This window comes from Denticeps clupeoides, chromosome 4 (assembly GCF_900700375.1).
Source record: "Denticeps clupeoides chromosome 4, fDenClu1.1, whole genome shotgun sequence".
NCBI lineage: Eukaryota > Metazoa > Chordata > Actinopteri > Clupeiformes > Denticipitidae > Denticeps > Denticeps clupeoides.
Window position 1 is genome coordinate 4,878,131 of NC_041710.1, and position 68,682 is coordinate 4,946,812.

The window sequence follows — 68,682 nt, forward strand, 5'->3', positions numbered from 1 at the left end:
AATAAGTGAAGTGGAAAAGTAGAAAAGCATTACTAATGAAACAGGCTGAGCGTGTGATGGATCACGAAGATGGATCCTGGGTATTTTTTGGTGGAGATCCATAGCCTCGTCTCCGAATGCCCATGTGGAGCATCTGACATCTTTCCAGGAACTTCTCCAAGACCCAAGTCTCCTGCATGTTCTTTGTCGGGCGTTGCTGTCAGGACAAGTGTAAACCATTTATGCAACAGGAGTTAAGTTCAGATGAGAAAGACAAAAGTGATGTGAACTGACAATATTTTAATGGCGAGGATAAAAGCTTGTAAGTGATCAATGGGCACGGCGGGTCTGTGATCGTTAGAGGGGCGCTTTGATGCAGCGATGCTCTGAAAGCTGGGGAAGACAATGCCCCCTTTCAGCTCCAGGCCGAGCGGCAGACGTCCCTCTCTCTGTTTGTCTCTCCCCTCCTTCATCTCCCTTCTCCCCGCTCTTCCTCCTCTCCCCGGCGTATCGGCAGCGTGGCCGATCTTCTCTTCCAGGAGCTCCTCTCTCGTCTTTATTCTAACTTTCTCCCCCACCCGAACTTCTCCCTCCACACTATTAATACATTCAAACGCGTCCCCGCCATTTCTCTCTCTACCCTCCCTCTCTCTCCCCATCCCATTCTTCCTCCCTCCCTCCCTCCCTCCCTCCCTCCATTTTCACAGAACCAAACCTCTCCGTTTTCCTTTCCAGCCTTGGCAAGTGGCTCTCCATTTGCTGTGGGGGCCTTAATGAATTCAGCTGTTTGCGCATTGGCCCCTGGGACCATCCCTCCTCCCCAGCCCGGACCCCCGGACCCCCGCCCGCTCCCACCGCCTCTATATATTCCCCAGGCCGCTCCACGCACCTATTGTTCCCCCAAGTAAACTTGCAGACAGATGCCTTGTGCGACAGTGTGGGAGAAGACGAAGACGGCGAGGAGGCGGTGACCCCGCCTCTCACACACACACACACACACACACACACGCACACACACGCTGCAGGCGGAGTTTTTTTTTTATCCCCACCGCTCGTGATCTTTGGAGAGTCGGAGACTGCACCATGTTCCCCGTGATGCTGCTGATGCTGCTGATGCTGCTGGGAGGTGGAGGCGGGGCACCGGCGGGCAGGGAGGTGTACAGGATGCCGCAGAGCGCGCTCAGAGGTGAGGGAACCTACAGAATTGACCAATTCTGCCTAAATGTGTCGTTCAATGTCTCTTCGTTTGAATTTAACGCAAGTTGAAAAATGGAAAATGATGAGATCAATTTTACTTGTAGAAACTTTTTAATTATCTATGATGATTTTTTTAATAATCTATGACTTTTTAAATGTGGCCACTGACATCAACAGAGCAGTGGGTGAGGGTGTCACGTCTGTGCAAAGAGTGAAAAAAACTTTAATTTACACAAAATTGATGGACTTTGTAAGCCACTTCAGCCAGATGATACAGTTCCAGTGTGAAAGCACCATAATTTGAGGGCTCGGGTTAAATAACTTTCATGGTTGTAAATTTAAAATCGTATTATCATTCATAACTGCATCAGAACACTTGTTTTTATGCCGTGCTAACCCAAAACATTGGGTTACTTGGACTCTTTTGGGAATTATGCAAATGAACAAAAAGCTTTTGCTGCTGCGAATGTGGCATAGACACGGTTCTGGCATAGACACGGTTCTGTGGTTTTAAACTGTTTAATGGGAACAGAAATGAGAGAGAACCACTCCGCAACACCCCGCATGCAGTCCCGACCCTCTAATTAAGGCCTCCGTCATCTTTGTGGAAATGCGCGGGTCGGGCGGGGGGGGATGCGGCGGCCCGTTTGAAGCAGCGATGCGTTCTGAGCGTGAGCTCGCACTCCCGAGCAGAAAGTGAAGAAAGAAAGTAAAAAAGCGACGGGGGCCTTTCTCACATAAGCCCCCCTCTGTCTCTGTGTGTCCGTCCCAGCACTCTCCGACCGCGGGACGGTGGTGCTGGAGGCGGCTCTGGCCAGCGCCCTGTCTGCCCTGGAGAAGGCCGCGTCCGAGCGAAGCCGGGCTGAGGCGGGGTGCAGGGGATGCGCTCCCTGCCTCTTTCAGGACTGTGGACGCAGATCGGGACCCTGCAGTAAGCACACGTCCAACCGTCTTTCATCCCCACAGGCTCTCTGATGCTTGCTGACATCAAAATGTGATGAAGCTTCAGTGTAACGAAGCTCATGTGGAAGCCTATTTACGGGTTTGATCTCCACTAACTACTACCATTGTGCAGTTGAGCTGGACACTTCACCCTGAGGAGCTCCAGAGGGATAAAAGCATCCACTAAATTAATGCAACATGAGCGTAATGTGTATTATGAGCTCAGAAAGTGCTGTGATGCAGGAGGGCACTATTTTCAAACTGCCGATAAGCGCAGCGCTACACGCTTAGCGTGGCGGCATGGTAAAAATAGAACCATTCGGTAGTTTTCTGCATCTTGAAGATGAGAAACTGACCACACTTTTGGTTCTAGTCACCTAGAACACAATCTTTCTTCTATTTATTTGTGTTAATTCTGAAAATGCCTTCGCCCTGACAATAGAGAACAATCCCTGCACATTAGCGCCAGTTTGAGTCTCCAGTTGACATCAGTAATTAGGAAGTAGCCTGGTGGGTAAGACACTCGCCTTTAAACCAGAAGACCCACGTACTACAATTGTGTCCCTGAGCAAGACGCTTAACCCTGAGTGTCTCCAGGGGGGGACTGTCCCTGTAACTACTGATTGTAAGTCGCTCTGGATAAGGGCGTCTGATAAATGCCGTAAATGTAATAAAAAAACCTTTTTCGTGGGGGACTGCTATGTTACTTCTGGATGTATGAGTGACATTCCTGTCTCGCCCCTCTGCCTGCAGCATCTCCTGGGACGCAGGAGGCGGAGCCCAGCTGTGAGCTGGTGGCGAAGGCGCAGAGTCTGAGCGACGAGGGCGAGCAGAGCTGGGCGCTGAGCCAGGCCTGTGGGTACTACCAGCGCCGGTGTCCGCCGGGCGAGCTGGGGAAAGAGGGCTGCGTGCGGGTCATGGGTGAGAGCTGCAGCGCCCGCGTGCTTCAGTGCAGCCTTCTCAACACCATGCAGAACCTGGAACCGGTCACTCAGACCAGAACTGAGGGTGAGCGGCCTACAGCACGCTACATTCACTTATCATCTCAAGAGTCAGGTCTCACCACGTTACGACAACGCATCCTTCAAACAAACGCAGTCGGCACCAGCAGTGATTAATGCTGTGTTGGATTTCTATCATGGGTGAAAACACTACTTTAGTGTGTTAGTAGCTTATTGAGATGGACACTCACCAACACACTTAACCCTAAGTGTCTCCAGGGGGGGACTGTCCCTGTAACTACTGATTGTAAGTCACCCTGGATAAGGGCGTCTGATAAATGCTGTAAATGTAGCCTTGCGAGTACTTAAGGACTCCTGAACCTGGCAGGAAAGCCCATCTTTCCTCTTTACTCTGCAGCAGTGTGCGGGCAGCGGTTGTCTGTGGCGCAGAACCAGACCCAGCCGCGCTCCAGGATTGTGGGGGGGTCTCCTGCCTCCCCTGGCAGCTGGCCCTGGCTGGTGAACCTGCAGCTGGATGGCGTGCTGATGTGTGGCGGGGTGCTGGTGGACAGTTCCTGGGTGGTGACAGCTGCGCACTGCTTCGCTGGGTGAGCACCTCCAGGTCTAATTTACGACCGGTGGATTAGAGCTGAAGCTTTTATTTCAGATCGAAAAAAGGCACACATGCAACTTAGCAACATAATCAATTAATTAACATTAAGGCTGTCAAAAATAACCTGTTCATTTCAATTCATTGAATTCATTCAAATTTATCATAGCGAGAGACAATCCTTACATCTTTTTTCATGCATCCAATCGGTTATAGTTATGCACTACAGCAACTTTAGTGTCAAGAATTAATCATAATTCATTCATTGCAAAATGTGTGATTATCAAAAATGGCAAATTGATTGATAGTCCTAATTAATTTTAGTGTTTAATATTGTTTGTAATGCTTCTTGTCTAATAGCAGCTACAGTGAAAGTTACTGGACCGCTGTAGTTGGGGAGTTCGATATCACAAGAGCTGACCCTGACGAACAAATAATGAAGGTCAATCGGATCATGACTCACCCCAAGGTAATAATTTCATTCCCAATCTTCCGCCTCATATTATCCAAGCGCATTTTCTCCGTACCAGGGGCTGAGATGCGACTTTTGACATGTCCGCAGTTCAACCCCAAGACGTTCAATAACGACATTGCTCTGGTGGAGCTGAATGCTCCTGTCATGCTCTCAGAGTACGTCACCCCCGTCTGTCTCCCCTCCGCACTGGAGCCGCCGGTAGGAACTCCCTGCCTGGTGGCTGGTTGGGGGTCGCTCTATGAAGGTGAGCGGGGTTAGAATCCTCAGAAGTCAAAGGCTATAGGCCGCCACCTGCTTATTTCTGTTACACAAAGGGAATTGCTTAATGTTGCGCTCTGTACACAAAAAGAAAAACCCATGTTGCATTTTGCACTAAAGCACGATGTCATCAATTTTTTTAATAGAAATTAAAAGCAATTATTAATATTGCATCAATTTGGAATTAGCTCCAACCATTTTGTGGACAAAAGGCTGTATTTTATGAAGGAAAAATGACAAAAGTGAACAAAATGCATGTTGTCCGTGACAAAAAGGAATTTAGTCCACAAAATGCATTGTGTCAGTTACAAAAAGAAATACTGAATGGTGTTGCACCGAAGGTCACAAAATGACATTCTGTAACTGACCATAAACATTACCAGAACAAAATTGTGTGAACAAAATGACTTTCAACTGATGAGAAAATGTTTTCTGTTAAAAAAATGTATTTTGCTGACAAAATGTAATTGCGTGGACAAAATGCCATTCGGTTGTTGACAAAATTTAATTGTTCAGTCATTGACAAAATGCATTTTGTAGACAAAATGACTATTTGTCAAAAAAAAAAATTGTTTCTGTGCTTTATGCAATACAGGTACACAAAATGACGTGCTGTAAATTCAGAGCAAAAAATGAATTAAGTTTTGATTTCTGTAAACAAAATAAAACAATGACGTCTTGCTTTTGTGGACCAAATCAACAAGCTGTAAGCTGATTTTATCCTTGAAAAAAAGTATATTTTGTGCAGAGAAACAACCACTTGACACTTGGCACCCTATAAAAGACATGCTGGAAAACGAAGATATCACCCGTTTCATCATACATGGTCTTGCTCTGTTTGATCTGCCCTCAGACGGCCCCTCCGCAGACATTGTCATGGAAGCCAAGGTGCCCCTGCTGCCGCAGAGCACCTGTAAGAGTTCACTGGGGAAGGAGCTTGTCACCAACACCATGTTCTGTGCAGGATACCTGTCCGGGGGAATAGATTCATGCCAGGTACCTACTGTCATTACTGCAAACATCCCACAGCTTTCAGGAGCTTCAGCTACAGAATGCCAGAGGTCACCTTAAACAATGTAAAAACAAAGTTTTGTTCTGTTTTGTAGGGGGATTCTGGAGGGCCACTTATATACCAAGATCGTATGTCAGGACGCTTCCAGCTCTATGGCATCACCTCTTGGGGCGATGGCTGTGGGGAGAAGGGGAAACCTGGTGTCTACACTCGCGTCACGGCCTTCAGCGACTGGATTCAGTCTGAAATCGAGAGTGGGTAGTTTTTAGAATATGCCATTCTACTGTCACTGTGCTGAGCAAAGTCAGTTTTATTTTTATGTGTGTACATGTCTTATAACATACATTTGATAAACTCAAATGAACCCTTGCATTTATCACAGCAGATTCACAGTAGGTTTATTGTCATTTCACCAAATGGAACAACATTTTATACTGTTGTGTGATGGCTCTTGGTAAAAGTAAAAAAGTTATTCAGTTTTACGTTTCGAGGCTCTGTAGTTCTTTCCAGAGACGAGTTGATGTGATCTGTTAGGACGTTGTTGGCTCTGTGTCTTTTAAAGATTTCTAGAGGGGAGGTCCAGTTATCTACTGGGATGCTTTTATCACTCTATAAAGTTTTTGCCATCTGTTTCTGTACAATTTGCATACCATGCTGTCAACATTTTTCTTCTATAACCAGTTGTCTGGGTACAGTTTTATCAATGAACCGTGTGGACATGATTCTGCAAGGCAGTGCTTTTTATGGTGCGCATTTTCTTTTTGTCTTTGTTCATTTGTCAGAGTCGTACGACACCAGAGAACCCACGTGTCTGGAACTGCTGAAGACCTCCGACCTCTCAGAGGATCAGCAGAGTGAGGCATTCAGCTCCATCTGTCAGTACTACATGCTCTCCTGTCCCCCCAGCCTCAGCCCGGACGCCTGCGGCCGACTCGCCCACGACAAGTGCCACAGCCGCTTCAAGAAGTGCCGTGAGTGTCACCACCCCGGTCAGCTGTCAGCATGGCATCTGGCGACTGCTGAACCGACACTGGTATTTTCAGGCATTTCACTGCTTTCACGGAGCCAGTCAGATGTATATTTAAAATGTGCGGAAATTAAAAAATCCCAAACTGCCAATATGCTGTGTTATGAGAAATGGGATCCATCCTCAATACCTTTTCTCAACAGGCCAGCTTGAACATCAACACAGTGCAGCCTGAATACATATCAATGTCGATTATATTTATGGTTTTCTTGCTGGGGACAATACATTTTACTGTACACAATTTATATAATGGCTTAATGAAGATTCATTTAAATCAATATGTTCTTTAGAAACAGAGTAACCATAATGAAGACAACATGGATATGTGATTTTCACGCCTATTAACACTTTTCACTGAACGTGGTGTGTGCTCCAACTTCCGACTGAGGGGTGGTGTTCGGTTTTCTCCTCCCTACCCTGCAGAGCTCCACTCTTTCCTGCAGACTCTGCTGGACCTGCTGCAGCGAGCGGAGGACTACATCCGAGACAAAGTGGACCTGACCTTCTTCACCCAGACTCTTCCTCAGCTGGTGGAGCACATCTACAGCACGGCCTTCTCCAACCGCGAGCGCCGCCAGGCACCATCAGGTTTGACTTCAGGAAGTGAAGATGATAAAGATGAAGTGACACAACCCCCACGGCTGAGCAGAGTGGATGTTAACAGGGGCGCTTTCTTTCCAAAAGAGCAGATAGATGGCACCGCCTCACCAGCAGAGTCTGCCCTGCATCCCCCCTCACTGTTCAGAGAGGTGGGCCCTCTGGTGGAGGACTGGGCTAACTTCCTCAGAAACCTCGCAACGAAAGACCTGGACTGGAAACCCGAGAGCAACCTGTTCCTACAGGTGAATTGACTTGCATCTTATGCATTAATAAATCTTATTGCGAATGTTCTGTTTCAGTAACTTGAGTGCTATATGTATCATCAGACTGATGAATCTGCCGTGCATCAGCTGGACGGGGAATACCGAGCTCTAATCCTTCTCTTAAATTCCAAACTGGACTCCCGTACAATTCCCAGCATTCCTCCGCTGGACAGCCAGTACTTTGAAGATGAGCTACCGCTGAGTTCCATCCCAAAATCCGTCACAACGTTGCTGGAACCTTTTACCATGTTGTCTGGGGATGGGAGGATCCCTGCATCTTCACCTTCATCATCCATCCCTGAAGAACGTTCTGGTCCATCAGCGGAGACAACAGCATCTACACTGCTTCCAGGCAGTTTGTCTCGGCGCTCCAGTGTCTCTCCCATGTCACAATCAGATGGTGATTCAACTTTTCAAAGTGATCTATGATCAAAGAATCCAGTGGTTCAGTGGTGTCAGATATTAACTTTTTTTTTCCAGAAAGAGCCTACAGAAGTAGAAGAAGGAGAAGAGACCTGAACAAGAGACAAATGCTAGGACTTAATGACAAAGGTGTGTGTTCAGTTAATCTTCACCCGTCTTAAGCTTAAAGTCCGTTACAGTCAGGATATTGTGGCATCAACCACGTCATCAATAACCAAATTAATCTTTAGAAGAAGATGTATTGATTCCAGTCCTCATTGGTTGTATTCAAAGTAATGGAGGACCATGTGTTAGCTTTAAAATTGTCAGTTTTGTCCAGGACTTGAAGCTTGGTTGGTTTAAACCGGCATTTCCTACATGTTTATTTTTCCCAGCAAAAAATGTTTTAAACCAATGTGACCCACATGCCGCTGGTGTGTAAATGAATGCTCCTGATTCTTACCAATTTATCATCATCCTTCATTGTCTCTAATAATCACAAAAAGCTGTATCAGTACTAATATAATATTGAACAGACATTTATTGTACTACCTTAATAAAATGTTCCTACGCAGGGACACATCGGTTTGAACTCATTAGTCATTCAGAAGTCAGATTTTTTTGCAATATTCAGATGCATTACAAAGCTTGCACTTTTCTATGAGGGAAAATTTGAAATATCAAAACTATGTCATAACAAACACCACAAGGCTTAAACATCAATCTGTGTAATATTTTTTATGATTATTATTTTTTGTAACAGCATGCCCCGGAGTAGCGGAAACTGTGAAACACGTGGAAGCGACCAGGCAGACGTATAGCTGGGTGCTGGGGATCCCGTCTCAAAGGCTCGGCATGAGCTTCCAGGAGGTGAGGGCCTGCATCACAGCAGCCATGTGAATCCAGAGTGGTCGCACACCGCACTGGAACAGTGGTGTAAAAATGTTTCTTGGTGTTTGTTTCTGATATAATAACCAAATATCAACAACAACAACATTTATTTCTGAAAGTAGGAATAATGGGCAGCTTTAACTCTCTGTGGTATATTTCAGGTGCTGGTTGACCTCACTTCCAAGAACGAGAGGGGGCTCTACCAGGCGCGGGTCAGGGCCGCCGTGGGAGGGAGACCATTGACCTTTTACTGCCTGGTGGGGCTGGAGAACGAGTCGTTTTACCGCAGCATGCCTCGGATCATTGCGCTGGCGCTCGACGGCCTCAGGACGTAGGGGCAGGCGGCGACGAGCTGTTTCTTCGTGCCTGAGTGGGACGTCAGGGCACAGGAACGGACACTCCATCACACAGAAGCACTAAGCATTGAAACCCTGATGTGCTTCACCCCACCGGGACTGTGCCAGTTGCCGTGGAGACTGCCATAAAAGGCGTTTTTCCCGCCGTTCTGCAGTAATTTGTCTCCATATAGAATGTGTATGGAGATGCTGTTCTGTGTATTTTAACACAGTGTACCTTTATCTTAAATTATTCGGTGGGTTTCTGTTGTTTTTTTTGCCTAATATTTATTTATAGAGAACGTGAACAATTTGTATTTTTGTAATAAATAAATAAACAGCTATCATATTGAGCCTCTTGCGACCGGTCAGCTGCGGCGCCTGTTCGAAAGGATGGGAGTCATCACCGCATTCCCTCACGTGTCCGTCAGCACAACAGCTGCTTCTGTTAGGGAAGGAAATGCAGAAACTCTATGCCCCGCCTTCCTCATCCTCAGTACATTCCCGACCAAATCTTTCTCAGAATTTTGATGAAATGATGCCATGACGGATGGAGAAATAGAGACGTTTTTATTGCAGAATAAATTTTAAAAATGGAAGAATCGCTGGCGCTCTTGTCAGGAAATTGCTGCGATTTCGTGATGGTCTCCAAATGGTTTTGACACATCCATGAGCATGTGGCCAATTTCACACATAGCAACACAAAGGACTAATATAAAGCGGCATGTTGGGTATGGCGTCCCACAGGGCCCAAGCATCGGTCCAGCGCAGGAGGGAGCTCATCGCGTTTCCGTCGGTGTAACTAAGCTAAGGCTGCATCTCCTCCCCTGCGGCCCACTGAAGCCTGTTATAGACGGCGCTAGCAGACGGGCGGCGGGCAGGTGCCGGCGCAGGCTGACCACGGGGCACCATGTGCAGGCCGAGGGCTTTACGACTCGGAGTGGGAGTGGGAGCTGAAGGCCCGCTCGCTGTGTCGCATACCCTGCCCCCCCGGTGTGGCCGATTCGGTTATGTATGTTGTGACAGCTGACAATGCGGTGGCACGGGAGTAGCAGCCTTTGACCTAAAAATAAGCCCGTGTCTACAGAACAAAAAAAGCCCACCTCTTTCCCTGAAACATCTAGATCGCCCATCCCTCCCTTGCCATGCAGGAAAAGCCTTAACCCCTCGACTAGGTGTTAATAGAAGACACCCTGGATTTTACAGCATGTGCCTTTGGACTCTTGTCTTCGTTTTCCACACCGGTAAGATAGGTCTTGCTGAAAAAGTGACAGGGTAACTACTTTTTTTTTTTTTTTTAAGTCTGTCCTCACCGACATCAGAGTAAATTCAAATGCAACATATAATGCAGCCTTTCGTAAATTCTCTATCTCATTAGACTTGCTGTTAATTACTCTTATTATTGTGGTTGTCATTTGCTCTGCAAATGTAACAGGGCGCGATAGTGTTGAAATCTATTTTCACTAAAAATGAGAGGCCACTGCCGTATAAAAGACAGCGGGGTAAGAAATAATAAAGAACATTTTTAATATCACAAAACAAGCAGATTGAAACTTGCCATTCAACTTAGAATTTACTACATTTACTACATTAATTCAATTTACTACCTGCGTGTAAAAATGCAGATACTTTGGAAATGAATGGGAACTTATCCTTTTAAATCCTTTGCCTGCTTGATGGTGTGTGTGTGTGTGTGTGTGTGTGTGTGTGTGTGTGTGTGTGTGTGTGTGTGAGTGTGTGTGTCGGCATTTGGCTGCCAGAGGTTAACTGAGGTCTGTCTGACAGCGGTCTGATGCAGATTCCAGAGGAAGTATTGTCTGTACGTTGTTAGACTGTCAGGGGTGGCCTAGCGGTTAAGCAAGCGTCCCCGTTATCAGAAGGTTGCCGGTTCAAATACCGAGTCACTGAGGTGACACTGAGCAAAGCCCCGTCCCCTCACACTGCTCCCTTGTCATCTGTCATGGCTGCTCATCAAGGGTGGTGGTTAAAATCAGAGGATACATTTAAGTGTGTCACAGTGTGCTGTGCTGCAGTGCTTCACCATCACTTCACTTTTACCTTTTTAGTGGTAGTAAACAGGAGTTTTGTGTGTGTGTGTGTGTGTGTGTGTGTGTGTGTGTTGCTGAACCAGGTGTGCTGTGCGCAAATCTTGAGGGAGCCCTGCACCAAGCCCTGATGAAGGGATACAACAAGAACATTAAACCCATGGAGAACAATGGTGACATCACCAAGGTCAAACTCAAGATGACCCTTACGAACCTCATCTCACTGGTAGGTTTGTGTCTAGGCTCTCGTTTTTCTGCTCTGCGAATATAATTTACCAACTGTATTTGTTCACTGGCAGAATGAAAAGGAAGAGGCTCTCACCACCAGTGTCTGGATGGAAATGGTAAACCTAACACTGCATACATACAGAGGTGGCGCCGGGGTCTGTAATACGTTCCCCTCAAACGCCCGGTGCTACCCCTGCTGCGGCACATTCACCCGCTGTCACTGTCACCTGAGTACTGCCACGGCCACCTAATCACCATCGCACCTGATCCCCATCTGATCACATGCCCATTTACACCACCATTTTTTAAAAATACTGAAGCTAGTTACTGACGGGGTTAATATTATCCCTACAGATGTAATGGAAAATTTTCCATAATTCTTACAAATTTTTTACATTTCTACCTTTGGGCGGATTTAGATGATGTGCCCAGAAACACGTGGTACTCTGTGTAATTAAGCGTTTTAACGCAAAGGATGCATTACCTAAAATACTTTCCAGTCTCTGTCTTTATGTAAGGATTGTCACAGGTCAGTTTTTACATGCTTTAATATTACATGCTTTAATATTGTACGTACACGACCAGTCAACAGCTTGGACGCACCTACTCACTTATGGCTCTTGTATTTTTTAGATTATAAAACAAAACTGAACACACAGGACTATGAAATACCACACGTGAGCTTATGTAATAATAAAAAACAAGGCACAAAGATTTGCGTCTCTCCAAATCAGGGAGCTTTTGCTGTGATGGCAGCATTTTACGCTCTTGTCTTCTCTCCACCACCTTAAGTTGGACAACGGGGACGGTTTCCAACAGTCCTGAAGTTTTATGCTGAACGCTTTCTTATCATTCACCCATGAGCATCTCATCAAGTGACTTTTGATGATGACATTAGTGAACAAAGCCACCATGAAGGTAAAAAGAGGCGACTCTGATTCCTCAAACACCCTTCACTTTCTCCTGATACAACAGATACTGAATATGTTACTAAATATGGAATCTTCAAAATTGCTCCATCTTATTATAACCGTCAGAGAGTAGGTTTGTCCAAACCTTTGACTGGTAGTGTACAAATCTAAAATATAAAATGAGTAGCAAATGAAAATTTCTTGCATCTTTGTGAACTGATTTGCTCAGCAATGGTGTGACTATCGTCTGAGGTGGGAAGGAAGGCCTCAGTTTGAGGCGTATGAAAACATCACCTGCTTGCGTCTCCCCTCCAAAACTATATGGCTTCCTGACGTCGTGCTGGAAAACAAGTGAGTTTAGGCCATTCTCAGTAAAAACATGGAACCCTTTTAAATTTTTTCATGCCTCACCCCTGCCATCTTTCACATGTGAACTATCTGACAGCGTGGACGGCCATTTTGAGGTGGCGTTGTACACAAACACCCTGATCAGCCCAAACGGCTGTGTATACTGGCTTCCACCCGCCATTTACCGCAGTGCCTGCTCCATCATTGTTAACTTCTTTCCCTTCGACTGGCAGAACTGCACCATGGTGTTCAGGTAAAGATGTTCACACTTGCACTTACAATTGTAGGCACGAGATCCTGTGATACAGTCTGTTTTCCTCTCTTCAGGTCCCAGACATACAGCGCCAATGAGATTGACCTGGTCCTCACCGAAGAATACAACCGAACTGTGGAGTGGATTGAAATTGATCCTGAGGCCTTCACAGGTAATAGGTCCCATGAGAAACGAGGGGCGCATCTGGAACAGTTCCTCTCCTCTTCAACCCTTTCAATCCAAATGTTTTTTCCCGCATCACAGAGAATGGTGAGTGGATCATAAAACACCGCCCTGCAAAAAAAGTCATCAATAAGCGCTACACCAAGGATGAGCTGGACTATCAGGAAGTGGTCTTCTTCCTGATCATCCAGAGGAAACCACTCTTCTACATCATCAACATCATTGTGCCCTGCGTGCTCTTCTCCTCCCTGGGACTACTGGTCTACTACCTGCCCGCTAAAGGTGCAGATACAGACCAATTCCAATCTGCACCAAACATCTCAGTCATCACCCAAGTGATAAACGCAGCAGTAGGAGCAACGGCCTCATTATCGGCTATATTCCGTGCATTGTTTGCCATCCCCAAAAACCGTATGGGCAGTGGTGGCCTAGCGGTTAAGGAATGTTGAACCCTGTGGCGGGCTGGTGCCCCCCCTGCGTCCAGCATCTTGGGGATGGGCCCCGGCAGCCACGAGTAACAGGGTCGTGGCTTACAATCAGTAGTTACAGGGACAGTCCCCCTGGAGCAACTTAGGGTTAAGTGTAAGTGGGATTTGAACCCGGGCCTTCTGGTTCACAGGCGAGTGTGTTACCCACTAGGCTACTATCCGGCTAAGGATAGTGAGTGAGTTAGTGAGTGAGCGAGAATTTAAGCTGGTTTATGATTAAACACGTTAAGAAGTACACCGACGTTCACTTTGGATGCTTTGCCAAACTTCAGCGATTAAAGCAAGGACTGAGGATTTTGAGGAAATCGATTAAATCACATACAGTAAATTGGGGCAGTGGTGGCCTAGCGGTTAAGGAAGTGACCGGGTAATCAGGAGGCTCCCCACTGCTCACCAAGGGTGATGGTTAAAAGCAGAGGACACATTTCGTTGTGTCAGAGTGTGCTGTGCTGCAGTGTTTCACAATGACAATCGCTACACTCACTTAAAACCACTCACTTAAATCTGTTTAAAATATTTCAAATGTTTTCTTGAATTTTTATTTTTTTTTTATTAGCTGGAGGGCAGAAGTGTACCATGTCTATAGCGATCCTCCTGGCTCAGACGGTCTTCCTCTTCCTCATTGCCAAGAAGGTCCCGGAAACATCTCAGGCAGTGCCGCTTATTGGAAAGTGTGTTTCATTCAAATGAAGGGGTTTAAATTGCTGGATATTTCTGCTGCCAGTCGCTATGTTTCAAATTTCATCAAACAATCGTAAAAACTGTTTTAACTGTTTTTTTCAGGTACCTCATGTTTGTGATGGTGGTCACAACCATCGTGGTGATGAATGCTGTGGTTGTGTTGAACGTTTCCTTGAGGACGCCCAGTACTCACATCATGACTGATAAAGTCAGAAAGGTAATAATAATAATAACTCAAAAAGGGACGTTTGTGAACAAACTTCGATTTTGGCTTGGAAAGCAGTGAAAGGTTAAAAGATGAGAGGGTGAAAATGTAGAGTGGAATCATTGTTAAATGATTGAAATGGTTGAAAATTGAGATTGTTTGGGATTTTATAGCATGTTACAGTTTTTCTCCGTTGGTTTGGCTCATTTCTTAAATCAGAAATGACATTCTTAAAACTATAAGATAATTTGGCAAAACAGTCTTGCAGTTCTGCAAAGCAATAGAGCTCACTAGCAAAAGTTCATATCTCTCCCTAAGCTGTTCACACATGCCTCAAAACTAGATTCTAGTGGCAGTATCACCATCAAAGTTTCAAAGATCTTTCTCTATTGCTTTGGCTCATTTGTATTCACTTAGTGCTTTTGCCAAAATAATCCGGATGGTTCAGCACAACTCATACCTCTCCCAAAACAGTTTGTCAATATGTCAAAACTAAATTCCTTTTTCATGTAAATAGTCAGCGCCCCCAAAATGCATTGTCCCTTTGGCATTGTGCAAGCATTGCTAGTCAAAATGGCTGGATGTTTTGTGAAAGATGTCTAGCTAACAGAATACAATTATGTAAAAAACTGAAATGAAAAAAAGGATTTCACAGTAAGAAGGGCCGTAGTGGACAGGCACCTAAGGAAGTGGACCTGTTATCAGAAGGTTGGCGGACAACTGGACAACTGCCGAGGTGCCACTGAGCAAAGTACACACTGATGGGGATGGATGGTTTACAGTAAATGCAGAGGACACATTTCACTGTGTGCACTGGATGTGACAACTGATTACTTTCAAGTAGCCTCCAAAGTTTTGAATTCATCATGAATTCCTGAATTGTGATGAATTTATCAAATGTTCTAAGAAATTCATATATGGTGTTTATAGGACTATGTTCTTGACTAATTTTGACAATTGAACAGACTATTCTGCATATGATGGTGGAAGGTGGGGCAGTGGTGGCCTAGCAGCTAAGGAAGCAGCCCCGTGATCAGAAGGTTGCCGGTTTGAATCCCGACCCGCCAAGGTTCCACTGAGCAAAGCACCATCCCCACACACTGCTCCCCGGGTGCCTGTCATTGTTGCCCACTACTCAAGGGTGATGGTTAAAAGCAGAAGATACATTTCATTGTGTCACCGTGTGCTGTGCTGCAGTGTTTCACTATGACAATCATTTCCCTTTTTCACTTCATATGATAACTTACACAATGAAATCATGCTGACATGTTTTGGAGAGAACAACAATTAGACTGAGAATGATCTAATCAGTTTAGATCAGCGAGACCTATTTATTTAGAAAATGTGCTAAATGTGGGCTCATTGCTCATCAACTGTAGCCTACTTGTACATAACCAATTGTGTTTCAAGAAATGAGCCAAACCAATGGAGAAAAAAATGCTAACGGGGCATGGCCATGATGAGTCACGTGAAATTTAATAATGTTTGGCGCATGTCAAAAATTTAACATGTTAGCACGCTAACGTCAAATGAATGTGAAGTGATTGTGAAGCACAGCAAGCCACCACTGCCCCATAAACCAGATTATCTGTCAGAAGTCGGATTCAAACCCACGCCTTCAGGAATAGACTGTGACCTGAATGCAGCACCTTAGACCACTCTGCCATCCTGATTTAACACATTTGTTGTCCCTGGGTGGGCTTGAACCACCAAGCTTTCAGTTGACAGCCAACCACGCTAACTGATTGCGTCACAGAGACAATAAGACAATGCTAACAGGGCAGGGCCACGATGTGTCACGTGAAATTTGATTGTTTTGGACATGCTAAAAGATTAGCATGCTAACGTCAGCAATGCTAGTCTGGCGGGGCCATGACGAATTATGTAAAATTGGTTGAATATGTGAAATATGTTGTGGTGCGACTGTTCTTGCTCTGTAAAATGCATGGATATGAATGGGAGGATGGAGGGATGAAAATGAAGAGTGGAGGATAGGGGGATTAGGGTAAAGAGGTTAAATGTGGTTAAATTGGGTCATTAGGTGAATAGGTAAAATATGTGGTGGTTGGAAGGTTGAAAATGTGACCATTGTTGCTCTGTAAAATGAGTTGGCTTTAATGGTGGAATGGACGGATGAAAATGAGGAGTGGGGGATGGGTGGAAGGAAGTTGAATGTAGTTGAATTGGTTACATTGGTTGAATGGGTGAAATGTGTGGTGGTTGGAAGGCTGAAAGATAAGATAAAATAAGATAAGATAAGATAAGATAAGATAAGATAAGATAAGATAAGATCAACCTTTATTAGTCCCACAAGTGGGAAATTGCAATTGTGATGGCAGAAAGTGGATAGAAGCAGAAGGTAATAGCAGCAAAAAACAGAGGTAATAGCAGCACAAAAATAAGATAAATATGTATCTGTATATATCTTCAAATTTACAATTTAAACAATTTACAATTTAACAAAATGTACCAAAGTGTGTTTGTTTGTCTGTGTGTGTGTGTGTGTGTGTGTGTGTGTGTGTGTGTGTTCAACTGTGAGGTCTTTGTTATAGAGTCTGACAGCGGTTGGAAGAAAAGACCTTCTGAACCTCTCCTTCCCACATCGTGGGTGCAGTAGCCTGCCACTGATGGAGCTGCTCAGTGCTGTCAGAGTTTCCTGCATGGGGTGGGAGATGTTGTCCAACAGGGATGACAGCTTAGCCACCATTCTCCTGTCACTCACCACCTCCACTGGGTCCAGAGGGCATCCTAGAACAGAGCTGGCCTTCCAGATCAGCCAGTTCAGCCTCTTCCTGTCCCCAGCGGAGATGCTGCTGCCCCAGCAGACCACACCGTGAAAGATGGCTGATGCCACTACAGAGTCCTAAAAAGTCTTTAGGAGTGGCCCCTGTACTCCAAAAGACCTGAGCCTCCGCAGCAGGTACAGCCTGCTCTGCCCTTTTTTATAAAGTGCATTAGTGTTATGAGTCCAGTCCAGTTTATTGTTCAGGTGAACACCAAGGTACTTTTAGCTCTCCACAGCCTCAATGGCCATACCCTGGATTTTCAGTGGTTGCAGTGGAGGATGTTTGTGCCTGCGGAAGTCTACCACCAGCTCTATGGTTTTTCCAGTGTTGATCTGCTGACACCAGTCCACAAAGTCCCTTGTCAGTTCTATGTACTCCCTGTCGTCCCCATCAGTGATTGCAGAGTCATCAGAGAACTTCTGCAGGAAGCAGTTGGTGGAGTTGTGTGAGAAGTCTGCAGTGTAGATTGTGAAGAGGAATGGCGCCAGAACCGTTCCCTGCGGGGCCCCCATACTGCAGACAACAGCCTTAAGTTCTCACATACTGTGGTCGGTTAGTGAGGTAGTCCATGATCCATGTGGCTAGGTGAAGGTCCAGCTTGTCCCTCAGGATTGTGAGTAAGATGGTGTTGAAAGCACTGGAGAAATCAAAGAACATGATTTCTCACAGTGCTCCTAGCGGTCTCTAGGTGAGAGAGGTAACGATGTAGGAGGTGGATGATGGCATCATCCACTCCAATGCCAGGCTGGTAAGCAAACTGAAGCGGGTCCAGTGATGAGCTCACCATAGGCTGAAGCTGGGCCGCTCCAGGGTCTTCATCAGGTGGGATGTCAGAGCCACCGGCCTGTAGCTGTTGAGGTCCTTGGGATGTGGAGTCTTTGGCACTGGTAGTCTTTGGAAAGTGTGGCCACCAGTGCTCTGTAAAATGCATGGGTGGGAATGGGAGGATGGAGGGATGAAAGAAGGAGTGGAAGATAGTGAGATGAGTAGAGAAAGTTTAAATGTGGTTACATTGGTTGAATGGGTGAAATGTGTGGTTGTTGGAAGGCTGAAAGTGTGACTTGTTTATGTTGTAAAATGCATGGGAGTGAATGGGAGGATGGAGTGAAAGAGAAAATTAAGTTGACCAACGATGAAGAGAAGTTTTATGTCAATATGTTGCATCATGAAGCACTGGGGATGGGTCATGGAGATTCAGTGCCTAGTGTGTAAGACACTCGCCTATGAACCAGAAGACCCAGGTTCAAATGCCACTACCATTGTGTCCCTTGAGCAAGACACTTAACCAGAAGTTGCTCCAGGGGGGACTGTCCCTGTCACTACTGATTGTAAGTTGCTCTGGATAAGGGCGTCTGGTAAATGCTGTAAATGTAAATGTAGGCGTCATTAGTGCCTCAAGGTGGTTCCCTTATCATTTAACTCTCCAGGTTTTACTCAACATCCTCCCTCGTCTACTGAGGATGCAGATGCAGCCATGGACACCAAAAGAATGCAGTAGCAATGGAGGCCATTTCCCCCGACGGCGCCGCAGCTCTCTGGGCCTCATTGCCAAGGCGGATGAATACATGCTGAAAACGGCGCGATCAGAACTTATGTTTAGCAAACTTCGAGAGAGAGATGGCCTAATGATGAAAGCTCTGCAGAAGATCCGTGAGTCTCTCTCTCTCTCTCTATATATATATATATATAACATCCCTCAAAATACACACACTATATATATATATATATATATATAGTGTGTGTGTGTGTGTGTGTGTGTGTGTGTATTTTGAGGGATGTTAGAATGTATGGTTATTGCCTCAGACACTTTCCCACACTTGTCTCTGTAAAAGTTGTAACTATTAAACTGTAGTCTTGGCATTCAAAACCATAATCCCATGAATATTTGACATCTGAAAAAAAATCTTTTTTTTTTATAAGTAACCTCAAAGCAGATATTTATAATATAACATATTTTTAACGAATATACACGTGTCATAGACCACAGGACCAATTTACAGGCACAGTAACTATTTTAGCCAATTGTTTGAGAGCTTTGTCCAATATTTACTACTCTCTGACATTTGACCCCTAGAAAACGGGCTGGATGGGGGTACGGTGAAGGATGTGGGGGTCAGTCTGGCTCAGGCTGCTCCAGAGGTGCAGCAATGTGTGGCCTCCTGTAAACACATTACAGAGAGCGCTAGGCAACAAAACGACTTCCAGACTGTGAGTGACTCAGACACACACACACACACACACACACACACACACACACACACAGGATACATCATACTCAGACCTAGATAAAATTGTATGAGTGGCTTTTTTGTGTGAGTGGTTTCTTCCAGATTTTGATTACAGAGGACAGTTCCTTTAGACCAACATGGAGTTGATTATCTTGCAGTAGATGTGTTTTCCGCCTGAGACGCCATCTTTCACCTGCCCATTTTTCACTGGGTTTCTGTCTTTAATGGCTGTCACCCAACACATGATTTTAAAGGGTGAAGCATTTAAAACGAATATTGACTTTTGGTTTTTATTGACTTTGTCTGCAGGAAAATGAAGAATGGTTCCTGGTTGCTCGAGTGATTGACAGGATCTGTTTTATCACCATGGTGCTTCTTTTCATTCTTGGGACCATCGGCATCTTCCTCATGGGACACTTCAACCAGCCACCATCCACGCCCTTCCCAGGAGACCCCAGAACATATTTGCCTGAGTAGGAAAGAACTGAGAGCATCTCAGGAAGTTCCTGGGCTCGTAGGTGTGTGAGGAACAGTATTTCAGCACATCATGCTGCTTCTATGTGCTTATACCATGGTCACTTGCTAAAAGTAATAATAATGCCTTTCAGTTGTTCGTCTTTTGCTTTTTAGTTAACGACTAGATAAAATTTGCTACAACAGGTCCAGACTCTCTACTCTTTCAGCCGGTTGCTATGGTTGCAGTGATTATTTAGCTTCCTTATGCATAACGCATAAATATATAGGATTAAATGTGACTGGACCTCCCTGACGTTGACGTTTTTTTGAAGAGACCTTGCAGCCAATAGATAATCCAGACAGACAGACCATGGTATAAGTTACAGTAAAATACATCTGCTGTGCTGGTTATATATACAATGGGAGCAAATGTAAAAATATAAATATGTCCTTTTTTTAATAACTCTGTGCTGCATGAAGGCCGGACCTTGCTGCTTTATATTGTTCTTTTTTTTTTCTTTCTTGCATTATTGAATGAATTTTGCACTAATCATGTTTTTTTTAAAAGAATGCTGTCATGCTATGAAAATAGGTATTGAATGCAACACAGCATATTTATAGAGAAAGAAGGTGACATGTCCCTTTTTTTTACCTTTTCTGCTTTGTCGCTGGGGAGCAACAAATTTTAGCTCTGAGGACCCATTGAGACTGAACAAACTTTCAACTGTGTGTGAACGGCTTCTTTATTCACTTCCAGTCAATAAACCATTTCAAATCGAACATTCCTTCTGCTAATGGTACTTTGCCTCCATAAATCTAGCAGCCCGCCTGTTGTGCCTGTTGAAATCGGGCTGAAATCACTGTGTGACCATAGACGTTACGATACTAATATTTCTGACTTCTTTGCTTCTATATTCACGAACAGTTACTGAAACCGTTTAGGCATTCCTTCATTGTTTCTGCATACTAGATTTTTCTAAACTGCATTATTTGGAGGAGAGTTTAGGTTGGCCTCCATCATGTTCCCTCCCTCCCCTGAAGAAGGAACCAAATTACAAGGCTGCCTGGGGTCTGTCTTTGCCAACAATAGCCAGATCCGGGTGGTTGGCATGGAAATACGGAGAGTCACAGAGAGTCCGTCCACATAGCACCGATCCCAAACACACAGACACAGAGAAGCTTTACAAAGATCCCGTAGGCCCAGCCTTCTCATAAAGACGTGGGGGCAGCTTGTCTGCTCATGAAAAACAGCACAGAGGAGGCTGTATGTTGGGCTTGAAGGACCACCGGAAATAAATCTAAAGCACAATGGTAAGAGCTGCTGCAAATCTGTTTTTATCTGAATTATTTTTGCTACATAATGTGTCATATAATAAGTTAGAAAGACTAAACAGTGTCTATTATAGCACCTTCTCTTTGCAGTCTGTGCTGATTTTCCATCCTGCTTTGACTGGTTGATCCCTTCTGAAGTTATCATTCCTAAATCATATTATTTAATAGTGGGTATAAACTTTAGTCAGTTGTTCATTATTAATGTAACACTATTCAATTTTTCTGGTTTTGACCAGTTTAATAAATAAGAATTTATTCCAATGTGGCCAGTAGTTTATTAAAGAAAAATTTTAAACAAGCCCATCAATTAAGAAAAATATTTTCCCAATATTTTTATGAATCAGTAAAAAAACAAACCTCTTGTACAATGTAGATAAGATCAGACACAAGTGGGACAGTGTTAAGGCTTTTAATCCAAAGTACATTTACTGTATGTAATAAATATGAAATAAATGTGAATTGGCATTAAAGCATCCACCTCAATACTTAAGGACCTTTTTCATACATCAAGTGTATTGCTTGAACAATCTTGTTTCAGTGTTAACTCTGTAAGACATGAATGTTGGAGAATCAAAATGATTCTATGCTACAGGCCACATATGGAGTCACTTCCCAGCCCCTCCCATTTGGCAGACTGGAGAGAGAGAAGCACATTGAGATGCTCTTCAGAGCATTTCACAGACAATGTGGAGCTGCTGCCGACCTCCAGGTCTCGGGCGTTTCTCAGGCCAGAGCAGATGATCCAGGATCAGAGAACCAGGGTGTCGTCCTGTGCCAAGACCAGATTGAAAATGGACATTCAGAACCCAGAGACGGCGCTTCAGAGATGCAGGTGGAAAGCAGATTTGAGACAGGAAGCTGCTGGCTGGGATCTGGAGGACCAGGAGGTCTTGAACTTCTCTCAACAGTCAGCCAGCTGCGGATCACTGCCAAGCCTGAGCTCCAAGGTAAACCACGACTGTAGGAGAGTACATTGCAGAGAAAAAAAAGGAAAGAAGAAAGGATCTTTATTTGGCGTCTAACTTCCCACAGGACCACAATGTGTCCCACGCAGAACTTACAGCATTGCCAACGGAATCGGGGACCAGCTTTTTGTTGCTGTTGAAGGTAAAGAATTCTGGGTGATGCCTGTAACTAACGCACCAACTCTTAACAAACCAGAATTGGGGCAGTGGTGGCCTAGCGGTTAAGGAAGCGGCCCCGTAATCAGAAGGTTGCCGGTTCGAATCCTGATCCGCCAAGGTGCCACTGAGCAAAGCACCGTCCCCACACACTGCTCCCCGGGCGCCTGTCATGGCCGCCCACTGCTCACCAAGGGTGATGGGTTAAATGCAGAGGACACATTTCACTGTGTGCACCATGTGCTGTGCTGCTGTGTATGACAATCACTTCACTTTTCACTTTAGAAGCTAGGCAAGGCCTAAAACACGGGCCATTTTCCGAACGGATGCATTGTAACTGTTGGAATTCATTTTGAAATATGTAAGTTTTGTTTGCATCCTGGGGTCTGACCTATGACATTAATGCAAAATTCTTCCTATTCAAAGACAATCTCCACAGATGGAGATGGAGACAGACAGCGAGGGAGTTTCAGGGCCGATTCAGATGGCGTGCGGATTTACATAATTTATATATTGGCTGCCGTGCTTAAATATGAGTGAGACGTGTCTGCAACACGAGACAGAGAAAATCAGACTTGACCAGATGAACATATTTAAACACACACAGTTCCATTTGACACACTGTTAATCACGATTAATCTCCGGGGGACTGTCCCCGTAACTCATTTTGATGGATAATGTAATGGATAAATACCATAAACGTACATATGTAAGCACCCCTCTCTCCCCTCAGAGAGCTCCTGCCTGTGTCTGCAGTGCTGTGGTCCAGCCCGCTCCTGCTCTCTGCAGGGTTTCAGCCGCCGGGCCCAGCAGATCTTCCTGTTCGAGCGGCCGCTGCGGGCTGACACGTGCTGCCTTGGCTGCTGCCTGATGGAGATGAGAGCCTACACTGCCGACCGGAAGCTCATCGGGACGGTGCATCAGAGGTGACCTGGATTCATGCCCCCCAGCCGGGACCAGTAGTGCTAAATCATGTATAATAAAGTTGCCCCGACCTCTTGAATATGGCTAATAAGGCGTGTGATTGGTTTGAGTGCGTCTTTGTTTATGGTTTGTGTGTGTGTGGAGCCCATGTGTGAACATTGACAGTCCACCAGTATGCGTCTGTGTCACTGTTGATTGTTGATTCGGGGGCATCTGAGGTCTTCGTGGCTCGGCGTTACATCACGCTCCGCCTGGCCATAAAAATGCTTCTCATTTTTTAAAAACACACTGGGTCGTTATGAATCTCTTTCTTCCAATGCCAAAGGGTCAGATAGAGTCCCCTTTGTACCCTGACCCCCTGGAGGTAGTAATGGTCGTAATGTGTCCCTGTCAGATGGAGCATGTTCACGCCATACTTTGAGGTGTGTGACTCCAAAGGAAGTCCTTCTGTGAGGATTCAGGGATCCTGCTGCCCTCTACGCTGTCTATCCAATCAGGAGTTTCAGGTTGGTGGTTATATACCAAATAACACCTTGAAAGCTTCAACAGTGGCCAAGCAGCTCTGTCTTCCTGGTTAATATTAGGTGGTCTCCACGATTGGAGAAACTGTAGGCACTATATGGAAAAAATGGCCTGGATTCCACGAAGAATGCAACATGGATCATGAATATTTCGGATTAGAGGGTGGGTTCAGTCTTCTTTTCCACTGATATGGAAGAAGCAGGTTTTCATCTAGTCACCACTTTTTGTCTTCTGTCTCTCATCAGTGCCACAGGACATTGGTCTAAAGACAAAAGTGCTACTGCTGGCTGCCACGTTTCTGCTGGTGAGTTTCCATTTCCATTTTTGGCGTTTATCAGACGCCCTTATCCAGAGCGACTTACAATCAGCAACTTTTGAACCTGGGTCTTCTGGTTTATAGGCGAGTGTGTTACCCACTAGGCTACTACCACCTCCTTGAACTACCACCCAGTTCAAGGAGAAGAGCTGAGGCCTCTGGTGCTGATTCCAAAGTTTTTTTTCTGTTCTAAAACTAAATATGTTTACATTTACGGCATTTGGCAGACGCCCTTATCCAGAGCGACTTACAACGTGCTTAAGTTACCATCGATGAAGAGATCAATTCCGGTTCACTAGGACCCCAACTATGAATACATCTATACATCTGTTAAATATGATTGTTAGATATGACTGTTAGATATGAAATACATCTGTTAAATATGAACCTTTGTTACGTTGCAGAATCACATGTTCTTCGAAATGAGTTAAGGACAAAAGCGCCGTGGGAGCGTAAACGTCTGCAGGACCTCTGGCGGCAAAGTTTTTCTACAAGTATAAGTAATTAAGTATAGATTTCAAGTCTGCTGTACATATAGCGTACCTTTTTTAAACCCTACGTCACTGGAGTAAATGAAAACAACAAGGAGCACAAGCCTGCAAACTGTTTTGTTAGCAGCAGATGCATAATTGACATTTATTGCTATAATCAGCTGTAATTAAACAATTGTTTGTATCTTTTTACAATGCCACAAAACATTTCCAGCCCCATCATCCGAAATCCAGGCAGTATTTATAGACGAAGATACACTAAAGACCCCAAAGGACAGTCTGTTCGCTGAAGCATGGAAAAGTGATTAAGACACAGGTTCGCTGCTGATCCCGGGACAGCGGTTTTGACGACCCGCTCTGCTCTGCGTCTCCTCAGCACTGTGGGACGCGACAGCTTGTTTGAAATACAAATGAGAATCTCTGATTGGCTGAGGACAGGCAAGCGAGTGGCCGGCTGGCCAGGCACAGTGCTACAGGCAGCATGGCAGTCCATTCTGAAGAGGCCTTTAGAAACGTGCACACACCCGTATGGAGCCAGCCTTTAGAATGCTCATCAACCTTTGGGTTTCAAAGTGTTTTCAGCTCAAAGGGAAGGAATCGAGAATGATTCTCCATGATCAATTCCCTCAAAAGAAAAAAAATATATATAAATCATGTCTTAGAAATATATTTTGTACAATAGTTTAGTTCAAACAACTCAAAAACACTGTAGTTAAAATACTGAGCTTTAGTAAAATAACTTTCTATGCACAACCCTGTTTTCTTTTGAATGAATCAGCATAAAGCTGTGGGCAATATCCCCCACCCAAAAAAAAAAATTAAAATTAAATTAAATTGTATCTCATAACACGCAACATCAACTCATTTTATAACACACACTTCTGTTTTGTTGCCACGACAACAGCAAAGAACATTCGTTCCCCCTCTGCTGGTCGCTGAAAGAAACTGCAGCCACTGAGAACCGTGCGCATGTCCAGCGCTAGTCCTGGTTCTTCTTCCATCTGTTCCTGTTTCCTGGTCATCCCAGGTTGTGTTTTGTGTTTTTTTTTTCCATTCCAAAAGCCACGTCATGGAGACGCCTCCGTATGCTTTCATCTTTTTTTTTCTCGTCTTAAAGATCCTCAGACGGGAATCCCGTTCAACTGCATTTCTCTTCGTCTAAAAGAAAACAGACGATTTCTACAAAAAACAGATTCAGACTCAAATTTGGAGTTCAGCAACAGCAAATGTTGCAGCAACATTTCGAACGACTTTTTTCAAAACTGAATTATGTTTATGTTTTTTCTCTCTTTCTTTTTGTATAATTCATGAAAAATTTATGGTATTTTTTCCAGAAAGAACACAATCATATGATGTTTAACTAAATATCCGGTGATAATCCGGCCTGTTAACATTCTCCTGCTGTGATTGCTTATTGGTCAAATTAAAAAAGTGGTGTAAATTTCATGGGGCTTCACGTTAATCGCTGCAATCGTCACAATATCCCAAAGGGAATTGTTTCATATCAAAAGGAGGTGCGTTCGGTCTGTGTACGAAAGTATTGCAATTTCTTACCCTTGGCACAGACTGAGTAAAGATGAGGCCTAGCGTCCACCGCTAGCATTAACTAAACCATGGAAATCCTCCCAGGCCCTGTGGTCAAAAACAACCATTAGCAGACCAGCATTACTTATATTGTAAATGGAAGCAGCCACTTGGAGAATTAGCCAGTTTCTCAGTGAGTCCATCTTACTTGATACTGTCCGTGTGCGTTTTGTACTCCATGATGGTGTTGGGTGGCAGGTTGAGAACTCTGCGCAGGGTATCTCTGATTCGTGCCGTGGTGGCCTGGTCACTGGCGGTCTTGTTCCATATGGATATTATGTCCTCCTGGAAGGATTCATCGACAGAGTAATTTGAATAAATCGTAGTATGGATACAACCAGGGGCGGTCCTAGCCTGTTTGGTGCCCACAGACACATAAAACATATGGAGGACTGCACATTAACATATTTTATTGTAAAAACTGTTGTCAGAATCATACTGAATATGTGGGGCTTTGACCTTTTCTTGTCCAATTTTGCACTCCAGTATCAACACCCATCCTCCAACCCAAGGATCTAAGACCTACACTTTAATGCACAGATTCAATTTGTGACATAACTGGCTTGGATGGACAATATTATGAACAAAATGTGCTTTATTTGGGAGCACCCCACCCACTCTTCCTTTGACAGGTTGTGAAAGTGAAAAAGTGAACCATGGTGCCCACGTTGACCATATCAAAAACCACCACTAGATACAACAGGAAGCACCGTTCTTGTCAGACCTCATTAGCGGTTTGTCTAAGTCCCCCTGAGCGTAAAAGTGTGTCTCGCTCACCTGAAAGCGCACAGACACCACGGCCCCACAGATCTCCTCGCCCACCATGAACTGCTCCCCCAGCATGGCCAGTATGAGGTTCTCCCAGCAGCGCGACGCCAGGCCCTTACGCAGTCGGATAATCCACTTACCGCCACTCTTATTGGCATCGTCCTGCAGAGCAGATGAGGGAACAAGCAACTCAGGTACAGATCACGTAACCAAACCACATGGGTCGGGTTAATATGCCCTCATAAAATATTCTGAGGGGAATTAAAATGTATATTACTTTTACACAACCAGGCAGCGTTCAGCAACTAACGTTGCGGCAGCAGTACACGAACCTCCCACATGGGTTTGATGCCCTCCTTGAACAAGTGGAAGTCACTGTGACCGGTCAGATCACCCGGACGGATCATGTGACTGTAAAATCGCCAAAACTGCTCCACCTGGACAAACATGTGGTTTAGGTCAATCTTGTTTTAGGTTTCACGCAGACTGACTGTCTACCTATCTCATTTCTCACATTTTTATTTCATATCAATTTGTATTATATCAGTGTATGTTCTAGCTTTCGTATTTTTTTCCATATTCTATTTTTAATAGATACACAGTTGGCATGGAAATTATTCAGACCCCCTTCATTTTTTCCTCATTAATGTACACACAGTACCCCATTTTGACAGAAAAACACAGAATTGTTAAAAAATTTATTAACAAAGAAGAACTGAAATATCACAGGGTCCTAAGTCTTCAGACACTTTGCTGTGACACTCTTGTATTTACCTTAACAGGTTCTGTCCATTTCTTCTGATCATCCTTGAGATTCACAGCATTTATCAGACGCCCTTATCTAGAACGACTTACAATCAGTAGTTACAGGGACAGTCCCCCCCTGGAGACACTCAGGGTTAAGTGTCTTTCTCAGGGACACAATGGTAGTAAGTGGGATTTGAACCTGGGTCTTCTGGTTCGTAGGCCAGTGAGTTACCCACTAGGCTACTATGGTTCTACACCTTCATTTGAGTCCAGATGTGTTTGATTATACTGGTTGGACTTGATTAGGGAAGCCACACCCCCGTCTATATAAGACGGTCAAAAAATCCTGGACAAAAACCTTCTCCGGAGTACTCAGGACTCCAGATTGGGCCGAAGGTTTACCTTCCGACAAAGACAATGACCCTAAGCACACGGCTAAAATGAAGGAGTGGCTTCACAACACCTCAGTCAACAACAGATGTGACTCTTCTCGAATGGCCCAGCCAGACTTAAACCCAATAGAGCATCTCTGGAGCGACCTAAAAATGGCTGTTCACCAACATTTACCATCCAACCTGCCAGAACCAGAGAGGATCTGAAAGGAGGAATGGCACAAATCAAGGTGTGAAAAACTTGTTGCATCTTTCCAAAAAAAGACTCATGGCTGTATTAGATAAAAAGGAAGGGGGCAGTGGTGGCCTAGCGGTTAAGGAAGCGGCCCCGTAATCAGAAGGTTGCCGGTTCGAATCCCGATCCGCCAAGGTACCACTGAGGTGCCACTGAGCAAAGCACCGTCCCCACACACTGCTCCCCAGGCGCCTGTCATGGCTGCCCACTGCTTACTCAGGGTGATGGGTTAAATGCAGAGGACAAATTTCACTGTGTGCACCGTGTGCTGTGCTGCTGTGTATCACATGTGACAATCACTTCACTTTATTTATATAAGCTTCTGAGCAAAGGGTCTGAATATTTAGGACCATGTAATATTTCCTTTTTTTCTTTTTTAATAAATCTGCAGAAATGTCAACAATTCTGTGTTTTTCTGTCAATATGGGGTGCTGGGTGTACATTAATGAGGAAAATTCTTAATTTTAGCAATTTTACCATTTTACCTGCAATATAAAAAAAGAGTGAACATTTTAAGGGGGTCTGAATACTTTCCGTAGCCACTGTATGTCTCTCTGACACAGGGACTGCAGCTAATTTCATTGTACTTGTTATATAAAGATATTCTGATTCTGAAAATAGACTGGAACTTAGATCGACTGACAGGATAAGACAGTTGTGTTTATGAATCTTGTGAATGACAGATCCCGCCCATGATGATTATCCTTAAAAATATCATTCTAGTCTAGGTAAAATTCATATGGTAAAAAACATATGGGAGAATGTTCCTGTGGTCTTCAAACATACATGAGGAAAAAAAAAAAAAAACACCAGAAGCATTTCTCACCGAAGCAAAGCTGCCGATCTGTTTGATGTTCTGCTCGTAGCTTTGCGAGCTAGCAGGCCGACCGGGGGTGCGCCGCGAGTACCAGAAGGTGTAGTTGTACTGGAGTGGGTGCTCCCCTGCTCCTGGTACAACCGCCTGCAACGAAAACGCACAGTAACGTCACAGTCAGGGGTGCGGCGGCTGGGATTCAGAACAGATGTGAATGGGGGCGGAGCTATCAGCAGGGTTCTTGCACATTTTTACAAAGTAATTTATGACTGTTTAACAACTCTTAAGACAAATTTCCATGATCATATGTCCTTTGAAAGGACGTAAAAGGAGACACGGTGCTGCGGAGGTGGTTTCACAGCATAAACCCGGCAAAGATACACCAGACCTGCGCTGGTTTTCAATGTCGTAGTTGCAAGCGTAGAAAAACATCTCTCGCACGGGTCTTACGGGAACTATGTACTTCATGTGTCAGATTTCAGTGCCTTTTCCATGAGTTTGAACGTTTAATTTCATATTCCAAAACTTTGCCAGGCCTGGAAAAATCCTCTTTTCAAAATCCATGACTTGTCCAGGTTTTAGTGATCCAACTTCCAGCTCAGCTCCAGGTACAACAGTGTGAAAAGGGGACAAGATATTAACTTAACAGCCCTCCCTGTGAGTTCGTGTCCAATCACTGGACATTTCCGGACCAACTACAAAGCGAATGGAAAAACCGAAATTCCACCCCTCATTTTAAATATTTAACACGTTAAAATAAGACGTTTTGTGATCTGTACGCTCGTGGGAGGACGTGTCCAGGAGCAGAAACCAAGTGTTGTTTCTCGCTTGGGGCAAGATATCCGCTTAACCTGATTGGCCAGTACGTTCGCAAAAAAACATAAATCTGGTTGGCTGGCACTTGGCAGTGGTGGCCTAGCGGTTAAGGAAGCGGCCCCGTAATCAGACGGTTGCTGGTTCGAATCCCGACCCGCCGAGGTGCCACTGAGCAAAAACACCGTCCCCACACACTGCTCCCCGGGCGCCAGTCATGGCTGCCCACTGCTCACCAAGGGTGATGGTTAAAAGCAGAGGACACATTTCACCTTGTCACCGGGCCTGAGCTGTCCCACACTCGTCTCGGTAATTGTTTTAAATTATATAAAAAAAAACATATAAATCTTTAAAAGGAATTGTGATTAATCTTCAATAGACAGTCTTGTTTTTTTTACATTTATGGCATTTATCAGACGCCCTTATCCAGAGCGACATACAATCAGTAGTTACAGGGACAGTCCCCCCCTGGAGCAACTTAGGGTTAAGCGTCTTGCTCAGGGACACGATGGTAGTAAGTGGGATTTGAACATTTACATTTACATTTACAGCATTTATCAGACGCCCTTATCCAGAGCGACATACAATCAGTAGTAACAGGGACAGTCCCACCCTGGAGCAACCCAGGGTTAAGTGTCTTGCTCAGGGACACGATGGTAGTAAGTGGGATTTGAACCTGGCGAGTGTGTAAACCCGCTAGGCTACTACCATCCACAGCACTTGTGTCCTGCATATTTGTTGGTTTCACGCCTCTACCAGTGACTGCACAAATCTCGATGGTAAGCCGGTTCTGGAATCTCAGGCGTCTACCAAGAAAGACCAGGACATTCTTTCACCACCAAAAAAAAAAAAAAAAACAGCATGCTGGTCCACATCAATCACCTACTAACACACACACACACACACCTTTTTCTTGGTGGTGTTTGCGTCCTTCTCCTCCTCTTCGTTTTTTTCCTTTTCACAGTCTTTCGGTGAGCCGCCGTCCTGGTCGTGGTCTCCACTGTCGTCATCTTTAAGTCTGCAGGGGAGCAGCAGGAAAACTGTCACCACGTTGCCGGCCGACACGTGGTTTTGGGGGGATAATCAGCCATAAAATGCAATTGATTTTTTTTTATAAATAAAGAGCAAGAGCGCGGTCCACATCGCAGAAATGCATGGAGAAAGGTTAAAGGTTAAAAGGTGAGGTCACGACCCAACGCCCCAGATTAGAGCCGGGCTCCCGCTGCGGTGCAGGGTTCATGTTGGAAGGAGGGGGGGCCGAGAAGAGGAGTCCGGTCGCCGCCCCGGTCGCATCTGCCGCGGTCTCTCGCACGCACTTGAGCCCGGGGACTCGACGCGGGCCTGGAGGCCGTTCCGGGGCTCCGCGGCGGCCCGCCTCACGCCGGCGGCCGGGTGGTCCGGAGGAGCCGAGTCGGCCGGACAGGTAAAGCGGGGAGGCGGGGGCCGCGACCGGGGACACGCCTCTCGCAGGCGCCGCGAAAAGGGCAGAAAAAGAGACAGAAAGGGACGACGGGAAATATACAAAAGGGGAAAAGAAGGCGCCGCGCACGGCGGGCTCGGCGTACTCACGCGTCGAACTTGTTGTTCATGCTTTTCTGGGGGTGGGCGCCTGTGCTCGGAAGTCCGACCGACGGCAGAACCCGCAGATCCCGCGGCGGCGGCGGCGGCGCGCGCGACTGCTGGCGTGCACGCGCGGCGTTGACGCACATGGCGCGCCCGTCTCCCGCCGGCCGGTACCGAGGCGTCGCGGGGAGTGGGTTCGAACCCCGCTTACTAGCGTCGTTGTCCCTGAGTGTCCCCAGGGGGAGGACCGTCCCTGTAACTACTGACTGTAAGTTGCTCTGGTGTTAGGGTGTTAGTAGCACACTCGCCTGTGAACCAGAAGACCCAGGTTCAAATCCCACTTACTACCATTGTGTCCCTGAGCAAGACACTTAACCCTAAGTTGCTCCAGGGGGACTGTCCCTGTAACTACTGATTTTAAGTCGCTCTGGATAAGGGAGTCTGATAAATGCTGTAAATGTAAATGGATAAGGCATCTGATAAATGCTGTAGATGTAAATGTGTCTCTGAGCAGGACATCGAACTCTGATTGTCCCCAGGGGGGGACTGTCCCTGTCACTACTGACTGTAAGTCGCTCTGGATAAGGGCGTCTGATAAATGTGTAAAAAAAAAAAGTAAAAATGTTCGGCAGTCATTGGTTCATCCATGTTTGGTTTGTTAAAGACATGCACTAACAAATGACATTTACATTTACAGAATTTATCACACGCCCTTATCCAGAGCAACTTACAATCAGTAGTTACAGGGACAGTCCCCCTGGAGCAACTCAGGGTTAAGTGTCTTGCTCAGGGACACAATGGCAGCAAGTGGGATTTGAACCCGGGTCTTCTGGTTTATAGGCGAGTGTGTTACCCACTAGGCTACTACCACCCAAATGACACGTTCAGACTTTTTAACTGTCATTTTATAAGCATATAACCTCGTTGTCACGTTATGATCCTTATTTTGTTTTTTTGTGGGGTTTTTTTTTTGTTAAGAAAGTAGGAAAAAATACCTCAATAAAAGTTATTATTATTACCAAAAGTAGCAAAAAAGGAAAAAAATTGCACATAAAGCCATGATAAAAACGAGATTCCAAACCTGTTCTGTTTATACGGACAAAAAAAGCACAATTTCATGAAACAACATTTATTCAGACAGTGACCCATCTGTGGACATCTCGTTTTTTTTGCCAGATTCATGGAGATGGGTGCTGTTTTTTTTTTTTTTTTTTTTTATTCTTTTGGCATGGTCAATCAGCCAAAGGTCCCTCCCATGGCTCTCAACCCCTTTATTATTGGGCTAATTGAGGGGTCTTCCCTCAACCTGCTCCCGCACTGGCCCACAATGGATCGGTTTCCTAACCATGGAATGAGGGACCGGCTGCCGTGAAAAAGATCAGAGTAGGATGAGAATGGCAGTCGGCACGCAGCTGGGACCCGCGGGACGTCCCGCTATGGGCCGCGTCCCCTCAGCCGCGAGACATTAGCAGCCATGCGTGCCGAGTCCAGAATCCAGTGCGGCTACTTCCAAAGAGCCTCCCTTTGTGGCGCTGACACTCCCCCAGTGTCCAGATCCCCCTTTGAAAGCTACATACTCCCACGAAAAAGCCCACCCCAACTCATCTGCTTGCACTTCAAAGTGGGGAACTAACGCAGAGTCCTGTCATCGGGTTGAAGGTGATGCTGGGGGAGGAGGGGGTGTTCTGGAATTGCTGGAGCCGGGCCAGGAGCCGAAGCATCGTGGGTGCAGCCGAACCCGGGCCCCGTGAGCTCCCTCGATGAGAGAGGTCTTTGTTCCGGAGTCGCCGGACGAACGGGGGCCCTTCAATCCGGCCTGTTTGTTTACACCGCAGAGTCACGTCGTCCCCCATTAGCGCCGGGGCAGCGGATGGGCTGTGATGTGCTGGACCATGCATGGGCCCACGTCCTGCTAGAGCCTCCTACTCAAGGGGAGGCGGCGACACACACGAGTCTCTTCCAGCCACGGAAAGGCTGCACCATGGCTAACTGCGCATCACCGAGATATAAGAAACCTAATCCAACAGAGACAGGGAGAGTGGGAGAAGAAGAGTAACTCAGATTGACATAACTCCTGGCAAATATTAAATAGGTACAAAAAATTTCTTCCGTCCATTTATGCTCTACACTCACTTATCAAGCTCAGGGTCATGGGATGCCTGGCATAGTCCAGCTAAAGGTTTAGCAAGGCAAGTAGCAAAGAGATGTTGGCCAAAAAATGTTGGGACAGACCCCCTGATGACCATCTAAGATGCATTACATATTGTGGTCACTGAGCCCTATAGGCTGGTTCAACACTGCCCCCTACTGGCCACAAGATTTATCACCAGCAAAGTGTCATATTTCATCCCAAAAATGGATTCTAAGTGTATTTCTTATCAATATACAGTACAGGCCAAAAGTTTTGATACACATTCTCATTCAATGTGGTTTCATGACCATTTACGTTGGTAGATTCTCACTGAAGGCATCACAACTATGAATGAACACACGTGGAGTTATGTACTTCACAAAAAGTGGAGACCTGACCTCCACAGTCACCGGACCTGAACCCAATCCAGATGGTTTGGGGTGAGCTGTTCCGCAGAGTGAAGGCAAAGGGGCCAAAAAGTGCTTAAAAAGCAGTAATCAGAGCAAAGATTGGCTATTTTGAAGAAACTAGAATATAAAACATGTTTTCAGTTATTTCACCTTTTTTTGTTAAGTACATAACTCCACATGTGTTCATTCATAGTTTTGATGCCTTCAGTGAGAATCTACCAACGTAAATGGTCATGAAAATAAAGAGAACACATTGAATGAGAAAATGTGTCCAAACTTTTGGAAACTGTAGGTTAATTCGGTGGATGTGCAAAAAAAAAAAACAGTGCTCACCTCCTGTATGACCTGCCCAAGCTGTTCCTGACTCTTAACCACTTTCCTGTGGAAAGCACATGTGTAAACATTACAAATTTCACCAACACCTTAATTACTATTCAAAACAAAGGTCTGGTTATGAGGCATCATATAGGCACCACTAGCAGCGGGATTGAGGGCGTGGGTTGAAGCTACACGTGGCCCATCTGGACCAATGCTAAAGAAGAGCTAGGGTGGCAAATATTTTTTAGAAATAAAGTGTGTATTGGGGTTTGTAGCCGCAGACCACGGAGCAAGGTAGCGCGAGGTGGCCCGTGCTGGTGGACGGGTTTGTATGCATCGTTCACCGGGCAAGGAGATGGCGTCGGGGTGCACCGATAGAAAGCTGGCAGGCTTGGGTCCCGCATGCTTCTATTGCTTCGGCTTGCAATAAAAGTTGCACTACAGCTGGGCATACACTTTGATAACTCCTGGAGTCCGGCCGAACCACAGTGTACATGATGTACGAGCACTGATTCATCCCAGGACACAGTATCGAAGAATATCGAAGAACCCTGTTTGAAGTCCGTCGCATGTGCAAACCCACAACTCAAGTTCAAGTAGCATCACATGGAACCTCTGCCCGTAGAGCTGCGGCCGCAACACACACAAACCCACTTATCATGACAACGACGACGGGGAGAAATGTTGGGACAAGATATTTATAGTGATAAATCAAGTTGAATTTTGTGGGGTTTTATTCCCCCCTCTTTCTAAAGTGTGGCCATACGCACTGCCGGCTCTTTTTGGATTGTTCTACGCACAAAATGGTGCGAATGATGCTTTGTTCAGCATCACTTCTACTGTGGGTTTTTTTTTTTTTTTTTTTTTTTTTTAAGTCGCACAGTTTGAGTTGGGTCTTCACCCCACTTTACCTCGGAATCCTGCGAGCCCAGGTGAGCGTGAACTCGCCGGCGAGGTCAGGGTGGTAGGTGGAGGGGATGACTGCGTACGCTCCGGCCTGCAGGCTGCAGTCCAAAGTGACCTCATGGGTGTAGCAGTGAGGCACGCAGCTGGCAACAGGATCCATATCGGTTAAGGCCATGGGCTCATCCTGACTTTCACGTACCTGGTAACACAAAGCAGACTGGGTTACGTGTTTCCCCTCATACACTCGCCTATGAACCAGACGACCACAAAGTCACAGGTTCAAACCACGCTTCCTACCACCTTCCTCTTTAAAGAATATTTAGATTAACTTGTAACCTTCTTATTGTCTGACTTGTGTATAGAAACTACAACAGAGTGAATAAAAAGATTGTATTCATAGTTGGGGGTCCTATTGAACCAGAACTATTCACTTCAAGCACGTTGTAAGTCGTTCTGGATAAGGCCGTCAATGCCTTAAATGACCGTTGTCCCTGAGCAAGACATTAAACCCTGAGTGTCTCCAGGGGGTCTGTCCCTATAACTACTGACTGCTACTGACTACTGATAAGAGATTCTGATAAATGCTGTAAATGTAAACATGAATTTACATTTCTTGGTGAGCACCTACAAATTATCCAGTATGAGTAACTATCACTCGTCCTCTAAAAATCCTGCAAAGAAATTAGATGTCTAACCTTATAAACATGAAAGCCGATGGCCTGGAAGGCAGAAGGAGGACAATTCTGACGCAGCGTGACCCTGATATTGGTGCCACCTGGGTCATAGGTCACAGTCAGGGGGTGCCTGGGGTTTTGACTGTGGGAAGAAAAGTTTCTGCTGCCTCCAGCAGACAGGCCAGGTACCCAGGATCCATGGCAGCTGGTGCTCTCCCACTCTCCCTCCACATCATTGGGTAGCGCTGGATCCCTCACCTTCATTGCACTGAAAGATGTAATAACTGTTAATAGATCCACCATGTTTCACCTTAAATAAGTTTTTCTAATATTACTTAACTATCTGCAATGCATACTTTGCATAATGGATTATATATCTAAATATATACACACACACATACATACACATGTATATACACCCACACACACAATTTTGGCATCTTAACACAACAAAATACCCATGTTTTATTTATTATGCAAATGATTACTAATTATTTAGCATAAAACATTTTCTGAATATGCAGTTGTGGACTGAGGTTTTCCACATGATTTTAGTTTTGCAGTGCAAATGTTTCTCTAGACTATAAGAAGAAGGAAAGATCATCCACGGAAGAGATATGTCCTTTCCATAATTCACTAAATATTTAATACCTTTACACTTCTACTCCAGTTCCTCTTTTGCACCAGTAGGGGTCAGGAATACAGTCAGTTTAGCAACATGTGGAAGCAGCAAATTGATAAAATGTGATGCACAAACCCTTTTCGTGCCTCGGCAAACAGGACTGACCACAGCAGGATCACACATGCCAGAGCAGGGCTAGAACAGCTGTCTGTGTGTTTGGACTGACCACATCCCGGTTGGGTAGAAATGAAGAAGTGGTGCAACTGAACTGGAGCGTCCCCGCCCCAATGAGCCGACCTCCAGAAAATAAACTGAGGGTAAATGAGCTAAGGTCTCTGCAGCTGGAGTCTGGTGTCTTTACTGACCTGAGTGCAGTGGGGCTGGAGGAGTAGACCCTCAGCAGGAAACTGCCCTGGGCGCCCTTCTGGAATGTGCTGGGCACAATCAGGTAGAACCCAGCGCCGAGCTGGGCCCGGAGCACGACCTCCCGCTCGTACGCATGTGTGGCTGTGCAGGCACAAGGTGGCTTACTCAGCGTCTGGGAAAGGTTGAAGTGCTTCTTCTCCACCTGTGAGGACACAAAACAGACACATTAAATTCATATGTATGAATGCAAATTTATGGCAAAACAGAAGGAAAAACAGAAACTTAAATATATGAATACAACATTGTCTAATGTTGTCACAATGTTTTGCAGTGTATCTTTTTTTTTTTTATTTCAAATTACATCTATTGCAGTCTCGGATCGTTCTTTATCCAATGACTGACCAGTGTGATTATTATACCAAGCATTCCATATTTTCACATAAAATATTGTCAAAAATCTGTTGAGACACCGCTACATTTATGGCTTTGACTGCAACATCACCCCAACCATATGATGTAATATCTTATAATATGAGAAGTGATTACACATTCAACTTTTTTTTTCACCTTCCACATGTGGAGTCCAATGGCCTGGTAGTGTGGGTGGTTCAGGGTGCTGTCTGCTGCTGGGACCTTCACTCCTCTCTGTCCACTGTCCCTGGCTGTGCTGTGCTGTAGTAGGCACACCAGCACCTCTCCCACCTCACTTGCTTTTAGCCAGAACTTGGGGTTGCTGCTGTAGCTGCTGTTGTTACGGCAACCGCCCGCTGAGTGCCCTTTGACCCAGTGCCCAGTTAAATGCTGGCTGTATGGAAGGGCTGCACCTGTATGGGAAAAGTGTCCCCCAGTTCATGTCATTTGTTGTTGGGTCTGTAAATAATTGCCGATTATACTTGAAATAATGCAATATTGTTGGTAAATATTAAGCATATGAAGGGTGTCAGGTATCAATTTATATTGATCAAAATGAGCCTTTTGCAGTGCTGTGTTGCATATATAAATGGCATTAACGTGAGGTGGAAAGGTGAGTACCAGTGTAAATGCTCTGGACGTGGCCGTTGCCACTGATGGGATATCCAACCGTGACTTCATCAAAATCCTTTTGCATCTCTGTCGCGTCCACCCAAAACTCGCCCTGCTCCGCTTGCCCAAGCAGGTCTCGAGCACAGGACGTCTCCAGATTTTTCCATCCAGCCCCACTTGCAACACAGAAGAATACAATCAGCAACCTAAATGGGGGGGAATTGTGCTCCACATCCAAGCAGGTCAATCATGTCAGCACTTCCAGTATTTGCAATATGTTGTCTGGTAGCAGTGGCTGAAGCATTTCACTGCATATCATACCGTGTATGTGACAAATAAAATTTGAATTTGAATTAATGAGTGGCTGAGGAAAAATGACACCAGGTCCTTTCTGGAGTGACAGTCACTATGAGGAACTACGGCCCCGCGTGAAGTTGCCCAAACGCAAATATTACGGCAGCCTCTGCGGGCGGAAAATCCCTTTTTGTAGCTGCGGGGCCATTACGGCTACTGTATTTTCCATCCAAAGGAATGAAGGTGTGGTTTTCAATGTCAACAGATTCAAGGAAGTTCGCAAAATCGTTCAAGAGATCAAAGTTAAAATCTTCCCGTAAGTTTGCTAGAATTCATGCAGGTGTCATATATGTCTGGTAAAAGTGGCAAAACCAGTTTGTTAAAGTTAAATAATCCAAGATGGCAAATCCTGCCAATCAGCGTCTTGCAACCAGCACCCAACATCACCAAATTCTATTTTATATAGTGCATTGCATGAAGCACACGTAGAATAAATCCACGGTCTTATCAGGCGATGCCATCTTTATTCGTTCATATGCAAAGATTTATAAATCAATACAAGTTGTACTGGCGGGAAACTGGTAATATTTTTTACGTCAATTCCATATTAGACGCACTTACTTCTCAGCCCAAACCCCATCCCAACATCTCCGACCCCATGGATTTTTGATCTTCAGCAGACATTTAGTTTGCCCAGAAACTGTCCGCACTTCTCTCCAGTCCACCATGCTCATGGCGTGGTACTGTCCCAACTCACCAACACCTGCGGGACAAAGCCAGTGTCAAAAACCTGATGTCCATGTCACAAAACTCAAAGAATACCGGAGTAAAGTTACTTTACTTTACTTTACTTTATTTGGCAGACGCTTTTATCCAAAGCGACTTACAATGGGAAGACACCAGCAATTCTCGTTCGATTTCTATAGAATATCAAGTATACAAACTAAGAGCCCTGATAAGGCTTAGACTTGTCATTGAAGAGCATGCTCGGAGAGTGTTGGGTGCTAGACTAAGAAAAATTATAATGTATTTATACATTTTGTATTTGTTTGTTCAATGTGTATGCATGTGTATGTGTTAAATTTGTCTGTAATATTTTGGAATAAGAGGGTTTTCACCTTCTTCTTAAAAGTGGTGATAAAGTGAAAGTGACACACACCACAGCTCAACACAGAGTGAAGTGTGTCCTCTGCATTTAACCCGTCCCCTTAGTGAGCAGTGGGCAGCCGTGAAAGATGACCGAAGAGCACTGTGTGGGGACTTTGGTGGCACCTTGGTGGGTCGGAATTTTAACTCTGTTTCCTTACCGGCTAAGCCACCGCTGCCCCATAAAAGGACAGTTTTCAATGGCATCTACTGTACACAAAGCAATTATAAATGTCCTATTTCTGCTTGAAAATTCCCAGGGAGGTGACATTCGACACCCTTAGATCACTCGTTCAACACTTCCTGTTCTGTGCGTTTTTCAACAAGCTTTGCAGCGAGTGAAAGGCCGGGCGCATAACGGAACACAAGCTGCCTATAAAAACGTGATTATATTGACCCACAGTGCAATCTAATGAGTTATGATTCCACAACAGAATGGAGAATGAAAAAAGGACCTAAAGACAACGCGGTAGAAGGTCTGATCTGTGGAGAGAGCTGGCAGAGGGGCGGATTTGGCACATTCCATTTATGTTATTATTTTTTAAAATGATGCGCACTGTAACGGCGATATGGTTTTTGGTACGCTGCTGTATCCAGTGCCAGTATTTGCCATTACTTCTACCCCATACCTCGTGAAGAACTGTACACAGAGCAGCTGAGGGCACAACCGTCTCTTGCCAGCTGAGGTAGGTTCCTCAGAGTGAGAGGTCGGTCATCGCTGCCCTTCTCCGCCTTCTCCTCCTCTTCCTCCTCCTCGTCTCTGGAACCTCTCAGCTTCCAGCGCTCGGCCACGCCGCCGCTCAGGTCCACCAGCGCCTCGCAGACCTGCCCAGCCCACAGACACTCGTACGAGCCGCGCAGCCTGGCCGCGTGGGTGACAAGGCGTTCCTAGTTAACTCCACAGGATCCTTCGTTCGCGTCAAGTTCAGAATTACTCACTTAGCATAAGCTTTCTCCAGCAGGGCGACCCAGAATGCAGCAGGACTGAGGCACCGGGAGAAGCACGGCTTGCTGTTGATGCAGGGAAGGCGGTCGTCCACTTTGACCTCCACCCATGTGCCCCTCTGCCAGAAGTTGAACAGGAAAGCCCCTCTGTAGCCCCACTCTCCCCACTGAGGCTGATCAGGGGGGATAACCTGATGGTTAACAAAGGGCAAAGGTCATGCAACAGTCTCTCTCATATATATATATATATAAAGCCAGGACCACTCTTCTCTTTCAGAAAGCATATTTTTTTTAAGATGTACCTTCCTCATCAAATGGTCATTCTGCAGCAGCATGCTGCATGCACACAGCAGCCAGCAGTCTCCCAAGACGCCTTGCTTTGCATGGGCCTGTGCAGAGTCATCGGGAAACAGGCGCGGGGTTTGGCAGATCTCCTGCAAGCGGTGAAAAAATGACGGTCATTGTGAAACACTGCACCACAGCACACGGTGACACAGTGAAATTTGTCCTCTGCTATTAAACCATCACCCTTGGTGAGCAGTGGGCAGCTGTGACGGGCGCCGGGGAGCAGGGTATGGGGGATGGTACCTTGAACAAGGGGACCCCAGTGGCACCTTGGTGGTTTGAGATTACAAAGCTTCTTTACATGCTAGGCCACCGCTCACGAATGAATTAAATCCACGTGGTCAGGTAGGGGTGGAACACATCTAATACCACAGAGTAGCTTTCTGGCATCCATCGCTCCCTGGAAGAGGCACCAATAAAAACCTCATTACCTCATTACCTGTGGGCGGAGCCAGGCGATTTCCCCCCGCAGCGCGGAGATGGGTGTGGCCAGGTCCGAGAACAGGGAAGAGTCCTGGGCCGGGAAATCCGCATCCTCAAACGGCGCGTGACCCTCAGCCTCCAGCGCCATGGCAACGGGAGCAGGACCAGCCGGAGCAGGAGGAAGGTGGCCTGGAATGCTCCGACACTAGCAAACCCGTGCGGGCGGACGAGGCGGACCACGAAGTCGAGTTCTGCGACGGTTTATAAAAGCGAGAGGAAAAAAAAAACGAATACCATATCGTAAAAAGAAACCTGTTCCGGGCGTTCAGCCCTCAGCGCTACCCTGTTCACGGGACGTCGAGCTGGCCATTCTTACATCATCGGTCATTCTTTACCAATGCTTCTTAAAGCCGATATTCTCGTTCCTTTCAATGTTTTTTCGCTCTGCATCCCAACCCGCGTTACCGAGCCGTCCGCGGACCGGCGGGGAACGGAGAGAAATGTCCACACTTCCGGTCCGGAAAGAAGGCACGCCGGCTGGTTAGTCGCGCTACTGCGCATGCGCGCGGTCGGCCCGCAGCTCGGTGAACGACGAAGACGCAAAATTATTACTTGACAAAGTTCGAAATGAGAATGTTGTCGCACCTACATCTGCTGACGCACTAGAAACTCTGCTGGTGTGAATGTGGCCAGTTTTATACGCCGGTAGAATGAGCATTATCTCCATATGGAAGGGAATAAGTAAATTACCACGTTCTTATGTACAAATTATTAAAATATTGCAAAGCAAGGATGATCATATGCCATGAGTTGTGGATATTGGACAATGAGAGTAATGAAATGGCAGATATTGCACAGTATTTTCAGTCCCATTAAATAGTAACTATTGTGCTATTGATTAATAGAAGGAATTTCGGGGGGTTGGGGATTTCGACTATATAGTCAGTACATTATGAGAGTTCTGAATTGTAATGGCTTTTGGGAAAGAACTATTCTTGAGACTATTTGTCTTCTTTAATCAGTAAGATCTAAGATCTCTGAAAAGGGTTTTCCAATAGTGAACGAATGAAGCTTTCAAACATGGTTGCAGGTGCCGGCGTGGAAATGGAGGATGCAATCGCTTGACTTATACACATAAAGGGGGATTCATGACAAACAAGGAATAAAAGCACAAACGATAACACTGGACAGGACAAAAAAAACACACAATCACCCGACAAAGACATGATACAAACAGGGAAGATTTATACAGATAATAGTGGGGGCAGTGGTGGCCTAGCAGCTAAAGAGGCAGTCCCGTATTCGGAAGGTTGCCGATTCGAATCCCCGGGCGTCTTTCATGGCTGCCCACTGCTCCCCAAGGGTGATGGGTTAAATGCATTTTCACAAGTGACAGTCACTTCACTTTCACAGCAGGTGCGAACACTGGGAAATTAGGGGAGCACAGACCACAGTAATCTCTGATCTGGAAGCGGATCTGGACACCCAGCAATGCCAGACCATGACAACTCGGTTTAACAAACACAGCTCAAGACAAGTTGTTTCTGATAAAGTGTCTTTCTACGTGCGCAGATATTCCATCTTTAACAGACCAGAGTAGGGTGTGTCTGTATACGTATATATATATGTGTGTGTGTGTGTGTGTTTATATTAAGCCAAAATTAAGTACTTTTTTTACATTTATACTGAATTCTTTAATATACATTATGTGCTTAAAAGGAAATCTCTGAATTGCCTTCACATGACCTTGAATCATTTTCCTCCCTGACTAAGTTAGGAATGCCTTTTCAAAACATTGATTTGCCCTGTTGGTTTTGTGTTGTATTTAAAACAAAAACAAGTTGCTATGCGTAATATTCAGTTTATTTCAATCTGAATAAATGTTAATTGACACAATTTATATACAGGTCTATTTCCCAGAAATAGGTGTAATGCATATAAGATATTTAAAACATATAGTCAATGTCAAAACACTTCATTGTTCAATACTGACAGATAAAATTCATACAGACATCTCAGATGCTTTACACCACTGACAAGCTTCAAACCCTTTTCCTTGAGTTCCTGTGAAAATTAAAGCATGAAATCATTGATCAGTCTATATATTTAAAGTTAATGCAGCTCGTGAATGCTGACTTTATAACTATAATAAAACATTTTATTAAATATATAAAAAAGAACAGCTCACCGAACATGTTCAATGGCATGTTTCACCCACTGATCTTTCGGATTTGCGCATATGACTCGTCCAAGAACAGTAATAAATCTGTTGTAATGGAAGATACAAAATGAACCGTTACATGCATTCTCTACTGTACATTTTTAACTGTTATTTCATATTCAAACAAGATTAAAGAAGTTTAGATATTCGTTAAGCAACTTTTTTTTTATTACGGTTCTCTTGATCTGAATCACTTCAAACACTATGCACTATGCATTTACGTCAGGAAAAGAGGTCAGCGAGTAAAAGTATAGACTAGTTACACCGATAGACAAGCACTGATGTCCACTATTGCCTTCGTGATCACTTACCTAACGGATTGAAGAGGACACAGTCCGGGGATGTCTTCCTTGAAACCTCTTATTCTGCCCAAAGGCAAAGGACTTGTCGAGTATTTTGTGCAGCATTTTACAGTTGGCACTGAAGGAGAGTAATACACCGTATGAGTAATCCTGTGCAAGCTGTACTTGTTGTTTGTCATCTTAACAAAAAATTTGAAAAATCTTGTCCTACTTACTTGTTTCAACAAGAGAAGCCATGACTGCCACAGTACCCAGCAGAGCACACAGTGTCAAGCTTAATCTTGCCATTTCTTCTGGAAGATTTGTTATTTTAGTGGCTTCAATGGTTCCTTCAGGATCTGGACCACGGTCCTTGACTGCAGGCGCCCTGACATTGTGTTTTATATTCGCATGATGGGGAAAAACCTAGTGGAATCGTTGACCTTTTCTATCAAAGTGGAACTATCCTTTAGACCTGGAAATGCCACTGTACCACGTTGCCTGGGTGTGTGTACATTTCCTCTCTCAAAAGCCTTATGCAATTCAAATTCATGACTGATGCCATAAAGACAACATTATTAAGTTTTTAATGTAAATTTTTAATACTTCTATACCCAAATTCCACCAAATGAAAATATGGCACTACGTTGTAGGACATGGAAAACTAAACTATTTAAACATCTTTAGCTTTATATAGTTTTTTCATGCATGCCCTCATGGCTGCCCACTCTCAAAGCATATATAAAGAAATAAAGAAAATTAAGTATAGATATAAATCTATATACATAGTACAGTGTTTTCTTTATTTTCATGAGCATTTACGTTGCTAGATTCTCACTGAAGGCATCAAAACTATGAATGAACACATGTGGAGTTATGTACTTAACAAAAAGTGGAGACCTGGTCTCCACAGTCACCGGACCTGAAGTGAGATGGTTTGGGGTGAGCTGGACCGCAGAGTGAAGGCAAAGGGGCCAACAAGTGCTAAACACCTCTGGGAACTCCTTCAAGACTGTTGGAAAACCATTTCAGGTGACGACCTCTTGAAGCTCATCGAGAGAATGCCAAGAGTGTGCAAAGCAGTAATCAGAGCAAAGGGCGGCTATTTTGAAGAAACTAGAATATAAAACGTGTTTTCAGTTATTTCACCTTTTTTTGTTAAGTACATAACTCCACATGTGTTCATTCATAGTTTTGATACCTTCAGTGAGAATCTACCAATGTAAATGGTCATGAAAATAAAGAAAACACATTGAATGAGGTGTGTCCCAACTTGTACTGTATGTGTGTGTGTGTGTGTGTGTGTGTGTGTGTATATGGTGGTACCTTCAACATGACTAGCAGGAACATCGGTTCTTCTCTATTTATGTGGAAGAAGGGAACAGGCTCAACTGTAACAGAATATGTAGCTTCAGTTTTTAACTTAATGTGCATAGATGTTATTTCTATGTATACACAGATGTGGTATTAGTGGCCTAGTGGCCTAGTGGGTAAGACACAGTGGGTAAGTGAACCAGAAGACCACAAAGTCACAGGTCCCACTCACTACCATTAGTAAGGACTGTCCCTGTAAATATGTACTACAATGCTACAAATAAAGTAATTACGATGCTATAAATATCTCCCGAGCTTCAGGACACATTTCTGACAAAGATTTCACCCCACACATCTCCCTTTGACAAATTCGCATGAACCTGATGGACCAGTAAAATCCAAAAGTGAACCCAAAGAATGTACTGCATTGATAGACCGTACTGCACATACCAGCTAAAATCCCCAGTTAAAATGAATCCCGTGACCTGCCCAGGTGAGGAATGCAGCAAGAAGACAAAGACTTGCGTTACGTCAGTACGGGAGACGTAAAAGCTGCTGAAGAGGTGACGATGACGTTGTTATCAGTTTTTATTAATATACATGAATCTATCAACTGTTAATACAGCTTACATTTACTGCAGTTATGTGTAGGACGAGAACAGGGCCGTCTATACAATATCTAATGCCACTGACAGCTGAATTTCGACACAGAAGTCTACATTTGATGTAACACTATGGACGGAAGAGGCCCTTGTGGCCTTCAACACACATATGGTTAAGGCATTGCCACCTACTTAGTGACATCTCTAACCAACTGTGTTTTTGGGCAGTGGTGGCCTAGTTATTAAGGAAGCGGCCCCGTAATCAGAAGGTTGCCGGTTCGAATCCCGATCCACCAAGGTGCCACTGAGCAAAGCACCGTCCCAACACACTGCTCCCCAGGTGCCTGTCATGGCTGCCCACTGCTCACCGAGGGTGATGGGTTAAAAGCAGAGGACACGTTTCGTTGTGTCACCGTGTGCTGTGCTGTGTATCACAATGACACTTCACTTCACTTCACTTTTCAGATGTATAGATAATTAAAAAGAAGATGGGCAGAAGAGAATTGTAATGTTGGACAAGAAAAACTATCCTTTTTTTGAGGAAGGAAATTTCGAGGTTTGATGTCAATCTCATATCTCTGCCACATCTTCCACAAACCTCATAAACTGATGGGGTGTGAAGATAAATCATATGTGTCAGAAATATGAGTTGAACGTACCTCAGGGTGCTGTAATCACATTTTGAAATGATTGAAATGTAATGTGAACGAGGTTAAATGCAAGATTTAAGGGGGACATCATTGCTCAACTCTGCTGGGATTTCCCAGTACTCAGTTTATACTTTAATTCTAAGTATTGGCTACAGAGCCTTTTTTTGGTAAGATTCTAGGTTGTGGTTTTTTTAGGGGGACGTTATGCTCGATTTTAACACGCCCGTGCTGTCTGCGACCTATTTACAAGCACGTAATGGCATCGTTTTTCTTCTTCTAATGGCAAACCGTGCTCATAGTGACCTAGAAAAAGGCGATGACCTGCATGCAGCAGAGAGCAAGATCAGCCCACACAGCCTCTCCCACAACTGAGAGGCTTTGTGGCATAGCACAGGGGAATATCGAAGCAAATGTGTGTCTTCTCGTTTATTTGTTGGTATACTACAGGCAGAAACTCTTTAAGCTGTTTTTTTTTTTTTTTTTTTTTTTAGAAATCAAATGAAATTACGGTTGTGCACAATATTGAAATATATATTTATATTTTGAGACTATTCGGAGATTTAAATGAATGATGAAAAAATCCAGTAGGTATGGACACCTGTATGCTGTATGTACAGGCATGTGGATGAAATAATAAATGACAAAAAAAACGAAAAATCCTTTAGTTTGGAAGTATCTTCCTGTTTTGATAATGCATGCCCATGATAGATCATAAAATGATTAGTTAATTCTCTATATTTCTCATTTCGCACATAAAATAGATTATTATCTATGAGAGTATTTAAGTTGATCATGAGAAAGAGAGAAGATGAGGAAGGCAAGCAAGGCGGGAGAGGAAGTGTTGTCATCGGAGAGAACATAGGTGAGCAGCGGAAAGCCCACCAGAAGAGCAGAAATTTCCACGCCTGGAGTATTTATACTGCCCTCGGTGACAGTCAACCTTCAGAAGTCAGAAGATGGCCCGGCTGTTGGTTCTGGTGCTCTGCCTGCTCGTCCTCCTCAGTACTGGGGCTATAGCAGGACGCCGGGGGGGTGAGACCAGTGTGTGTGTGTGTGTGTGTGTGTGTGTGCTTCCACCAAAATATTTATCATCCTAAATTGGAATTCCTTGTTTTATTTTTGATGGTTTTATTTCAGGATGTTGCACGAAGTATTCAAGCAGCGTGCTGCCCATTGAAAGAGTGAGAGGATTTTCAATCCAGACAAGGAGAGGAAACTGCAACCTTGATGCCATCATGTAAGGACCTGGGACAAGCCAGACTTTCTGTAATCAGAGTCATTACAGTGTGAATAGTACATGCATTATGTAACCGGGTGACTGGGTGGTAGTAGCCTAGTGGGTAACACACTCACCCATGAACCAGAAGACCCAGGTTCAAACTCCACTTACTACCATCGTGTCCCTGAGCAAGACACTTAACCCTGAGTGTCTCCAGGGACAGGGACCAGGGACTGTAACTACTGATTGCAAGTCACTCTGGATAAGGGCGTCTGATAAATGTTGTAAATGTGAATATGTAACCGCGACTTTTCTTCCCCAAGACTCCACACTGTGAAGGGCAAACATGTCTGCGTTGATCCGCTCCAAAACTGGGTGATAGGCATCGTCAACAAACTGAAGTAAGTCTGCCTTATGGTCACCTTTATCACAGTAATTTCACAGAACAACAATATACCATATTACCCTTTTAAATGAAACACAGTGATTATGGAATCGAAGCCAACTAATGTCAACTTTTATCATTAATTTCCAGGGCTAAGGTGCAGGACCTGAGGCAGAAGAAGCAAAACCACAAATAACTTCATACTATTACTGGCCTGAGATTATGATGATCCCACATTCTTCATGCCCTTTGTGCCTTTTCTGGTGACAATCTGCAATATCTATTCTGTGCTCATAATAGGTCTGGAGAAGTGTGGTCTCATCTAGTATTTATGTGCCAAGTCTTCATTTGCGTGCTGCTGGCAGTGTCTATTATGATTGTATATATTGTTGCTTTTACTGTACAAATGACTTTTTCTAATAAACGATAATTACAACAGCCAATATTTTTCAACCACGTCTCATTTTACACTGAAAACAGCAGCATCTAAACCGGTTTGACTGCGGCTGTTCTGTGAAGGTTCAAGCCTCTTTTTCCCCCCCTGAGACTATCTTGCTACACCGGTTATCCCAGGGTAGAAATGAGGAAGAACTAAATTTAGAGTGATGTCAGCATTGGCAGCAAATCATTACCAATATTCTGAATATTTGTATAGTATATCAAAGAGAGGTTGTGCCCTTCGATGCTATTTTTGGAAGAAATTTGTAAGCATATTGCTCCAAAAAAAAAACGGAAAGATGCAAATGCAGTTTGTGCCGTTTATTTATGCCCAGTGTTACTATTTCAGCACGGAATGTAAATTTTCCGGCTTTGTATTCTCCGTTTGGAAGGGTGAGACTGGAATCCTGGAAAACCACAGAATTTGACTTCTTCTCTGAGCCTCTGTGAACGTTTTACCGTCATCGGCGAAATGAAATGAAATCGGACACTATGGTGGTGTCTGCACAGCTAAATGTATGCCAGTGCAGCACGATCCACTGTTGTTTGGTTTATGCGTTCTGTAACGAAGGGAAAATTGCGTTTTTAAAACAAGGAAACCAAATACTTTTCATAAATAGTTTTATAATCACTTCGTTTATAGTCACTTATTAGGATTAACACATTTAAGATAAAATAAATGCACTCATATTATCTTGTATTACGTATCTGCCATTGTGAAATTCTCATTGACACGGTAGATGAAGGATGTGAAGACAGGGAAATTCCCTTGTAGGAACGGAGTGGGAACAATGGAAACTCCACCTTGGCAGTGGAAAGAAAACCACTTTAAAACTCCACAGCTCGAAAGCCACAACCAGCTTGTCACAGAAGACACAGGTCCACCAAAGAAGATGGCCCAGATCTCTGCTCCAGCCTTGTCCCTGCTGATGCTTCTCACGGCGGGTCTCCTGAGTCCCAAAGCTTCGTCAATAGTGATCGGACGTAAGTGTGGTCTGTGTGTCCGTTTCTTTTTTTTTTTTCTTAACAGATCTTTGCATAATTTTTTTTTTTTTTCAATTTCAGGCTGCTGCACAAGGTATTCCAGCACCATACTGTCTGCTGAAGCAGTCAAAGGCTTTTCAATCCAGGACTCCTTTTCCAACTGTAACATCAACGCCGTAATGTACGTACAAAGGTCAATATGTACAGAATGCGACGATGGTATTTCGTCTTGACGACTGTCTGGTGCTTTTTTTCTGGCAGACTACACACTAAGAATGGAAGACACGTTTGCGCTAATCCTCACGTGCGCTGGGTTCGACAGATTGTCAGGAACTTGGGGTAAACGCTCTTTTACACATTTGTCCCCCGACCAAGCACACTGTATTACTGTATTTCCAGCTACACAGACAGTATTTCTGATGCCTTCACAGGGTGAAGATGCGGGAGTTCGGCAGCAGGAAATTAGGTGTCTGACAGCGTCGTCTTCTAGCGGTTCTGGCAGTGTGGCATGATGGAACACTACTGATCTCTACTCTTCTATTTATATGACTATTTATTCTGGCATTGCAGAAATATTTAGATTATTGTCTACTTATTTAAAAGATTTGATGACAGAAATTCTATTTTGCATTTTATTCTGAAGACTATGTCTTTTATTACACATAATTCATGTATACATGTAGTTACTATATGCCATTGCATATGTTCATCACTAACACTGATTGCTTAGGCTTAGTTAAAGCTCTTAGTAAGTTCATTTGTCTTGGGTACAGAAGCACTTACCAAAACGGTGCAATAATTCCCACGACAGATGCAGAACAGACTGCAGAAGTAGATGAAATTCATTGTTTATGTAATTTTGTTGTAAGTCTTGACTTTCCTGTTCTGAACGTGTGGGTGGAACTGTTGGTCATGTGACTTCACAAGGAAAATAAAACTATTTATCACTACATTTCGACTCAATGCATACATTTATTCAGTCTTAGCTCAGAAAGCTGGTCATCATTACTGATTGCACATGCAAAAACACACACTCACTGACAGTTGCATGCATGCACACACAAACTCTTGCACACATGCATTCACTTCCAAGAAAACCTGCAGATACAAATGCACAAGCATTCACAGGGGAACTTGTCCGGCCATTTCATTTATCCATTGACACTTCATGGACACATATATTTTCAGAAAGTACATCTTAAAAAGCATCTGTATAAAATTGTAAACTGTCATTTGGAATTGTTTCAAGCTCATGAAGGTACGGCTTGCAGACAATGCTCCTTTCGTCTGTAAGGTCAGCCAGTGAAGGGCACATTGTTGTGAATGAGCATTTCAGCACACAGGACTCGACCTTTCAAAGAAGAAGTCAAGTTTTATTGGTTTAAACCAAAATCAGAATAAGAAAAACTGTATTTATCCCAGAGTAAATAAAAAAACATGCACTCATAAACATGCCAAGCAGGTAGGAGACACAGAAAATCTGCACTTTAATAAAACTAAAAAAAAATTGAAAATACATTCTATTTTACAGAGCCGTCAGATCTGCAGTGCATCCGGAGAGTATTCACAGCTGTCATGCCATGGGGTGTAAATGAGGCGCAAGCGGCAGAATAGCCAAATCACACAGGACACGAACAGAAAAAACACATGGACAGAATGACATCAGCATCACAGTGAACGAGGGTGTGAGGGTGAAAACCAGCACGGAAAGGGATCTAATCACCTAGGCCAAATGAGCAGAATGTGAGGGTGACTGGAACCCTTAATGCATGTGACTGGCATCACTTTTTCCACATTTTTTTATGTTAAAGGTACATTCAAAAATGAATCAGATTATTTTTTCCCTCAGAATTCTACACACAACACCTCATAATGACAACATGAAAGTTTAATTTCTGTGGGGAGGTTTCTCAGCTGCAGGAACTGGGGGACTATTCAGGATAGATGAAAACCTGCTCTAGAGCCCTCTTGAACTCAGACTGGTGCGGCGGATCATCTCTCAGCAGGACAACAACCCTAAACACGCCGCCAAGATATCAAAGTAGTGGCTTCAGGACAACTCTGTGAATGTCGTTGAGTGTCCCAGTCAGAGCCCAGACTCTGGAGCGATGTTAAGATGGCCGTGCACCGATGCCTCCCATCCAACCTGATGGAGCTTGAGAGGTGCTGCAAAGAGAAATGGGTGAAACTGGCCGAGGATAGGTGTGCCAAGCTTGTGGCATCATATTCATAAAGATTTGAGGCTGTAATTGCTGCCAAAGGTGCATTGACAAATTATTGAGCAAAGGCTGTGAATACTTATATACACGTTTTTTTTTTTTTTTTTTTTATAAAATGGCCAAAACCTCAAGTAACCTTTTTTCACGTTGTCATTATGGGGTGTTGTGTGTGGAATTCTGAGGGGGGGGGGGGGTGGTTAATTTAATCCAATAAGGCTATAACATAATGTGGAAAAAGTGATGCGCTATGAACACTTTCCGGATGCACCATATATTCCAATTATATGATAATGAACTGGTGAAATTTTACCCTGATCTGAGCATGGAGGTTGGAAGATCTCCAGTGAACAGCCTCAGCTTACAGAGAGAGCATTCAGGTACTGAAAGCTGGGCAAGAAAAGGTCAAAAGATAACAAACATAACTTTGTGGCTTTTTCTGTTTTTTTTTTTTTTTTTAAATATGAAACAGACTGCCCTGTAGAGGGCGCTAAAAGACTATTCACTAATCATGCATGCATGCACACACTAAACTTACATTAATGCACACCCAATAACATGTGATTGCACAATAATTATCAATTAATTTGATAATTCTTAAATAAACTGCTTTCCTTTCTGTCTTTTAATGGCCAGTCTTTTTCAGTTAAACAATTTGCAGAGTGACTACATTTAAACCTAAAATGTCATTTGTCTCGAAAAAGATTCGGTTTAATGTGATTTATTTATTCCATTGCAGTCGTTGGAGGAGAAATTCCTTTCTTTCATGTTCATGGGCCATGTGAGCCGAAAAAGATTTTTTTTTGTCAGCCAGTGGTGTAATTTGGTGGGGGGGTGGGGTGGGGGGGTTGGTAGGAATCCGAACCAGACTGCCGTGGCCATTACATCACCAGCACGCACCGGTGCACCCCGAGTGCTTCCTGTTTAATAATGGAGGAGACGTGGGGCGCGGGACAAAGGCCGCCACTGCTAAATACCCATCATGCTTAGTGAGCGGCGGGCCTGGCGACAGTGGTCGCTCTCTCATGCATAAATGGTGCGTTGTCAGCTCTTCGCCGGACTGAAAAGAAGAAATGCCGCCGTGATTTCAAAAACGATAATAAGTGGCAAACAAGTGCGAGTGCTCGGTGAGATTTGCGAATTCGACTCGCACGCCTCTCGCCCAGTGGCCCTTGCTTGATGGCTCAGCAGACTGGTGTCCAGGAGGGACCTGGGGAAGTCTCCAGTTTCCCTGTGACCTTTGCTGTGACCTTCGCAGTTAATGGACAGAAGCATGGATTAGTTCTTCAGATCGCCCGCGGGGACTTGGGTGACGTCAGGCCCCTGCAAGCTGACCCCCGTGACCCCCGCACGCACATTCCGGCAGATGATGCGCCTGGTGTGTAACAGCAAGTGAATCTTTGGCGCAGGTGAGGTCAGGCCGCAGAAGGGGCGGAGCTACCGTTCATCCAGCCCGAAACGAGCAGGCTCCAGAACGCGTTACAAAAGGAATAATGGGACACAATATTCATTGCACTGAAGCGCGATGCTACAGGAAATTAGTTGCATTTTATTTACTTTCTTTACCAAGTGATTGTCATTGTGAAACGTTGCAGCACAGCAAATGGTGACACAATGAAATTTGTCCTCTGCTTTTAACCATCACCCTTGGTGAGAAGTGGGCAGCCATGACTGGTGGGGGGGACGGTGCTTTGCTCAGTGGCACCTTGGCGGATCGGGATTCGAACCGGCAACCTTCTGATTACGGGTTCCGCTTCATAAAACCGCTAGGTCACCACTGCCCCGCAAATTGGCTGGTACAGGGCAGCACTGTCACAAAAAATGCCTCACTAGCTGGAAAAAATATTCGCAAAATACTGCTGGGCTAAAGAAGAATGAGGGTATGGATGCAATCTGGGAGGTTGCATCACTGCCTGAGGAAGTGGCTGTTAAAGTCATTGCTTTCCAACAGGAAGTGGTGGCCGACGTGTACTGCCATTTCCTTCAGCCCGAAAAACACTGAAGGTCGAATACCGAATCAGTTTCTTCTTCAATGACACGTTAATGTGTCGGTGGTGGCATCGAGCCTCCCTGAAGGACATGGATTTTCATAAACTGAACTGCCAATAATCAATGAAATCCTCAATGGAACGAACCAAAAAAAGCATGAAAATATAAATATGAAAAGTCATCTACTTTACTCCAGTTGTGTTCTAGTCACGGCCATGATGCATGTTAAGGCTGCTCGTAGTCCATTTGTCATTCTTTTTAGTGATTTTTCTGTTCCGAATCCTTAATAAAGTGAGAATATAAACTATTTTATTTCACAGTGTGGCTGCAGAAAAAAATTATCTCCAAAATCACTCACATTATGTGGTGCCAAATAACCTAACTGTGTAGGTAACAGCTTTTGAAAGCAGTTTTTATTTGTTAATGGATGTGAAAGTGGTTGCTATTTGCCATCGTGATGCACAGCAAGCACAGCACACTGTGACACAATGGAATGTGTCCTCCGCATTTAAACAGTGGGCAGCCATGAAAGGCGCCCGGTGTGCGGGGACGGTACCATGATCAAGGGGACCTCAACCCACAACCCTTTGGTAACGAGTCGGCTTCCTTAACCATGAGGCAACAACTGCCATATTTGAGATGAGGTTGAGGTCTCTGGACACGAGGTGTTGCATGTTCTTCCCATGTTAATATGGATGCTCCAGTTCTTCCAGACTTCAGAAAAATCCATGCTAAGTGAATGGGGATGCTGAATTGGCCTTTGTGTGTGTGTTCCTTTTGTGATTTAATGGGATTTGGAAAGGGCAGGGAGTTTAACTGTGATAAATGGTTATGATGATTAAATGGAACCTACATGTGCTGAAACTTCTGAAGGGGAAATGTTGGTTAATGCACCCAAACTACATTAGTTAGACCAGTTACTAAAATGATTTAAATATGTATTATGTAAATACGTGCCTAGACAGAAGAGGATGATAAAAGAGGATGGTGTTAATCATGGCCTCTCCTAAATGTGTAGAATTAGTAAAAGTGGCCAGACGTTTTTTTGTTATATGGAGGACTGCGCATGATGAAGCTGTTCTCTCTAAGTGATGCTGGAAAGAAATGGTCTCAATCGATCACAGAGACATGCTGGATGAAACGGTGTAGTGAACACATCTAATACTGCCCTGGAAAGGAATATAAGGGGGCAAGGGCTTGTGCTAATGCAAAAGTAACCAGCAAAACAAATGGAATAGAGGCAGCCATGGGTCCCTGGATGAGCTTAAAATTTACTTTTCATGCTTTCCTTTAATGATGGCCATGGGTACAATTGTACGAGTTTTATTTAGAGGGTAATAAGGGTTATATATGATTGGCAGGAAGGGGCATATTAACATCGGATATGTATTTTGGTTCGTGAGAAACAGAGAAACACAAAGAAGGAATGACTAGCAAATTCTCAGCTGCCTGCGAGAGAAGGAACTAGATATCCAACCGACCTGTGAATTTAAAGTAGTCCATGATATGAAAAGCATTCACAATGGTGTTCATATTTAGCATCGTAATAAAATTTTTGGAAAGTCTGACACAGTGGGCTGTACATCTCTACGTGATGAAATCTACGTTTTAAAAAGCAGCGCCAACACCATGTGACGAGAGAGGAGTCTTTCCGGAATAAATCCCTGTCCCTTTTCAGAACTCAAGAGGGCGGCGGAGTTAGATGATACTGCGATCTTATGTATTGTATTGCAAAGTATTGCTCCTTAAACGCCATCCTTCGGCGTAGATGAAGAACGTGGAGGCCCGGGATCCTGATGAAGGGGCGTACGTCCTCCTCAGAGCTCTGTGTTGATGGAGTAAATGGTAAAGACTGACTGCACCTGACTGAAGCGCTGCTCGTTGATTCTCCTCCATCACCCTTTCAACTACAACGTTCATCTACCCCATGATTCCTCCCAGGAGTGCTTGCAGAGACTGCTCGGAGACCTCACCACGCTTATTTTATGATTAAAAATTTAAAATCCTCCTCCGACTTCCTAATTTTATTCCTTCCTTTCCACAACCTGACAAGAATGAAGATGAATTAGAGTCATTAACTGTACCTGTCTGACAGTTGCATGGAGCCACGGCGAAGAAATAAAGAAAGAAACACCTTTTTTTAACCTCGCGATGAATGTGTAATCTTCCACACCCTTTAAAACGTGAGACTTTATCAGAACGTGCTGTCAGTTACTAATTCCCGATCTGCCCTCTGTGAAAATTAATTAGAAAATAGATGTTCATTATCGTTTAAACATCTGAGTCACATTCAAAGCTTTTTTGCGTTATCTTGCAAGATCATCTGTGAATGAGGTTGTAATAATCATTAGTTGAATAATATTGAAATTTAGAAAATTTAATCATGCTCCTATTATAACCTTTTTTTTTGGTTGTGTATTTCTTTATATTTCATACAATGAATAGTCACTCCTGTTTTATGTAAAACCTGAGCATAGCGGCCCATGCATTACTGATTAATGAGCGGGCAACACTAGGCTGCCAAATCCTAGTTCTCTTCTAATGCCACTGAAGCTGCCCAGAAGCTGGGCTGTTTCCTGCCTCACCGGAGGAACTGAGATGGAGGACGTGCTCCTCAGGAAGTCACTCATGTGCAACCCGTGTCAACCGGAATGCATAGGTTCCAGCCCGGGCCCCCCGTGTGACACTTTTTAACAGAGTGGGAACCGTCATGCAACAATAAAAAATATGATTTCTCTATAGACCACACGCACACTGGTCTGTTATTATCAAAAATATAATAAAAAAACGTCAAAGTATCTGATCTGTTATATTAATCTGCTAACATCTGCTCCATCTCACCAGTCAGCGTAACGTCTGCAGCTAGAATCTGATGGAAATCCAAATACCATGTTAATATGGGATGGTTCTGGGAAAACTAAAATTTGTGTTTGAATTTTATTTTGGTTTTTATTTATTAAATAAAAGCAAACAAAGAGTGTAGCCTTGTGTATTCAATACAGAAACTGATTTTCAATTTCTAAGGCAGCCATTCCATGGCCATTACAGGCTGAATGTTGTAACTGTTGAACTCTTGTGTGACGACGGAGGGTGCGAAGGGGACTGAAGTGCAGGAGCAGGACCTCTTGGATGAACACAACAACAAAACTAGGCCCGATGGCCAAAAGGGAACCTAAAAGGAACTCGAAGTGCCCCGAATCCATGTCTCGACAAGAACAAATCCAACATGCAGCATGAGGGCGAGTCCACATTAATGCAGCCTGTTCTTAAGGAGTCCTGACCAATCCCGCCTAATTAGTATTGGTTGACTCCATAATCAGGTGCCATGACTTTCCCAATTTAAAGCGTTATTATTATATTATGTAATTTCAGCAAATAAAGGTTTTTGATGACAATTGGTAATTGTATTCAATTGTGATTATTTATAATAATTATTATTGAAGAATATAACAAATATGGCATGTTTTGCACAGACACAAGCACATAATTTGTAAACATGATTGGGAAATAATTTTTGGCAAAGACGTGCATTTAAATAAGCACCATTTAAATTATGGGTTAAATTATTATTATTATTTTTTTTTTGCATGGCTCATCAAGTCATCGCCCTGCCGGTGTCCGGTAGAGCCAGTAAAGCTGACTCTGGCGCAGGATGCCTGCCGGAGCAACGAGATCGGTGGCCGCTGTGTGAACGGCGGAGATCAAGAGGAAGACAGAGGAAGTGATGTCATGGCCTGTATGAGGTGCAGCTGAATTGGGGGGGCTATAGAAATCTTTCCAAACCTCCCCTTGCCACAAAAAGACAGCTGAGGATGCGGCATTGAAAACGGAGGCCATTTTGGACCTGCTCTGGCCTCCAGAAAACACAGCATATAATTTAAAAAAAAAGAAAGAGAGAGAGAGTGAGAGCACAAAAACACCAAATGAGGAGTAAATCCAGATGATTACACATTCATCCTGTGTGTCTTCCACCCAACCCCCACCACACACATTCATGCAACCTTCAATTAAACCGCCTGAACTGCTGCATCTATCTGGATCTTGGTTGAGTGGAAAAATGGTGGCAGAATGGTGCAGTTGAGAGAAAAACACTTGAGAAATCTTTGGCATGAATGGAATTTTAACAGCTTCGCCTAGGGGCAGTGGTGGCCTAGCGGTTAAGGAAGCGGCCCCATAAACAGAAGATTGCCGGTTCGAATCCCGATCTGCCAAGGTGCCACTGAGGTGTCACTGAGCAAAGCACCGTCCCCACACACTGCTCCCCGAGCGCCTGTCATGGCTGCCCACTGCTCACTCTGGGTGATGGGTTAAATGCAGAGGACACATTTCACTGTGTGCACCATGTGCTGTGCTGCTGTGTCAATCACTTCACTTTGACTTTAAGGTAAGGTAATAAATGAAGGTTAACAAAACTTGCAAATTGTAGACACAATTGAGTCATTCTTCGATAATGATGGATATTTACGAGTTTATGGATGTTAAATTGCTGGACTGGGACAGAGGGGTCGTTGGGTCCTTGAGAGACACTTTGCCTCCATGCTAAGATCTGAAGAAGGTCATGGTGTTGGGTCTACAAAGAGCAGAAAAAAACAGACAGCTAATGGTCTCCAGACTTGTCCCGTACATCGATAATGCCCCACCGTTCCCAATAATGGCCTCTACCTTTTGCTCAGCACGATAAAAGAAAGCATTGTGTGGTTGGGTAAAATGTCTTTAATCATGTTAATCGTTCAGCTTAGATGAAGGTCATGTCTCATTTCAGGGGCCATTCGAGCATCCTGCAAATACAGATAATTCTAATGGCAGTTCGAATTCGAATAATTTTGAAACTTGTACATAAACGTTCAGTAAATGACACTTACAGTGTATGTTGCATAACCAAGCAGCCACTGTATTTACAATGAAAACCTGAAAAGAGCAGAAGGGTGGCCTGTAGTGTAGATAGACAGATAAATATACAGCCCGATAGACAGAGTTATAGCCGATGTTAAGTAGAGGAAATCTGGGACACAGTTGCATTCATTGTTCAGTGAGCTTTTCCACAGAGTTAAACCCACCGACAGCAATGAATGTTGATTGTGACCTTTTAACAGGGGACTTTTCTTCCCTTGGAACACAGACACACACACGCCAGCCCCCTGTGCTCCGGGATGTACCTACATGTCTACGGAGTGCGAAGCACCAAACGATGTCCTGGATACGTCCATCTGTTGGCTGGCCGCGGGGTACAGTCAACGGCCGATGGTTTTTATCTGATTTCTATCAAACTCACCGACAGCGTTGAATGTTCCCCGAGGCAAGCGTGGGCGGGTGGGCTGGAGAGGGTAAACAGAAGTGACAGCACCGCTTCCGTTTCCATGGAACGAGGAGACTGACAGAGACGCTGAGGACGACCAGGACAGACGGGCCGGGAAGAGCACATTAAAGACATCTGAGCCTTTTCCGCAGTGCCCTGAATCGAAAATGAAATTCACTAATATTCTGCACTCAGACGATGACAATATACAATTTGGGATCTCTGGTTTTAGACGCAATGGATGCTGAGCCACCTGGAAAATCACAGTGAGAAATGAATTTAGAAAAATGCAGACAGAAACACAGAGACAACCTGCTTCTGTCCACAGTCTTACACACACACACATCACAGTAATCCACATCCATATTTGTCATCAGCCACATCATCTTCTCACAAAGCATTTAGGACAAATCAAAAGTGACAGTATAGTCCGAGTAAAAAAATACATAAGAAGGGAAGTCCAGATCTGGGCTTTGTATCTAATATGCAACACATGAACCAATTATATGGTTTTCTAAAAGCAATTTAAAAAGTGACTGCACTGAAAGCAGCTTTTAGAATTATAGCTGCCAAAATTGAGATGAGATTGATATTAAATTTTAACATTTAACATTTGAAAATAATTGAACCCTGTAAACAAAGTTGTATTTAGTTTACTTTACTCCCATACGCACACGACGCATGAACGCTTGATGGTGGGCGTGTCTGTTGTGTTTATCACTTGCTCACAACATTACTCCGCAATAAACTCAACTGATTGCCCAAAGTTTGTGAAATTGCTCGACAATAGTTTTAAATATTATAGCAAGCGTTAGTCTGATGAGTTAATCGTGATTAATCGCAATTAATTCCAATATGTTTCTTTTCTATTGACAATCCAAATACATGTTTGCATTCTGAATACGTATCACTCTCACATGTATCCATTACATCACTGTTATTTCCAGCTCTTGCGTAGTAATATTTGTATTGATATTTTTAAATTGGGTTTAGTTATTCTTGTGGAGTACAGGACAATGCCATGGTTCTGAGTGTGTGTGTGAACGTGACGCACGAGTCAGAACAGAATTTACTACAAACATATTCCATCGGCTTTCCTGAGTCGTAATGTAGTAATGACACACCCGCTCGTCTGGGGAGGTGTGGCGACCCTGTGTCAGCAGTGTGGAGACGCTCAGTTCCTGGCAATGACACTAGCAGGAGGGGTGGCACACGCGGCGAGAATCGAACATGTTTAATCTGTCACACTTCGGCAGGATTCATTAAACTGGCGTTACTCACAGAACCCCCTGCCTGCTACACCCATACCACCTCCACCCCACCTGGGCCATCAGATCGTAGATGCCGAGTCTCCGGCCTCGGCCGACCCTCGGCCCTGCGTTCACGAGGCGTCTCGGAAGTCCCACCTTCCTGACGCCCGGGCCGCTCCTCGCCACTGAAAATACACCAGCATCCGCTGCGCTCCCACTCCACAGGCCCACGCGTCCACTTTCATCCAGAATTGAGCAGAGAGCACCAGGACCTCCAGGCAGCCTTCCAGCCGCTCCAGCGCTGTCACCTCCGCTGGCGATCCTGGGACAAAGCAAACAAATCTAAAAATACACCCTGAACAATGCACGCCGCTATTTGCTTCCAAATTCAGACGAGCTGTTATGTGAATAATTGTGATCAGAATTGTTGTTCTTTTTGGACTGACACTGAATATTCTAAATTGCACAATTAAAAAGAAGTCATAGCAAAACACGTATAATACAATATAATATAACATGCACGTTATGCAAAAATGATCACAGTCAGCTGAAATATTGACAACTAAGCAATTAGGTAATAATCGTGACCAAGACAGGTTCTGGGTTTTGTTCCATCTGATTTTTTTAGCCTTTGAATTTCAAACACTGATATTTTTGTGTTTGCATTGAAACAACAATGATTGGCTTGATGGTGAATCATTATTACCACTTATCAATTGCTCATCCTTAGTTTGCTGGATGATGACATAGAATGTTCAGAAATGTTGTTTTGATTTAAAAAAATCTGTGTTTGAAATACAAAGTCAGACGTAGCAGGTTTTCTTCTGTAGCTCAGTCGAACTACACGTATAGCCATTAGAAGAAGAAAGTGAAGTGATCGTGAAACACTGCAGCACAGCACACGGTGACACAATGAAATGTGTCCTCTGCTTTTAACCATCACCCTTGGTGAGCAGTGACAGGCGCCCGGGGAGCAGTGTGTGGGCACCTTGGCTGATCGGTATTCGAACCGGCAACCTTCTGATTACGGGGCTGCTTCCTGAACCGCTAAGCCGCCACTGGGGCAGACCATTGGGTCGGACTACTGGAGGGAAATCGTTTTATTGACTGATGTATGTCCGATTACGCTATTACAAGCACGCACATTACATCACAGACCAGAACAACTGACAACCAATTAAACCCTCATGCATTCGTTTAGGTTTATCTTATTGCAAATGTGATGCACCTGATCCCATGTGGCTCCGGTTTTATCTGAAGTCAGACGGTAGCTATGGAGTCGGAATTGTGGCTAGTCCATTCTGGGCCCAGTTGAGTAGCTCAACCACCGAACGCATTGTCTGGGTGTTTGACAAATTTAATTCAGCATGATTTCAGTTTTACTAACGTCTTTACATTTCATTCTTATATATCGCTGCATTCACACACACACACACACACACACACACACACACACATATATATATATATATATCGCTGCAATAAAATGTTACAAATATTGTAATGACATGATATTATTATGAAGCATAAAAGCCCTCATGCATACAATCTACTGCTAATCATGTGAGAAAATGGGCGTCTATCTGTGAAACTATAAAAGAGTTACATACATTAACCCATCGCAGTCCACACACACACTCACACACATTTATCAGCTTAACTCTGAGCACCCTTTCAAGATGAAAGTGGCCTCTTCAAAACCAATCTAAGCAGCAGCTCAGCCTCAGCAGGGTTCCCCAGCGTCAGCGCTCACTTCGTCCCTTTGTTTGTTAACGTTATTCCACTTTAATAAAATCCTGATCGAGACAACATTTCTGCCATCAAAGGCCTGGCTCGCTGTGATGTATTATTTATAGAAGCCTATTACAATATATTTTTTTTTATGTTACGGGTCATCATTCAAATTCAAATTCTTCGCCACGTTTTACGGAGGGGGGGGGGCTAAAGTGAGGCAGGGACGGAGATAAAGGGAGGGAGATGAAGAGTTCCACGGAGCGCGGACAATGACAAAGAACGGCAGCAATATGCTGACAGATCGTTCCGTGGAATTAATTGTCCTTCCCCCTAAATCTGAACAGACCCCTATATGTTTAACATGCATACACACACACACACTCTCAAAGCCCTTGCACTTCGAAATGTGCTCGGCGTCCATTGGGGTGAGGAGGATGAAGGTTAAAATCATGTCATTAATGCAGTAACTACATGGAACAACTAAATGGGAGACAGTTCGTTCTTGAACTATTTTAGTTTATTTCTTAGGGGTTGTGAAGTTGTTTTTTTTTTAGTCTCATGCAGCTGAACTCTGGGCTGCCATAGCGCTTTGCAGGTCACTGCTCCGGATGAATTGCCTCTGACAGCCTGTCTGACGAGGAGAGATGAGCGGTGGGTGATGTCATGCCACGCCAACAGGATGAAGCTTCGCGCGCTCGGCGGCGGTGCTGCACTGCTGGCTTTCCCACAATCCTCCCGGCCTCCACAGTAATAACTAAACCTGCTACCCAATGGAAAATATCAATACAAATATCGCTAAGCAAGATCTGGCAACATGTCCATATTAAAAATCAATGTTGCATCACAATACTATTGATTCTGAGATTGTTGCCATGACATGCGTATAAATAAATAACCAAACAAGAAGAAATTGATCATAAATCACTGCAATTCAGTTACTGCTGTCTGGTTAAAAACGTCTACAGTGGATGTTGTGATGAATGCCAGTACTTTTAGGACATATTGGACCTCCCTGGGCTAAAACCATGCACCGGATGTGACCTGCAATTCTGCCTGATGCTTATATTGGTCAATTTAAAATCTGGAACTAGGGGTTCGGAGTGAACGTTAAACGGTGGCAGCCTTGCTCGCTTCCTGGTTTTGTGTTTCCCCCATTGCCAATGCACGATAAGAGGCCAGGATCAGAACGGCGTAAGTGGACATTATAATTGTAAATCCAGATTAATGCCCACTCCTTTGCATTGATGGAGCTGGGCACGGATCCAAAAGCCCCTGATGTGGCTTGAAATGAGAAACAGACGTAAGATTCGAATCGAGAGCGAGGTCGAGGCGGCGGACTGGGGCAGAAGAATGGCTTTCCCATGGCAACGGCAGCGCTGGAGAGGCATTCCTTAATCCCACCCGCCCCTAACGTGGCGCTGCTGGAGAGGGGTGGGGCCGCGACCCCCACCCCAGGGCTCAATATTCCCATTGTGTAGGGATGGAGATCATAGTGACGGGGACTGAAAAGAAGGCCAAGCCGTGGGCCTCCGAGTCTCGACATTACACGGGGGGCAGAGCCCCGAGGGCCAGCGAAGGGCGGGCTGGGGGGAGAAAACACCCTCACACACACACACACACACACACTATCATAAAAACACAGTCATAGGTATATTCATATCGTCACAAAAACACACACACATGGAGACAGAGGGACGGAAACGGCAAACCCACCCACATGTTCCCCAAACAAACATGGACACAAACACGCAGTGGAAGCATTAAAAGACACACTCACATGCAATTATACCCTCACAGCGACACAAGCGCAACATGAAACCACATTAGAGAAGCTCGTCTGAACTGGTGCAGGAATCGTATGGTCACGTGCAAATATGAAAATGGCAGACTGGTCTTCAAGAGCCACCATTTGAAGCACTTTATAGGAAAACCTGTCAGTTATTACTGCAGCCGGACACTTTTTATATATGTATTCAAGGAATCATGTTTTGTGATCATACAGAAGATGTCCCTTGTGACCGGGCAGGAAATTCACATTTACATTTTTGGCATTTATCAGACGCCCTTATCCAGAGCGACTTACAATCAGTAGTTACAGGGACAGTCCCCCCCTGGAGCAACTTAGGGTTAAGTGTCTTGCTCAGAGACACAATGGTAGTAAGTGGGGTTTGAACCTGGGTCTTCTGGTTCATAGGCGAATGTGTTACCCTCTTGGCTACTACCACCCTTATTGGGTTTTTTTTGTGTGCCACTGGTCACGTTGAACATAGAAGAAGTGGATGAAGTGCCATCTCCTTCTCTGCTGCACGTTGCTTAAAGCGCTGGCGAAGAGGAGACACGGTTCACATCACAAAGACAAATGAACGGCCTGACCAGCTCTGATTGTGTGTGTGTGGTGTTGTTTACTTAAAGTGTGTGTGTGTGTCTGTTAGAATTATATGCGTAAAATTCTGTAAGGTCTCTGCATGACGGAAGGAATGTCTTGTGTTTACATTCCAGTGTTGGTGAGTGTGTGTGTATAATATATATAAATATGTGTGTGTGTGTGTGTGTGTGTGTGTGTGTGCTCATGTTTCCTCACCTCAGATAACCTGGAGGAAAGGCTGACGTTCAGTCTCCGTTTGGGCCTGCGGGAAGAGAACACAGTCTGATTACCAACAGAAACATGCAAATATGTTTATTCAGTCATTGTATTTATTGGGGCAGTGGTGGCCTAGCGGTTAAGGAAGTGGCCCCGTAATCATAAGGTTGCTGGTTCGAATCCCGATCAGACCCACTTATCAGACGCACTTACCCAGAGCGACTTACAATCAGTATTTACAGGGACAGTCCCCCCCCCCCCCCCCCCCCCCCCCCCCCCCCGGAGCAACATAGTGGTAGTAGCCTAGTGGGTAACACACTCGCCTATGAACCAGAAGACCCGGGTTCAAACCCCACTTACACCGACTTACAATCAGTAGTTACAGGGACCCTGACTTACAATCAGTAGTTACAGGGACCCTGACTTACAATCAGTAGTTACAGGGACAGTCTCCCTGGAGCAACTTAGTGTTAAGTGTCTTGCTCAGGGACACGATGGTAGTAAGTGGGGTTTGAACCTGGGTCTTCTGGTTCATAGGCGAGGGTGTTACCCACTAGGCTACTACCACCCGCCAAGTTGCCATTGAGGTGCTACTGAGCAAAACACCGTCCCCACACACTGTTCCCTGGGTGCCTGTCATGGCTGCCCACTGCTCACCAAGGGTGACGATTAAAAGCAGAGGACACTTTTCACTGTGTGCACCGTGTGCTGTGTATCACAATGATCTTCACCATTCTCAGATTTTGTTGCTGAGATCGGCTTTGTGTGTTTCATATATAATTCTCTGCACACCGGGGAGGGGAAAAACCTACAGCATGTCATTTCCACCATAAAATAAAACTGGCTCAGGCATGTGTACCGTGAAGCAAGCAGAAAGTGGTCCTGCACGACGAGAATTTTTCTGTCCTGCTGTTCATGTCAAGGCCTCAGCATCCTGGGTGGTCTATATAGTTGAGCCTAGAAGTGTTAAATATGCTTTCATAATGTCTCTCAGACACTGAGGGAGTCACGTTAAAACTAAAACACGTTAAAAGCCAACATTTTGTGTGGCCTTTGTGGCGCTCGTAGGAACTGTGGTGTTCCGAGAGGAATGGGCCAAGCGACCCCAAAATACAGCTGCTAAAACAGAGATCACACATGGCCCTTTTTTGGGGTAATTATACACTCTCATCTATGGAGGAAGGGGCATTTACTCTGCACCATGTCTGTGTGTGTGTGTGTGTGTGTGTGTGTGTGTGTTAGCCAATATCCATTCAAAACCAAAACATTTCTGAACATTGTGAATTACAGATACCTCATGCTTAATCACTTTCAAAAACGTAGTGATGGTTGAATTCTGAATATACGGTCGTGCAAGTATTCAGTAATGTGTGACTTCGGAATACTTTTTGAATTGGACATGTGTCAAGCAGATGTTATTTATATTCTGGAATACATCTGGGTGGTAAATTTATATCAGCATATCAGCAGAGCCCAGAACATCAACATGAATATTATTTATTTATTATGGCCTGTCATCTTCATCTGCATCTAAGCGCATCATCTTCTAAACGCAACAGTGGATTAGCAGTAAAAATATTTTTATGTTTGCCGAAGGAGAAAAGAGAGCAGAAACAAAAAAAAAAACCTCAAATAAAATACATCACCGTTTAAATCATTTATCGATATCTAAAGACCACAGGCTACATGGCTGGCCACCTGATAGATGATGGGAGACACATTAAATACATAAAAAAATAAAAAACTCAGTCGTGACGAGAAAAACCTTCCCACAGCACACCCACAGGTCTCATCTAACCGTGCTAAGACCGCAAACAAAGAGGGGCGGAGCCGGGTCCAGTGCCCTGCACAAAACAAGTAGGGTGTTTCGTATGTACGGGACGAGAAAGGGAGGCGGCTGCAGCCATTTTTGTTGGAAACATTGTCTAAAATGAATTATAGAACAGAACGTTGCGTTTTAAATGCTTGTACCTTTTTGTATTATTCCGACGGACCTAAAATGTATTATAATGGCACTGGGGGGGGTTGACAACTGCTGACTGAGCGCACGGACCTGCGTGACTTCTCAGGTGAGAGAAAGGAACGGGAAGTTTAGCCCTCGGGGGCCAATTTCAGGCCTGGACCCATTGCCAAGTGCCTGGGCTTCTCTGCTGCGATAAGAGCCCCTGCCCGCCCGGAGCTGCCGACAGAGTCGCCGAACACACGCCAGGGCGCTGCGGAAGGGCCGGGGTTCGCCGTGGAGGTGAGCCGAAGTCCTACGGCGGCTGCCCGCCACCGCGGCAGGGTGGTCCCTTCAGCTCAAGGGTTAATGTGCCAGACTCCCCGGGGTGAAGAGATTGGCAGGCACACGGGGAGCTCACCTCCTCCTCCTCCTCGCTTTCTCGCTCTCGGCTGCGTCGCCGTTTCTTTTTCGGCTGGCAGCAGCGAGGCTCGGCTTCCTGAGACGGTTGCGACGGGGGCGTCCATGGCCCTCGGTTTACAGTTGACATCAGTAGCTGAGACTTTTCTCCAAACAGCTCAAAAGGGGAATAAAAAAAAAAAAAACAGCAGTATACAGCAATGCCGCGATCGGGAAACCGAACACGGCGTACTGATGAAGCTACGAAGCAATGCGCTACAAATATGACCGCGTTTATTGTGCAGAGAGCTAACAGAGACCCTCATGACAGTGGAAGGGGCTAATGACCCTAATCTGTTGGAAGCTGTTAGACCAGCGGGAGAGGCCGAACCCGATTGGTCCCTAATGAAGCCCGAGGGTACGAGAACACCGCCGAGGCCCAGCCTCCGGTTGCAGAACCGCTTAATTCAAGCAGGACGCTTCCCCATCCGTTTTCCTTTATTTCTAAAGACGTGATTCTTTTTTTTTTCTTTCTTTATCTAAGACATCTGCAAGCCAAGCATTCAGAAACCATTTATCCAGCAGAGTCCATTATGAGGCTAATTGAATCAGCCATTTGAAACTTGGCCACCGCCGGGCGCCGCGAGCTCCACAAAGCCATCAGGAGAAGCTCAAGCGGCGAGAGGAAGATGCGGCCCGGCGGCGGGGAGGGCGAGAGAAGAGCCGGGGCGCGCCGGCGAGGGAGGGAAACGTCACCTTGCCTCGGAATTCCGATCCCAGAGTCGGGATTTAACCAGCCACGCTTCCGATAACGAAATAAAATCCTAAAATATGCAAATGCACCCCCCCACACCTAAAAACGACTATAACCCTCCCTTCCACCGCTGCCTCGGGGGCCTTTATAGCGTCTTATGCCTCTTTTATTCACAGAGGTGTAAAAAAGAAGCCTTGCTCCACCACCCCTCCACCCGAAATAAGTGTCCACCGCGGTGGTAGTAGCCTAGTGGGTAACACACTCGCCTATGAACCAGAAGACCCAGGTTCAAACCCCACTTACTACCATCGTGTCCCTGAGCAAGACACTTAACCCTGAGTGTCTCCAGGGGGGGACTGTCCCTGTAACTACTGATTGTAAGTCCCTCTGGATAAGGGCCGGGCACCTTTTGTGGCTTTTTTTTTTTTTTTTTTTGAGGGGTGAAGTGGCTCTCTGAGTTAAGTGGCGTGAACTTCTCAAGAAGAGGGAGGTCAAACTTCTCAGCTGATACGTGACAAAGAGAGATGCGGTGAGAGGCTCCTCCTGGAAGATGGAAGAGGGCACCACGTGCATAACTTTCCACAACAGCCTGGGTTTTATCGGCCACGCCGTGCGGCCCACCTCAGGATGGGAGTGGTGGAGAAGGTCGATCAAGGGTCACTTTTCTGCAGGGCTTTCTCATCATGGCCTTCATACAATGGGATTGTGGCGACGTCGCAGAAATGCGAAACATTCCAAGCTATGAAAATATTCACACCGATGCAGAATTTGCAGCGTCACAAACTAAAGTGTGGAAGTGGTCTTACCAACCAGTAGTTACAGGGACAGAGTCCCCCTGGAGACACTTAGGGTTAAGTGTCTTGCTCAATGACACAATGGTAGTAAGTGGGGTTTGAACCTGGGTCTTCTGGTTGACAGGCGAGTGTGTTACTCACTAGGTTACTACCACCCATCAAGGAACATCCAACGGTTAACACGACGGATTCGTAACCGGAAGGCTGCGGGTTCGAGTCCAGTAGCCAACACTGAGTCGAACCCCCCCACAGAAAAGGGGGGCAGTGGTAGCCTAGCGGCTAAGGAAGCGGCCCAGTAATCAGAAGGTTGCCGGTTCGAATCCCGATCTGCCGAGGTACTGAGGTGCCACTGAGCAAAGCACCGTCCCCACACACTGCTCCCCGGGCGCCTGTCATGGCTGCCCACTGCTCACCAAGTGTGGTGGTTAAAAGCAGAGGACACATTTCACTGTGTCACTGTGCTGCTGTGTTTCACAATGGCAATCCCTTCACTTTCATATTTAAAGTATGCTGGACACCTGCAATTATGCGCTGATTAAGGATGTTAATTGATGAAAAAACTGCTAATTCTAAAACTGTATTTGCGCCATGGGTCTGCAGATGTTGATGCAACGTAGCATCAATTCCTCGACGCGTTTTCGCTGTGGTGAGAAAGCTTCGCCAAGTT

At 44.8% G+C, this 68,682-nt stretch overlaps 7 protein-coding genes, 2 long non-coding RNA genes and 1 other non-coding gene across 13 annotated transcripts in view; 6 read left to right on the top strand and 4 right to left on the bottom strand.

Moving 5' to 3' along the window:
* Nucleotides 1–888: 888 nt before the first annotated feature.
* Nucleotides 889–9,008, top strand: prss56 (serine protease 56). Its single transcript, XM_028977805.1, has 15 exons — nt 889–1,165; nt 1,949–2,107; nt 2,872–3,126; nt 3,478–3,667; nt 4,030–4,138; nt 4,232–4,388; nt 5,256–5,398; nt 5,509–5,668; nt 6,197–6,385; nt 6,865–7,029; nt 7,126–7,283; nt 7,368–7,704; nt 7,785–7,856; nt 8,470–8,576; nt 8,759–9,008. Exons 1-15 carry the CDS (start codon nt 1,063–1,065, stop codon nt 8,930–8,932), a joined length of 2,478 nt encoding a protein of 825 aa, XP_028833638.1. The 5' UTR covers nt 889–1,062; the 3' UTR covers nt 8,933–9,008.
* A 1,104-nt stretch (nt 9,009–10,112) lies between these two features.
* Nucleotides 10,113–19,765, top strand: chrng (cholinergic receptor, nicotinic, gamma). The gene is made up of 12 exons (XM_028977718.1): nt 10,113–10,176; nt 11,064–11,203; nt 11,277–11,321; nt 12,346–12,467; nt 12,562–12,717; nt 12,792–12,889; nt 12,982–13,182; nt 13,945–14,059; nt 14,172–14,286; nt 18,488–18,710; nt 19,135–19,268; nt 19,598–19,765. Exons 1-12 carry the CDS (start codon nt 10,140–10,142, stop codon nt 19,763–19,765), a joined length of 1,554 nt encoding a protein of 517 aa, XP_028833551.1. The 5' UTR covers nt 10,113–10,139.
* A 1,034-nt stretch (nt 19,766–20,799) lies between these two features.
* LOC114788313 (phospholipid scramblase family member 5) lies at nt 20,800–25,367 on the top strand. The gene is made up of 8 exons (XM_028976765.1): nt 20,800–21,055; nt 21,669–22,023; nt 22,109–22,183; nt 22,931–23,123; nt 23,516–23,627; nt 23,706–23,805; nt 23,889–23,947; nt 24,364–25,367. Exons 1-8 carry the CDS (start codon nt 21,053–21,055, stop codon nt 24,388–24,390), a joined length of 924 nt encoding a protein of 307 aa, XP_028832598.1. The 5' UTR covers nt 20,800–21,052; the 3' UTR covers nt 24,391–25,367.
* eif4e2 (eukaryotic translation initiation factor 4E family member 2) lies at nt 25,102–31,635 on the bottom strand. Of its 3 annotated transcripts, none has more exons than XM_028976766.1 (8): nt 31,373–31,634; nt 30,710–30,821; nt 29,003–29,137; nt 27,135–27,239; nt 26,812–26,964; nt 26,183–26,319; nt 26,005–26,082; nt 25,102–25,608 (listed from the first exon to the last, which is right to left on the bottom strand). In XM_028976766.1, exons 1-7 carry the CDS (start codon nt 31,510–31,512, stop codon nt 26,034–26,036), a joined length of 831 nt encoding a protein of 276 aa, XP_028832599.1. In that variant the 5' UTR covers nt 31,513–31,634; the 3' UTR covers nt 25,102–25,608; nt 26,005–26,033. The 3 variants fall into 3 exon arrangements, with proteins under 3 accessions (XP_028832599.1, XP_028832601.1, XP_028832600.1); XM_028976768.1 differs by having other exon boundaries at nt 25,102–25,629; XM_028976767.1 differs by having other exon boundaries at nt 25,102–26,082; nt 31,373–31,635.
* Nucleotides 31,636–32,479: 844 nt separating this feature from the next.
* Nucleotides 32,480–41,496, bottom strand: capn10 (calpain 10). 2 transcript variants are annotated; one of them, XM_028978629.1, is made up of 13 exons: nt 41,346–41,496; nt 40,986–41,220; nt 40,504–40,635; nt 40,196–40,392; nt 39,886–40,118; nt 38,732–38,873; nt 37,826–37,992; nt 37,361–37,617; nt 36,793–36,995; nt 35,827–36,073; nt 35,137–35,330; nt 34,241–34,286; nt 32,480–33,381 (listed from the first exon to the last, which is right to left on the bottom strand). In XM_028978629.1, the coding sequence occupies exons 2-13, from the start codon at nt 41,115–41,117 to the stop codon at nt 33,352–33,354; spliced, it is 1,980 nt and encodes a 659-aa protein (XP_028834462.1). In that variant the 5' UTR covers nt 41,118–41,220; nt 41,346–41,496; the 3' UTR covers nt 32,480–33,351. The 2 variants fall into 2 exon arrangements, with proteins under 2 accessions (XP_028834462.1, XP_028834463.1); XM_028978630.1 differs by having other exon boundaries at nt 40,978–41,496.
* Nucleotides 41,497–43,181: 1,685 nt separating this feature from the next.
* On the bottom strand, nt 43,182–43,972 carry LOC114789032 (uncharacterized). Its single transcript, XR_003749605.1, has 3 exons — nt 43,708–43,972; nt 43,502–43,610; nt 43,182–43,235 (listed from the first exon to the last, which is right to left on the bottom strand). It is a non-coding gene; the product is annotated as an uncharacterized LOC114789032 (long non-coding RNA).
* Nucleotides 43,973–45,519: 1,547 nt separating this feature from the next.
* LOC114789434 (U6atac minor spliceosomal RNA) lies at nt 45,520–45,607 on the top strand. The gene has a single exon (XR_003749683.1). It is a non-coding gene; the product is annotated as a U6atac minor spliceosomal RNA (small nuclear RNA).
* A 1,303-nt stretch (nt 45,608–46,910) lies between these two features.
* On the top strand, nt 46,911–48,084 carry LOC114789031 (C-C motif chemokine 20-like). Its single transcript, XM_028978077.1, has 4 exons — nt 46,911–47,069; nt 47,175–47,274; nt 47,580–47,657; nt 47,792–48,084. Exons 1-4 carry the CDS (start codon nt 46,994–46,996, stop codon nt 47,835–47,837), a joined length of 300 nt encoding a protein of 99 aa, XP_028833910.1. The 5' UTR covers nt 46,911–46,993; the 3' UTR covers nt 47,838–48,084.
* Nucleotides 48,085–48,906: 822 nt separating this feature from the next.
* On the top strand, nt 48,907–50,013 carry LOC114789030 (C-C motif chemokine 20-like). Its single transcript, XM_028978076.1, has 4 exons — nt 48,907–49,063; nt 49,145–49,244; nt 49,325–49,402; nt 49,495–50,013. Exons 1-4 carry the CDS (start codon nt 48,973–48,975, stop codon nt 49,535–49,537), a joined length of 312 nt encoding a protein of 103 aa, XP_028833909.1. The 5' UTR covers nt 48,907–48,972; the 3' UTR covers nt 49,538–50,013.
* Nucleotides 50,014–63,797: 13,784 nt separating this feature from the next.
* LOC114789061 (uncharacterized) overlaps nt 63,798–68,682 on the bottom strand; it is a 12,291-nt gene continuing 7,406 nt past the window's right edge. Inside the window, exon 3 of the long non-coding RNA XR_003749613.1 lies at nt 63,798–64,175. This is a non-coding gene — a long non-coding RNA (uncharacterized LOC114789061). The remainder of the gene's footprint in view (nt 64,176–68,682) is intronic.

Coding starts and splice junctions, on each gene's coding strand:
- prss56 (XM_028977805.1), top strand. CDS start 1,063: ATGTTCCCCGTGATGCTGCTGATGCTGCTGATGCTGCTGGGAGGTGGA. Junction 2,108..2,871: donor ACGCAGATCGGGACCCTGCA/GTAAGCACACGT, acceptor CTCTGCCTGCAG/CATCTCCTGGGACGCAGGAG. Junction 7,284..7,367: donor AGAGCAACCTGTTCCTACAG/GTGAATTGACTT, acceptor ATGTATCATCAG/ACTGATGAATCTGCCGTGCA.
- chrng (XM_028977718.1), top strand. CDS start 10,140: ATGTGCCTTTGGACTCTTGTCTTCGTTTTCCACACCG. Junction 12,718..12,791: donor AACTGCACCATGGTGTTCAG/GTAAAGATGTTC, acceptor TCCTCTCTTCAG/GTCCCAGACATACAGCGCCA. Junction 14,060..14,171: donor GCAGTGCCGCTTATTGGAAA/GTGTGTTTCATT, acceptor TGTTTTTTTCAG/GTACCTCATGTTTGTGATGG.
- LOC114788313 (XM_028976765.1), top strand. Junction 22,024..22,108: donor TGCCAAGCCTGAGCTCCAAG/GTAAACCACGAC, acceptor AACTTCCCACAG/GACCACAATGTGTCCCACGC. Junction 22,184..22,930: donor GCTTTTTGTTGCTGTTGAAG/GTAAAGAATTCT, acceptor CTCTCCCCTCAG/AGAGCTCCTGCCTGTGTCTG.
- eif4e2 (XM_028976767.1), bottom strand. CDS start 31,512: ATGTGCGTCAACGCCGCGCGTGCACGCCAGCAGTCGCGCGCGCCGCCG. Junction 30,822..31,372: donor ATGAACAACAAGTTCGACGC/GTGAGTACGCCG, acceptor GCTCCCCTGCAG/ACTTAAAGATGACGACAGTG. Junction 26,965..27,134: donor GCATCAAACCCATGTGGGAG/GTTCGTGTACTG, acceptor TCTGCTCTGCAG/GACGATGCCAATAAGAGTGG.
- capn10 (XM_028978629.1), bottom strand. CDS start 41,117: ATGGCGCTGGAGGCTGAGGGTCACGCGCCGTTTGAGGATGCGGATTTC. Junction 37,618..37,825: donor CGTCCAGAGCATTTACACTG/GTACTCACCTTT, acceptor TTTCCCATACAG/GTGCAGCCCTTCCATACAGC. Junction 36,074..36,792: donor TCCAGCCCCACTGCACTCAG/GTCAGTAAAGAC, acceptor TACATCTTTCAG/TGCAATGAAGGTGAGGGATC.
- LOC114789031 (XM_028978077.1), top strand. CDS start 46,994: ATGGCCCGGCTGTTGGTTCTGGTGCTCTGCCTGCTCGTCCTCCTCAGT. Junction 47,275..47,579: donor TGCAACCTTGATGCCATCAT/GTAAGGACCTGG, acceptor TTCTTCCCCAAG/ACTCCACACTGTGAAGGGCA. Junction 47,658..47,791: donor GGCATCGTCAACAAACTGAA/GTAAGTCTGCCT, acceptor ATTAATTTCCAG/GGCTAAGGTGCAGGACCTGA.
- LOC114789030 (XM_028978076.1), top strand. CDS start 48,973: ATGGCCCAGATCTCTGCTCCAGCCTTGTCCCTGCTGATGCTTCTCACG. Junction 49,064..49,144: donor TTCGTCAATAGTGATCGGAC/GTAAGTGTGGTC, acceptor TTTCAATTTCAG/GCTGCTGCACAAGGTATTCC. Junction 49,403..49,494: donor CAGATTGTCAGGAACTTGGG/GTAAACGCTCTT, acceptor ATGCCTTCACAG/GGTGAAGATGCGGGAGTTCG.